Genomic DNA, 72089 nt, shown 5'->3' with positions numbered 1-72089 from the left:
CAAAGACAATAGGCAAATTTCTCATAATAGGGATGAAGAAGTATTTAAGCAGAGCATCAGTGAGAATAAATAGCAAATAAAATTGGCTACATTACTAAAAGTCATCTGAACACACGAACTATCTGGATGTATCATGTGAGTCACAGGAATAATGCATTCATCACGAAGAAGACATAATCAAGTTAAAATTATAATTTTAAACAATGTTTAAGACAATATGGGACCTGCAACAAATATGAAGTTATTTCATGTTGTTGCTTAAGATATTTTTTTTCAAACAAAGCCTAACCAGTAGTTAGAAAATGAAATATACTATGTGGTTTTTGAGAATGTGAATATCATTTCACAGATGAAAACAGAAAAAAGTGACTTGAAAACAGAAACATTAAGAAAAGTGTGGAAATTGACAAGATTTCAAAAAACTTTTGGATCTCTATTTCATTTTTGAATTAGGGACTTTATTGAACAAGGTACAGTTATTCTTGTATAGAATATATAAGGCAAAGGATCAGAAACCACCTGTTAGGATAATTCCAGGACAATTTCAGGAAGCATTTTTTTCAGAAATTTCAAAACACTGAAGTGAGTTATTCAATAGTGTGACCAAATCTCTACTGGAGAAAGGCCTGGTGGAATTCTCCCACTTGTGTGAATTTCCTGCCAAACCCAGTAGGTGATATAAGAAATCTGTCACAGTCAGGTATACACAGGAAATTCTACAGGGACCTCAATTTTACAATATGATTTCATGTCATAATATGTACAGAAATATGTTCATCAAACATGTAGCTAAATATATAAACAATTAGGGAATAAACATGACTCTTAACAATAAAGAATGATTTAGAGGTACAATTTGCAATATTCTGATGAAATTAATCTAATAAGTGATGTTAGAGCAAAGAAAAAGATATGTAAGGATTTTCTTCAATTTATCCTAATTTTTCTTTATATGTGTAGAGAAATAAAGGAGCAATGAACACACCATACTTCACCACACAATCATCACCACTGCATTGTGATACATCAAAAGTATTCTGTGAATCAGAATCTTGTACCAGTTTAGTAATAAATGATTTTAAGTAACATCAGAACAGTTTAACTAAAAAGTTTTACATAAAGTTTACACATCACTTTTAACAAAAAAATTGTCTCCCTTGGCCTGGGAAGGAATTTCTAACCCTCAGAGGTGTGGGCTGGCTGGACATAAAAAGCTAGAAAAGTAATATCAAGAAATAAATACAAAAGATGCAGGAAAAATATTTTTCAAAGGTGGGGCATTGACAAGTGAAAGAGACTTGATGGGTCTGATCCTAACAAAGGGAAAAGCCCGCAAATGTTTTATTTTTAGTGAAACACACCAAAGCAATTTATTTCTTCAGAGGCTTCTTCAAGGAAAAACAAGAAGCAAGAAGCTGTTCAAGGTGGCTCAGACATGCCCACGGTTCATTTGCAGAATATTTGGCACATGATCTGCAATGATTATGCGGTGAAATTTGTCATTCAATTTTGAGTCCTTGGTAATGGCATAGACATCAACGTCACAACCACAGAAATAGAAGCATTCAGCTTCAGAAGGGGGGGATACTTTAGAGAGTCAGATAAGTATCTGGGAATTCAGGATATTATTCTCTATGGACCAAGTCAGGAGGACGGGGGCTAATATGGTAGTTTTGTTTGGTGAGTTGTAGCCACATAATGAAGGAAACCAGAATTAAAAATTCATCGAGGATGGACACATGAACCAATCCAATTTACAGGTTAGAGTAATACAAAAGATGTGCTATAACATTCTATTATAACAAAATCTACCTACAATCTCTTAATCTTATTAAGAAAGTAAGTGAGTAAGGTTATTCTTGACAAAATGTGTCTCAAGTGTTTTGGATTTATAGAATTGTTTACATCAGTACAAATGGAATGGGAATTGACTGCATAGTGCTTTGTGAATTTGCCTTCTGAATCTTTTTGCTAGGAGTATCAAATAAGAATTCTAATCTCCACTTAAGGCTGGGAAGTCAAATCAGGCATCAGAATTTACCTTTAATACTCTTAGATTTTGATAAATTCCTCTTTACCTGTAGTCCCTAGGATAATTTAAGGTTCCTGGACCTGATAAGAAATACCTTGTTTTTCAGTGCAGATAGGAGGGAATCCTAGAATTCATGACTATTTTGTCACCAAAGTATATCTTGTGTTTATTAACAAAACCAAACACATATGTTAGAGCCCCATGTCCAAATAACAAAAATGCATGGTTCCATTCTTTAATTAGTGTTTCAGTGGTTAATTTTAGTTTGAAATGGGCTAGTATGTAATTAATATATACCACATAATAGTATATATCAAGTTATCAAGACAAATGTTTTCAAACACTCTTTTTGGGAAGATACAATGACACCAGCAAAATCAGGTATCATCTCAAGGTATTTCCTTGTTAACACTATGTGACTGTTTAATACATACAGAAAGAAAATATAAGCTAATAAAATACTTAATGCTGGTTGTTCAGAAACAGTTTTTTTCATTAAGCCAATGTCAATGCAATCTTTTTTTACCAAATATTTATTCAAGTCATGTGCACATGAAGCCTGTTTGGGTTTCTTTATTTCTCTGTATTCTAAATGTTTGGTTAGATCTAGTTTCTACATATGTTGATTTAACTCTAAGTCAATGTGAATAGAAATCTGTACAGGGATTTTATAAATTTAATAACGAATACCATCTTGTACTTAGGAAATATCATATAAACATATCACATACTTACATAAATAAACAAACTGAATAACATATCTTTACAGACCCTATGAACTGCATTCTAAAATTTTGGCCATAAGTCAGGTAACACTCTAATACAAAACTCAATGATTCAACTGTTTTTGATAAAAATACAACAATTTGAAATGACCTGCACAATACGAAGTTTTTTTTAACTAATGCTTATGAAGAAGGATTTTAACATTTTCTTTTCTCCTCACATAGAGAGTCTCTCTTCTGGAGGCTGAATAGGCTGAGGAGACAGATATCTTGTGGTGCTCAGAATGTCTTCTAAGCATAGCTGAGTGTACAATATAGTAATTTTAATTCTTTCTTCTATTTTTAAAGTTTTTATCATTAGTTAAAGAAAAATAAAATTATTAAAAAGCATTTTGCCACATCATACATAAAAGGAGTGTAGCTTCTTATTATCACCTGTCACGTAATCACACATGTACACAGGGTAATAATATTTGATTCATTCTATTATTCTTCCTACCCACATACTGCCTCCTTTCCCTTCAATTCTCTATTTCTAATCCAAAGAAACTCTATTTTTCTCAACAATCCACCCTGTAATGTGAATTAGCTTCCACATATCAGAGAAAACATCCACCTTTGGTTTTTTAGATGGGTTTATTTCACTTATCATAATATTCTCTAGCTCCATCCATATATGTGCCAATTCCATAATTTCATTTTTCTTTAGTGTTGAGTAACATTAGAGTGTATATATATATATATATACTATATTTTCTTTGTCTATTCATCTATTGAAGGGCATCTAGGTTAGTTCCATAGTTTGGCTATTGTGAATTGAGCTGCACTGATATGGCTTCATCACAGTAGTATGCTGATTTTAAGTTCTTTGGGTATATGCCAAGGAAAAGCATAGCTGGGTTAAATGGCAATTGCATTCTAATTATTGTGAGGAATCTCCATATTGCTTTCCATAATGGTTGCACCAACTTGCAGTTCCACCAGTAATGTACCTCTTACCCCACATCTCTGCCAACATTAAATGTTGCTTGTATTCTTGATAATTGCCATTTTTATTAAAGTGAGACTAAATTATTTTATTTCCAATAATATTTATTTTCTGTTAAATCTCCAGTAGTTGCCTTCGGGGATCCTGAGTTGCTTGAGAGCTCTCAGTTGGGTCAGAAGAACAAGTGACTAGAGGAACAGTGAGGCTGAAGCAGGAACTGAAAAGTGTGGCTTAGGACACAGAGTGAGAGAACTAGGTGGATCTTGAAATGAAGCACATGAAAGGGAGTGAAGACACTAGGGGAACTATGAAGGTGTTAAAAACAATAAGAGGAGGGAGGGAGTGGTGATGAAAAGAAAGAGAAAGGTCTTATGGAAGCCAATTTGGGTGATTATAAGTTTTGAAGAGGAACTTGCACACACATAACCACAGCAACACTATTGCCAAAAGTGAAGTCTTGGAATCAAAGTAAGTGTCTAAGAGGATACACAGATAGGCTATTTGTAATATATGTATATCTTATATAACTTACATTCCTGGGACATTACTTACCCTATAATACATAGGAAATAGTGAAACTGTGCCACAACCCAGATGAAACTTACTTACACTACACTGTAAAAAAAAAATCCAGTAAAGGGAGGCTGAGGCTATAGCTCAGCGGTAGAGTGAGGCCCTGGGTTCAATCATCAGCACCACATACAAATGAATAAGTAGAATAAAGATATTTTTTTAAAAACCCAGTAAAGGGGCTAGAGTTGTGGCTCAGTGGTAGAGCTCTTTCCTTGCATATCACATGTGATTCACTGGGTTCAATCCTCAGCACCATATGTAAATAAATAAAGGTATTGTGTCCATCTACAACTAAAAACAACAACAATATATTTAAGAAATAACAACAACAAAAACCTTCCATATGTATTAAGTATCTATACTACACAAATTTAGAGAAACAGAAAGTAGAAGTATTGGTAGTAAAAGATCAGAGTGAGAAAACAATAATTGTGTCCAATTTATATAATTTCTTGGTTTAACAAAGTAATAGTGTTCTACAAATGTTGGCATTAGGATATGTGTATGTGTAGCATTATTGAACTATGTACCTCAAAAAAGGTTAAAATTATATATTTATGTTATGTATATATGAACTTATTTTTTTTAAAAAAGCCACTAATTTAGTATGTCCTGAAAATATTTTTTCTCTCCTTATTTGAATAAATCTTTGCTTTGTTGTTAGATTTGTGATAGAGCAAATTCTTTCCTTCACAGGAAATGGAAGACCTTGTCCAGAGCTCAGGAGAGAATGGTGTTGTGATTTATTTCAATGGGGTCAATGATTGGAAACTTGATGAAAGAAAGGGCCAAAATGATTGCATTAACTCTTGCCCAGATTCCTAAAAAGGTTAGATAATGGTATAGAACAGTGGAAAGAGTCTGTTTAACTCTGTAAAGGGTCTTATAAATGATTTTCCTTGCAAAAGATACACACTTGTGGTATGTATAAATTTATCTCAGTATTCATTTTTAAAACCAAATATATATAGCAACTGTTAAAATAGTGCAGAGATAATTTCTGGTTTTAAAAAGTCAGCATTAACATTATGGTAAAGCACAAATATATTCATAGGTTCAGTGTGAATATAATATTATATTAATATGACAGATATACCAAAATACCAAATTCTGCCCTGGGGCTTGTCCTCTTTTTTTCCATGCAGGACCCCTGAGAACGACGTAGATACCAAAGAAGTTAAGTTTGAATGAGCACCAACACAATGACAATAAGTAGGTCTTAAAAAGTCAAAATGCATCACAGATTGCCATCTTCCTACATAATCTTGGCCTCCATTCTTCTCCTAAATGATAAAAAGGGCCTATTCCTGGAGCTGTCCTTCGTTCTATTCAGAGTAGAAAAACCAAGATAACTACCAAACCAACGAGACTTAGAGAAAAAGAAAAATCAACCTGCCATAGTGACTTTCTCTGCTCCTTTCTCAAGATTGAAAATGTCTTGGACAGGAGACAGGAAGGAAACAGGAAGCTGCCCTTTCCATGGACTCTCTGCCTTAGAGAAACATGATCACACAAGAGCAAACACTGCCACAAAAATTTATTCTCAGGAAATATGTTTGAGTAAATTTTCTCACACACCACTCAAAAGGAAAAATTAAAGGCATTCCCTCTAAAAACTGGAACAAGACAGGAGTGCCCTCTTTCACCACTTATATTTAATGTAGTTCTTGAAACATTGGTGAGAGAAATTAGACAAATGAAAGAAATTAAATGGATACATATAGGAAAAGAAGAACGCAAATTGGCACTATTTGCTGATGATATGATTCTATACCTGGAAGACCCTAAATTTCCACAAGAAAACTTCTAGAAATAGTAAATGAATTTGGAAAAGTGGCAGGATATAAAATCAACACCAATAAATCAAACCCATTTTTGTATATCAGTGACAAATCCTCAGAAAGGGAAATGAGAAAAACTATCCCATTCTCAATAACCTCAAAAAAAAAATGAAATACTTGGGAATCAACTTAGTGAAAGAGGTGAAAGATCTATATAATGAAGATTACAGAACTCTAAAGAAAGAAATCAAAAAAGACCCTAGAATATGGAAAGATCTACCTTGCTATTGGATAGGCAGAATTAATATTATCAAAATGACCATACTTCCAAAAGCACTATACAGATTTAATGCAATTGCAATTAAAGTTCCAAAGATGTTCCTCATAGAAATAGAAACAGCAATCTGAAATTCATCTGGAAAAATAAGAGACCCAGAATAGCTAAAGCAGTCCTTAGCAGAAAGAGTGAAGCTAGTGGCATTGCTATAGCAGAGCTTAAACTATACTACAGAGCAATAGTAACAAAAACAGCATGGTATTGGCACCAAAACAGACTGGTAGACCAATGGTACAGAATAGAGGACACAGAGACTAACCCACAAAACTACAATTATCTTATATTAGACAAAGTTGCCAAGAACATGCATTGGAGAAAAGATAGCCTCTTCAACAAATGGTACTGGGGAAACTGAAAATTCATATGCAACAAAATGAAATTAAACCCATATCTCTCACCATGCACAAAACTCAACTCAAAATGGATCAAGGACTTAGGAATACAACCAGAGACCCTGTGTCTAATAGAAGAAGAAGGAGGCCCCAATCTCCATCATGTGGGATTAGGCCCCAACTTCCTTAATAAGATTCCCTGGGCACAAGAATTAAAATCAAGAATCAATAAATGGGATGGACTCAAACTAAAAGGTTCCTTCTCAGCAAAATAAACAATCTGTGAGGTGAATAGAGAGCCTACATCTTGGTGGCAAATCTTTACCCCTCACACATCAGATAGAGCACTAGTTATTAGGGTATATAAAGAACTCAAAAAGCTAGACACAAAAAAACAAAACAAACAAACAAACAAACAAAAATCTGAATAACCCAATCAATAAATGGGCCAAGGACCTGAAGGCACACTTCTCAGAAGATGATGTACTATCAATAGACATACATAGGAAAAAATGTTCAGCATCACTAGCAATTAGAGAAATGCAAATCAAAACCACTATAAGATTTCATCTCACTCCAGTCAGAATAGCAGCTATTATGAAGACAAACAACAATAAGTGTTGGCGAGGATGTGGGGAAAAAGGTACACTCATACACTGCTGGTGGGACTTCAAATTGGTGCAGTCAATATGAAAAGCAGTATGGAGATTTCTTGGAAAACTGGGAATGGAACCACCATTTGATTCAGCTATCCCTCTCCTCTGTCTATACCCAAAGGACTTAAAAACAGCATACTACAGGGACACAGCCACATCAATGTTTATAGCAACAGAATTCACAATAGCTAAATTTTGGAAACAAGCTAGATGCCCTTCAATAGATAAATGGTTGAAAAAATGTGGGATATATGCCCAATGGAGTATTACTCAGCAATAAAAGAGAATAAAATCATGGCATTTGCAGGTAAATGGATGGAGTTAGAGAAGATAAGGCTAAGTGAAGTTAGCCAATCCCCAAAATCCAAATGCCAAATGTTTTCTTTTAGATAAGAAATCTGATTCATAGTAGAATAGGGAGAGGGAACATGGGAGGAATAGATGAACTCTAGATAGGGCAGAGGGGTGGGAGGGAAGGGAAGGGGGCATGGAGTAACTAATGATGGTTCAATGTGCTGATCATTATTATCCAAAGTACATGTATGAAGAAACCAATTGGTGTCAGTATACTATGTATACAACAAGGGATATGAAAAATTGAACTTTATATATGTAATAAGAATTGTAATGCATTCCACTGTTATATATAAATATAAATTAAAAAATAAATGTTTTAAAAATAAGAAAAAAACAAAAGAAAAAAGTGTAACATTAAATGTAAAAGTTGATAAGCACTATAAATATAGATTAATAAATGGGGGAGCCCATTAGAAATTTTTAATGATTTTTGTCCTACAATAGAATTATTATAACCATCAATATTTAAATAAATGTATATCACATTGATAAAACCATTTAGCTTGTCAAATATTTATGAACCCTGGAGGTTGTATAGCAGCAAACATTGTTAAATATAAAAATATGTACATAAAAATGTCCTCTATTTAAATCACCATTTAAGTTGTTCATATTATCATATCTTTTTCTATTTTTCATTTCATTATCTGTTGTATCAGAAGCATTAGCCTATGAAATTTCATAATCTCTTCCATATTTTAACCTGCTATATTTTGAAGTTGTCTCAATGAATAAGAGGTCTGCTCTACCTTAACAGATTTTATGGAGATTTGATGGTAAGAAACCAGATACATTAGGACTCAACACTCGACTGTATAAGTGGATTCCCGAAGGTGACCTCCTTGGTAAGATTTGGGAAATGAATCATGAAAATATATTTAAAAAAAACTTAATCATAAAGATAATAGTTGAGTCATTCATAATTGTATTAGAAATATTTATGAAAAAGTCATTAATTACCTAAGTTCTTTATATTTACTCTCTTTTCAGGGGAAATGGAGATTGATCAACTCTTCACATTTTATTATACATGGCATAATAAATTATCTATATTTCAGTTGTAATTACCTCTCTCAGTGAATTTTTTTATCAATTTCTGCATTGTCTCTTTTTCTTCTATTTCTGCAATTTTACACCTATACTTTGACATACAACAGAGCTATTTGAAATGCCATAAAAAAAGATCCCTCTCCTTTCTCACAATGTTCTCTGAATTTTCCATTATAAAAACAATCTTTGATTATAATTGTGAAGTGTACTTCAATTCATGATGAAGTGTAGTCAGTCCTACCTCTGATTCCAGCACCGCAACTACCCTACTTTCTGCTGCCTTGGATAATGCATAACTGACTCAAAGGTGTCACAATTTCTTTAATTGTACACATTCTCATACTTCCACTTTTAAACTACACATGATATTGCTACTACACAGAGTGTTCTCTTTCTTTTTATTTACATGGCAACCTTGCTTCCACTTTCAAGTCTCAATTCACATACTTCCATGTAGCCTTCATAATTTCAGTGCAGTTTCATGGTTATAATAATCTGATATCTAGAAAATAATTCATCTCCAATGGCTCATGTTGTGCATTTCTGATCTTATTTATGACTCAAAATTGGTAGAGTGCCTTAATTTCTTCTAATCATAGGTCATCCAAAAACCAGGGCTTTTATAACTCCTGGTGGAACCAATGGCATCTATGAGGCCATCTATCATGGGATCCCTATGGTTGGCATTCCATTGTTTGTGGATCAACCTGATAACATTTCTCACATGAAGATCAAGGAAACAGCTGTTAGATTGGATTTTAACACAATGACAAGTACTGATTTGCTCAAAGCATTGAATATAGTCATCAAAGTCCCTTTGTGAATATAACATTTTTTTCACTGAGATATATGTATAGACAGATTCCCTTGACAGTGAAAATAGACTTTCTCCTATTTTTAGTCTAATTTTCAAACATTAATTGATTTATACAATGTGATGTGTGCTTTTACTAAATCAGGACTTTTAAAAGTGAAAATCAAGCTGATGCATTGACTATATGACTTCTTATTATTCAATCAATGTGATGCTAAAAATATATATTCTGTGTAGCTAAATGTAAACAGAACACATGGAAAAGTAAACGAATTTGAAGAAATATTAGATAATATTTCAAAACTTCAAATTTCTGAAATTATTAATCTTTTTATATATTGTAACCATTATGCAGAGTAGAAAACTTGATACATGGATAATATATATTGCCGCATTCTGGCTGGGCACAATTAGGAGCCACTTGTCAAAAGAAACTAACTTTATTTTTAGAACCACACACTCCAAACAAAACAGCCTCTCAGGAAAAACCCTCAGAGCCTCAACTGCCCCCACCGGCTTCCCACAAGCCTCTCTCTCCAACACAAGCTTCTCCCCACCTCCCACAATCCTCCTGCTCTTGAGGCCGATTGGCTGGGTCACGTGGGCGGAGCCAAAAAAGTCCCCCAATGAGCAGCTCCGTGGTCTGAAAAGGCAGGGAAACAGCCCAATGAGCATCACCGCAGAGGAGCCAATCAGCTAGATGTTGCTGGGGCCGCTTTGAGCCAATCATCAGCCGGCAGCTGGAAGTTTGCTGGCAGCTGGAAGTTTGCTGGGGCCCCTTCGGCTGTGGCTCTCAACATCTCCCCCTCTCTGTTTAAACAACAAGCATGTGGCTTAGGGACCGTGCCTGCCTTAGGTTGTCCAATAGTACATATGGTCCTTAGGTTGGTAGCATTGCAATTGGATCTTACCCGTCACTGACTACCAGTCCAGTATACAGCCACACCTGTGGAGAGGTCTTTGTACCAGCGGGGGGTGAGGTTCTTTGCCTCACCTCTGTTGGCCCTCAAATTTTAGCTGGACGATCATGACAAGCAGAAGGGAGGAAGACACACCAAGCCAATTGACGGCTCCTTTTGGAAAAATTGTACCACCAATGACATCATCAGCAAAAATACCCCAACACTACCACAAGTCGCTGCACCAACAGATAGTTCACAATGCATACAGGTGAGCTCACAATGTGTCCAGGCAAGTTCTGCAAGCAGTTCAGTGATGGCTATTGTAGAAGCTGTAGATTGGTTTTATCTTTGACTTCACCAGCACTGGGATGAAGACAAGAATTCTAGCAATAATGGCTAAAGAAAAAATTATGTAACATTCCAGAAGGCACTAAAAGAAAACAATTTTCTTAACAATTTACATTGTCTTCACTGGCACTGGGATGAAGATAGGAATTCTGGCAATAATGGCTAAAGAAAAAATTATGTAACATTACAGAAGGCACTAAAAGAAAACAATTTTCTTAACAATTTACATTATCTTTAAGAGAATTATTAAATATAATGAAAAGGAAAGGTGAAAGTAAACAAACAGATCTGTTAACCTTCTTTTTTGTTTACATATTAAAACAATCCTCAACAGTTGTTTACCCAATTTAAATTAAACCATATAAATCACGTGAAAAAACAAAATATTTGGATCCATTTTATCATGAGCGCTCATCATATATGATATATGGACATACATACATTCAAACATATAACACAAAACACAAGTGTGCACACATAATATAATACATACAACACATAACATTATAGTAAAGGCCTTATAACTTTTTACAGGTGAAATCTCCATTGCAATGTTTAAGAACTCTATAGTCAAAAAATAGAACTGATCAGCAAAACATTAACCTAGGTCTGTATGAGCTCAAAAAACAAAATAGAACTTCATGATATGGCAAAGGGCAATAATAAAATAGATATTGAAAAAAGCATCCTGGTTCTGTTGCAGATGTAAGAATAGCCAAACTGGAGTTTTGGATATCAGTTGTTATGGATTTGAGCCAAATCATCTTCTTTTTGGTCTGTAGAAATCGCTTTAGTTAATCTTTCTGGAATCCAAATCGGCTGCTGTTCTCCCTGTGGAAACACATAAACAGACCCTCGACTCCAGACACTCACTGGGTCAGGACCTTGGTTAATCTCTCTGGAATCCAAATCGGCTGCTGTTCTCCCTGTGGAAACACACAAACAGACCCCTGACTCCAGACAATTAATGGGTCAGGACCTTTCCATTGTCCTGTTAGAATATCCTTCCAAAGTACCTTGGGCTTATGCACATTTTTTGGACACATATGCCTTTCCGCAGCACTAAGTCCTGATGAATCCAAATTTAAAAAGTTTAGAGTAAAAAGGGTTATTTTAAGTTTATCTTTGGGGAATATATACCCCTTCCCAATTCCTTCTTTTTGCTTTAATAAGTATATTTTAATAGTTTGATGAGCTCTTTCAACTATGCCTTGTCCCTGTGGATTGTATGGGATTCCTGTTATATGAGTAATGCCAAATGTTGAGCAAAATTGTTTAAAAGAGGTAGAAGTATAACCAGGGGCATTATCTGTTTTTAACTGTTTTGGAACACCCACAGTGGCAAAATTTTGTAAGCAATGAGCTATAACATCTTTAGTTTTTTCTCCGGCATGAAGGGAGCCCATCAAAAATCCAGAAGAAGTATCAACTGTAACATGCAAATATTTTAATTTTCCAAATTCTGGCAAGTGTGTGACGTCCATCTGCCAAATATGGTTAGGTATCAATCCTCTAGGATTGACTCCAAGATTAACTTGTGGTAAAAAGGTCACACAATTTTGACATTGTTTTATTATTTGTCTAGCTTGTTCCTTAGTTATTTTAAAACGCTTTTGTAAAGTATTAGCATTGACATGGAACTTTTTATGAAAATTTATAGCTTCTTCTAGTGTAGAGAAAATATGTATGTCATGTGTAGTTTTATCTGCTAAATCATTGCCCAAACTAAGGGCTCCAGGCAATCCTGTATGTGCCCTGATATGTCCTATAAAGAATGGATCTTTTCTGTCCCAGATTAGACTTTGTATAGTGGAAAGCAAAGAGAAAACAGTAGAGGAAGGGGAAATCCTACCAGCATCTTCAAGGGATACTATAGCTTTAACTATATACTGACTATCGGAAAATAAATTAAATACAGAATCTTTAAACATCACAAAAGCTTGTAATACTGCATTAAGCTCTACCTTTTGAGCTGATTGTTTGGGTACTAAAAATGTAAAAGTTTGATCAGGTGTAACTATTGCTGCTGTACTATTATTTGATCCATCAGTGAATATATTTGGAGCATTCATGATATGTGTTTTTCTTGTCATTTTTTGAAAAATTACAGGATGCGATGACCAAAAAGACAATAAAGGATTAGATGGTAAGTGGTTATCAAATGAAACATTAGATTTGCACATGATTATTGCCCAAGTATTTAACTCATTAGCTAACTCATCAATTTGATTCATAGTATATGGAGTAATAATTTTATTGGGAGAAATTCCAAACACTCCCTTTGCTGCTTTTATTCCTTTTAGTATTAATTGTCCTACAGCCTCAGGATACCTAGTAAGAATAGTGTTAGGAGAATAAGATAAATGTATCCATAATAATGGACCTTCTTGCCAAAATACTCCTGTAGGAATATTTTTTGTTGGTAGTACAATAAATAATAAAGGCAAACATATCAATTCTATCCAAATGCATATTTTCCATATATGTTTCAATGATTTTTAATGCCTTTCTTGCTTCAGGCGTTAACATTCAGGGTGAATTTGGATCTGATGGACCTTTTAGGATATCAAATAAAGGTCCCAACTCTCCTGTTGGTATACCTAAATAAGGCCTTATCCAATTTATGTCTCCTAATAACTTTTGAAAGTCATTAAGTGATTTGAGTTGATCTACTCGTATTTGAATTTTTGGTGGACGGACCATGGTTGAGGATAATAGAACTCCTAAATAATTAATTGGAAAATTTAATTGTACTTTATCTATTGCTATCTCTAGATTATAATTTTTTAATAAGTTTGTAAGTGTGGCATAACATTCTAGCAATGTGTTTTTATCTTTGTGTGCTAATAATACATCATCCATATAGTGAAATATTTGTAGTTCAGGATTTTGATTTCTAAGTGGCTGGATCACTTTGTTAACATAAATTTGACACATAGTTGGGCTGTTAGCCATCCCTTGAGGGAGTATTTTCCATTCATATCTCTGATCAGGACCTTCATGATTCAGTGCAGGGATAGTAAATGCAAAATGTGGACTATCCTCAGGATGAATTGGAATTGAAAAAAAAAACAATCTTTAATACCTATAACTAAAACATACCAGGTTTTTGGCAAAGCAGACAATTGAGGAATCCCTGATTGAGCAGGTCCCATAATAACCATCTCATTATTAATGGATCTTAAATCTTGCAATAATCTCCATTTACCAGATTTCTTTTTGATGACAAAAATGGGAGTATTATGGGGAGATACAGAAGGTTATATATGTCCTTCCGCTAATTGTTGTTTGACCAGGTCATGGGCTGCTTGTATCTTTTCTTTAGTCAGGGGCCACTCAGGAACCCATACTGGTCTTTCTGATTTCCAAGTAATTTTTATTGTCTCAGTGGCCCTTTCTGAAAATCCAACCCATGTCTGTCTGTTCCTTGATCTATTTGTATTGGTGCTGCTATATCTTGTTCTTGTTTTCCTAATCTTTTTCCTTTCCTAAAACCTTGTCTAGTCATAATAGTGGGTACATTTTGGTTGATGTTATTTGTTAATGTCAAACCTAATTGATCTAGGACATCTCGTCCCCATAAATTTACGGGAAGATGATCCAATACATATGGCTGTATAGTTCCTTCACATCCTTCAGGATCCTTCCAATCTAATACCATTGCACTTCTATGGGGATTAGTTGCCACTCCTAGGCCTCGAAGCGTTTGAGTGGCTTGTTGTAATGGCCAAGGTTTGGGCCATACTTGACGAGAGATGATGCTAAGGTCTGCACCTGTATCCAGTAGCCCATTAAATTCATGTCCTTGAATATTTAGTTTTAGCATGGGGCGAGAATCTAAATTTAAAGAAAGCATAGCCCAATCTACACCTGTGGAGCCTAATCCCTTGGAACCTCTTTCTACAGTACGACTGGAAAATTTATCATGTAGGCTGGGTATTATTAGTAACTGTGCTATTCTATCTCCTGGTGAAATTACTGATATACCCTTTGGAGAACTGGCTATAATTTTTATTTCACCTTCATAATCGGGATCAATTACCCCAGGACTTATCATAAGTCCTTTTAGGGTAGAAGAGCTGCGTCCCAATAATAAGCCTACTGTTCCTTTGGGAAGAGGTCCTTTCACCCCTGTGGGAATGATTTGAACTCCCATTTCTGGAGTTAGTACTGCTCTGGCGGAGGCGCAGATGTCCAACCCTGCGCTCCCTCTGGTTTGTCTGATGAGGGATCTGATGGACAATGTGTCCTGGGCACTACCCTGATGGGGTGGCTGGGTTCCTCCAGTGCTCCATATATTTGTGGTTTTGGGCCACGGAGCATTGGGTCCCCTTGTCCATTTTTTGACAATGGAGCCCGATGCCTTTCTCCAAGATATCGTGGATAAATACCTGGTCCTTGTTCGTTTTTTGATAATGGAGTACCCTCTATGGTGGTTTGAGAACAGCATTCATTAGCCCAATGTCTCCCTCTACGGCATCGTGGGCAAATACCTGGTATTCTACTCCTTTGATACCTAGTTTTGTTAAACCCTCCTCCTTTTAAAATGTCCTGTTTGTTCACAATTGTAGCATGTTCTTGGCCTGGCATCTAAAGCCTGTTTTACTGCAGCTACCATGACTTGCTCTTGTTCATTAATGTATCTACATAATTTAATATATGTGTTTAAATCTTCATGTTTCCATGGTCTAATGATATCTCTGCACCAACGATTCGCTTGCTCATAAGCCAGGTGTTTTAGTAATGGCATTGCTTTTTCTGTATTCCCCAAAACTCTGGTAGCTGTTTGAATAAGCCTATCTACAAATTTAGCATAAGGTTCATTAGCTCCTTGTATTACCTTAGATAATTGACCTTGTAAACCTCCATGTCCTTGTAAAGTCCTCCATGCCTTAATTGCATCTACAGCAATTTGTGCATATACACCAGGATCATATGCAATTTGTTGCTGCTGATCCTCATAAGGTCCCTTTCCTAACAACATATCTAGATTTCTCTGAGGATAACCAGCTGCTGCATTTCGCCTAGCCATCTCCATGCAAAATTCCTCATTGGCAACCTTCCATAACAGGTATTGTCCTCCATTTAGCACAGCTTTACACATATTAGCCCAATCTGCTGGCGTCATGTTCAAGTTGTTAATGGATTCGACCATGCTTACAGTGAAGGGTGCTTGAGGACCATAGGTTGTTACAGCCTCTTTTAGCTGCTTCACTGTTTTGAAATTTAAAACATGGTAAACTTGCTGCCCTCCTGCCTCAAATACAGGGCATGTTAATATTTGAGATCTTGTCTCAGGATCCCAACTATCAACTGCGGTGGTTGGGGACCTCCCAGCATATGGAGGTGGCCTTGTTAATTGGACACTTACGTCCTCTGATGATAGAAAGGTGTTAGTAGCAGTCTCCTGTAGAGGTGGTGCTGTTGGTTGGACACTTACACCCTCTGGTGATAGAAAGGTGTTAGTAGCAGTCTCCTGTTGTAACTTTCCCCCTGATGGCTTTTTCTGTTTTACACTTTCTTTCTCTGTCTGACTAGCTTGAGAGTCCTTCTCTTTTACTTGAATCTTTTCCTCTGTCTGACTAACTTGAGAGACCTTCTCTTTTACTTGAATCAATATGTCTTCTCCTTCCTCTACCATTGTCTGAACTGAAGGCTTTGGACTAAGCAAACAAGATACGAATATCCACAATGGCAATGTGCCAACTGGCAGAGTCCCTGGGCTTTTCTTTTCTATTCTTTTTAAATCTTCACCATGATGGTTCCATTGTGATATATTTAACAACTCCTCCTTAAAAAGCCATGGGCTACATTTTTGTATTGTATCAACGTATGCCCTAACTGTTCTTGATTTTACTGAGATGCCTCCTTCCTCTAACAATTTACTTAACACTCTTTCAGTTTGTTTTTTACTAATTTCTGATCCCGTATTTCTACTATAATACAACCCAACAAGATGACACCAAACAAAACTGAGACAGAATGAAATAAAAAGGGAACAACAAAAAGTCATTATAGCCTTTCTATCCTCCTGACATGTGCATCTGTCCTTTCTCCCTATCTGTTCCTCAGATGTAAATAGTTTTTCCTCAGATGTGAGCGGTTTTTCTTCCGTCTCACTCATCTCCAGGGACAGGCAACTTAAAACAAAAGTGAAGCAAAATAAAAGAGGAATCTTAAAATGGCTACCCATCCTCTCGCCCTGCCCTCAGGGGCGAGCAGTTTCACTTACCCTCAGTCGCTCCCCGTACGGGCCACCAAATGCCGCAGTCTGGCTGGGCACAATCAGGAGCCACTTGTCAAAAGAAACTAACTTTATTTTTAGAACCACACACGCCAAACAAAACAGCCTCTCAGGAAAAACCCTCAGAGCCTCAACTGCCCCCACCGGCTTCCCACAAGCCTCTCTCTCCAACACAAGCTTCTCCCCACCTCCCACAATCCTCCTGCTCTTGAGGCCGATTGGCTGGGTCACGTGGGCGGAGCCAAAAAAGTCCCCCAATGAGCAGCTCCGTGGTCTGAAAAGGCAGGGAAACAGCCCAATGAGCATCACCGCAGAGGAGCCAATCAGCTAGATGTTGCTGGGGCCGCTGTGAGCCAATCATCAGCCGGCAGCTGGAAGTTTGCTGGCAGCTGGAAGTTTGCTGGGGCCCCTTCGGCTGTGGCTCTCAACAATATATAATGTCAAATCCAGTTCATTTTCATTTACTTCATTTAAATAGTTATTTATAACTTCTATAATAACCAACTTTTAACCTCCTCTTTTCTATATCTTTATTAGATATACATGAAAAGTTGTACCCTACAGTCACCTGGCTTGGCACAGAACAATTGGACTTCTTCCTGCTAACTAACTGTGGTTTAGTACCCATTGTCCAACATCTCTATTCCCACACCCTCCTAACCTACCTAGATTCTGCTTCGCATAATGCTAAACCTACTTCCATGAAATCAACTTTTGTTAATTTTACACATGAAGGAGACACACAGTACTCTCTCTTATGGTCTAGTTTATATTATTTTACATGATGTTCACCAGTTCCTTTCTAACTCCTACAAGCATAGGATTCCATTCCATTTTTATGGCTGAATAATAATTCACTGCATATATATTTCACTTTTGTTATCTAAAAAATGAATATGTTACTTGATTTCCTATCCTGGCTAATGTTGGAAGAGCTGCAATAACATGGGGGTATAGGAATCATTTTGATATACTACTGATGTCTTTTTCTTTAATTCTTTTTATTCCTTAGTGGAAAAGTTGAGCTCCGGGTGAGATGTATTTTTAGTTTCTCAAGAAACTTCTGTTCCAGGGTGGTTGTTCTAATTTACATTACAGTAGTGGTCTGTAAGAGTGCCTCTTACTCTGCACCCTTGCCAACATTTTTCTTTTTTTTTGTCTTTTTGAGTATAGCCCTTGTTATGTATATTTGATTATTTCTTGTGGTTGTTTTTATTTGCATTTTCTTCAGGATTAGTGATGGACAGGATCTTTGCATATACTTGTTGCCCATTTCTCTTTTGTGAAAAATGGAAATTCAGATTATTTATTCATTTTTAAGCATTTTTTCCTCTTGAGATTATAGAATTCCTCATAATATCAATATGATTTCTCAAATGTTCAAACTTCTTTAACTTTAGTTTGGAGAATTGTGTACATTTAACTTTCTTGGGAAAAACACTCAATAATTACAATCCTGTAAAAAGTCTAACAGTTCCCTTTGGTTCTGAGAGGCCATATTGCTGCTGTCTTTTAGTATAAATCCAGCCTCAGCATCATTTCTCTCCTGAGCATCTGGAAAGATGTTTGCCTTCTTCCAGCTAAGTCACTTTGCAGTAGAATGTCTCTGGCATTAGAAACAGAATGATTCCTATCTACTTTCTACAGTTAAGCTATGGAAGAAAATATTTAGTGTCATTAGCTTATTATTATTTCCTCTTAATACTTCAAATGAATTCACCAGGTGGCCCACTCTCATAATCATAGTTTAGAAATAGATACTAGGTCTCAATTTTATGTTTTGGTAATTTAGAACAGGAATAGGAAAAAATGCTAAATTTTGCTCTCTCCTCAAACAGAAAACAATGTTACCTATATTTGTTAAAGTTATGTTGGTGAAATGTAATGAGTTTTTGTAGACAGTTTGTAAATAAATTACTGTTCTATAACCTGTAATTATGAAGAGTTTGTCTAGTTTTTCTCTTTCTTCAGTAGCTGATTGTCTCCTCATACCCATAACACTAGTATGGGATCTAAATCATTGGAATGACTGAAAAAAAGTCATCATACTTTTCCTTCAGAACTCAGCATGTTGTCTATTATAATAATCTTTAACACTAAAAGCAATACAAAAATTATATAAGTTGTTGAAAAATGGGTAAATCAACCCTGAAGTAATCCAACATCACAGAAAATTTTCATGATTGAAATGGTTCAAATTGAGGAATAGTTAGTATTTAGTAAGCTTTTTCACCATAGTGAATAAAAGAACAACCAGAAGATTGTAGAACTTGAGACCCTCCAGGCATGGACCAATGAGACCTGCTTCTAGTTCCATTGTTGAAGGATTTTGTTGGTCACTTAAAGAGAAAGTGGCAGTGGCTTTTGTGTGTGTGTGTGTGTGTGTGTGTGTGTGTGTGTGGTGGGGGGGTTGCATAGAGAGTAAGAAGAAAATGAAGATAAGGAATAAGATCAAGAATAATGCAGTATCAATAATTAGTATTACCAGCCATTGTTATTAATTCATAGAAACATTTAAATTAGCATCAATAGTTGTGAGGTTTTCTTCTAAATTTCATAAAAAGAAATTATTCCCCCAAATATCTTGTTTCTCTGTTAGATTCATTGATAACTTCAGAATATATTAAAGAAGAGACATTTGTCAAAATTCATCAAGAATCTTAAAAATAAATATAGTCATGGGTTTAATAAGATTCATAATAATAAAGTAAAAAATGATCAAGGTGTACAGAATACTGTCTTTGGCAGTTATCTATAAAATGAATACTGGATATAATGTGATTATCTTTTCTTGCTGAATTATTTTAAACCTTATCTGCATAAAGCATTATTACAAAAGAGTTTATTCAAGAAGGTATAGTTTGCCTAAGTCAGCCTCACTATGAGTTTAGCTGGAAACTGAGGAGAAAGAAGAAATATAATAGATTACATGAAAAAGTAGAAAGTCAATCTTATTTCATTTTATATACTTTTCCACAATTTTCTTAATTTTCTCAAATTGAGCTTGTACTATTTTCATAAGGATATAACAGAATGAGAAAAAATACATGTTTGCAATTAGTTCACCAACTGAGGTTGTATTACTCTATCTTTTTTTGTGTAATATCATCTACTGCATAGATAGCTTTGGACCACAAACCTGTGAGACAAAGATTGAACATAAATTAATGCTGCTATATTTTACTGGAATCACGCAGAGTACCTTGATGCCCCATGCGAGTCACAGAAATAACACAATGGTCTCCCTACAGAAAATAATTATACTTTGAAGAATGCTCTGGACAATGTACAGTCTGCATGGTCAATACTTAGAAAAATTTTAGCTTGTTTATCTTTTCTCTAAAAATTGTTTTAAATATAACCTCTCTATATTAGAAAATACACATTTTATGTTCAAAAGTTGCTCATTATTATACAGTGAGAAAAGAACAAATCATGCATATAAAATGCAATGAAGAAAAGAAAAGCAATATACGGTTTTAAAAACACAAGTAGTGAAACTTTGTCTCCTCCACATCTTCTTCCTTTTGTGGGGAGAAGAGTTTATAGTTTGAATATTGAATGTGTCCCAAAGGATTTGTCCCTGGCTCAAGGCAACACTGGGAGGTGGTAGAATTTTTAGATTGTTAGGCCCAGTGGAAGAAAGTTAGGTCATTTGGCATATGCCCTTGAAAGGAATATTGGGATCTAAGCCCCTTCTCTTCCTCTCTCTATGTCTCTTTTTTAATTCCTAGTCACTTTCTCTGTCATACTCTCCTACCGTGATGTACCCCCTCAAAATCAGCCCAAAGCAATGGTGCCAACAGACTGTGAAATGTCCCAAACTGTGAGCCAAAATAGTATTTACTTCCTTATCAGGTCATTATCTCAGGAATTTTATTAGAATAACAATGCAAAGTTGACTAACACACAACAGAGATTAAATTGAATGATATGGGATTGCTCTTATGTTAGATAATAATTTAGCAGTTGGTATGTACGGATGAATTCAAGTAAGAATAATTTTCAAAGAATCCCAAGAAAACATGTCTTTACCAGGAGCTTTCTAAAAGGTGAGGTGATTTGATCAAAAGGTTGATCAGATCTACACTGGAGAAATGCTGGCTGAACCCCTTTGATTGTAGTATAAGTGCTCCCTGTGGGACACAGAAAGGTGAGAAGAAACACCACTCACATCCAGTTACATATAGCACATTCTACCAAAGTATCAACTAAATATCAGGACAAAAGTTCCACATGGAAATAATATCCTAAGAAATACGATAATTTAAATGTGTAGCTATACATGTATACTCCTAGATTCTAAACAGGACTCTTGGAACCATTTCATTGAAATTCTAAAGCATATCTCCATAATCATAAAAATCTTAAACTTATTGAAGGAGTGGTTTAAGGGGTGGTGATTGGAAAAGTTCAACAAATTATAAGATAAGCTATACAGGAATACAGAGATGAGAGAAATTGAATAAAGTTTCATCTGTAACTTCCTTTTAGTACTCCTAAATTGAAAAACATAATAACTAAAATAAAATGATTCTTCAGATAACTTGAATACAACACATTGCTTAGTAAAACAATAATGATAAATATCTAAAGGTGAGATAAATTCCTAGGTATTTTATTTTCTTAATTTTTTAGTTGTATATGAACATGATGACTTTATTCTATTTATTTTCATGTGGTGCTGGAGATTGAACCCAGGGCTTCACAATTGTCAGGGAAGTGCACTATAACTAAGCCACAACTCCTGCCCCAGTTCCTATGTATTGTCTGCTTCCAAGAACATGAAAAAACACAATAACATTAGATTAGATTAGAATGTTTTACACTACCATTAAAAAAAATATTAACAATAACTCTTAAAAACAGTAAGGTAGACTTGATTCAAGTATCTGCATCACTGAAATAATATTTTCAGTAGGGGAGTCTTGTAATTTGAACATAGCTTGTCACTGCCCATGTTTCTGTTGAGGTTTAGTTGTACAATATTGAGAAATGTGATTACTTTGTCAACTTTTTCATCACTGTGACCAAAATACCTAAGAACAACTTAGAGGAGAAAAAGTTTATTTGGGGCTTAAGGTTTCAGAGTTCTCAGTCCATTGATGGCTAACTCCATTGCTCTGGGCCTAAGATGAAGTAGCACATCAGTGAGGGAAGTCCCAGCAAAGAAAAGCCCCTCAGCTCATGTCAGCATCTGGAAGGAGAGAGGAAGAGAGAGAATGAAACAGAGGCACCACAGGATAGATGAACCCTCTAGGGCATACAAACTTTTATAACCTTGAGGTACTCTACTTGTGTTTGTCCTTCTATCATCCACATGATCAGCCTGTACAATTGTACTTTGAAGTGCAGGAGTTATACTTTAACTTTGGATTGATTTATCCTGAGACATATAAGCCTGAGAAATTGAAAAAAAGAAGAGCTGCTAATGTAAAAGAAGCATTGCATTGCACCAATATGTCTGTGAAAAGGAACTCGGTTCTTCTGCTGATACAACTGATGTGTTACTTTAGCTCTGGAAGCTGTGGAAAAGTGCTGGTTTGGCCCACAGAATACAGCCATTGGATCAACATAAAGACAATCCTGGATGAACTTCTCCAGAGAGGTCATGAGGTGACTGTTCTGACATCGACAGCTTCCATTCTTATTAATCCCAACACAACATCTGCTATTAATTTTGAGGTTTACCCTGCACCATCAAGTGAACAACATTTGGAAGAACTTTTCTCCAAATGGATCCATGAATTAATTTATGATATTCCAAAAGATGACTTTTGGGAATTTTATTCATTAGTGCAAAAAGTTTTCAAGGAATATTCTGATACAATTCAACAGCTCTGCAGAAATGTAGTTTTAAACAAGAAACTTATGATGAAACTACATGAATCACAATTTGATGTGGTTCTTGCAGATGCAGTTGGTCCCTGTGGTGAGCTGCTGGCTGAGCTACTTAAAGTACCATTTGTATACACTCTCCGCTTTACTCCTGGCTACACATATGAAAAGTACAGTGGTGGACTTACATTCCCTCCTTCCTATGTGCCCATTGTTATGTCTGAATTAAGTGCTCAAATGACATTCATGGATCGGATTAAAAACATAATGTATATGCTTTATTTTGATTTTTGGTTCCAGTCATTTGATGTGAAGAAATGGAATCAGTTTTACAGTGAAGTTCTAGGTAAGCTGGTTCTTTAATTAGTACTGTGAAACCTAAATTTCCTGTGACTTTGAAGCTGAGCTTGCATGAATATAAAATCAGAAGAATTTTCTTTTCTGTAAGTAAAAGAAAGGAATGAAAACATAAGATGAACAAATAGTTTCACCAGTAAAAAAGGGCCGTTATATTATAAGGCCAGTTAGAAGCCAGTGGCAATTACTTATTCAAAATGTTTCAGGAAATAATAACCTGCAAATTGAATCATGGAACATTTCTCTGAGCAATTACATATGCATTTTACTATTCTTTTCATCTTTAAGGATACTCATTATTAATCTCACTAAATGTTTTAATGATGGTAGTCATGTACATTAATAACATACACATGTATTACTCACACAACCATATATATGTACCATGGAAGAAATTGTTTACTTTTGAATAGCTTTGTTTCCTCAGTTAGAAATTTTAAAAAAAATATTTATTTGCATTGCTGTGAAGATTACTTCACAGTTAACAGTGTCTCTATCTCAGGAACAGAAAGTTATTAATTGTGATAACTTATATTTCATATTCCTTTGATAAAAACAAACTAATCATGTGTTAAGGCCTAAAACCTTGGTGTAGGGTAAAACCACACCTTATTAGTCTATGTTTTTTAAACTGCATATACCATTTAAGACAATATGAACTAAATTAAGCATCAGAACCAATCTCTATTTTAATATTTGTGTAAACCTTCTGGATTTAATTTCAAAAACAAATATTTTTACAAAGTTAATACTATTAATCTCTTAATATGAGGCAAATGCAGTAGAGGTCACTAGGAAATCAGGCATACTCACTAAATCATTACAGTTCACTTGAAGAATCAAGGATCAAGGGAATGGTTTGCTCAATTGTAAGAATTAAACTGACTGCTCCTTGAAAAGATATTTCCACAGTTATGGGAGCACTGATTGTTAATGGATCTCACAAAAATTCTAAAAATTTAGGTTACTTTTGTAGTTTTAGAGAGAAAATAAAATAAAATTCATGTTTACTACTGTGGAGGCTTAGGTTAATAATTTAATTGTGATTGTAAATATACTAATGAAACACTAGAAAGTACCCACACAACTAGTTTATGTACAAATTAACATATGTAAAATGTATCAAATATAGTATGCAAATTGTGTTCTAAAAAACATATCAATTGTAGTATGCAAACACAGGAACACACACATACACAAATTCATTTGAACACCTTGCCTACACAAATCCAACTCATTTCAAGGCAATATATCAAGTATTCAAGGTACATGTCTCTCATTTTCTTTTTTCTCTTTTCTCCATTCAGGGAGACCCACTACAATATATGAGACAATGGGGAAAGCTGATTTTTGGCTCATTCGAACCTATTGGGATTTAGAATTTCCTCGTCCATTCTTACCAAATTTTGACTTTGTTGGAGGACTCCACTGTAAACCTGCCAAACCCCTGCCTAAGGTGAATGTTCTCCTGTTCTTTTGTTCGGTTTGATTAACATTTTTGGTAGAAATGACTCTGCATTCTTAATTGAGAGTGTTTAACTCAGAGATATGAAAAGCAAGATAAAGAGTTCTGCCAATTATAGACCCAGGCATTCCTAAGCCATCACATGTAATGTTGTTTCATTATTGTCACAGAAGAAAGTAGGATATCGGGTATCCTTTGAGAATAGTCAGGAAAATTAAGACCTTAATTATGTAATATATAAAATATATACATAAAAATAATACTTAAGAATCAATCATTTATTCTAATAAATACAAAGAATATTTATTAAGTAACTGTCATATACCAGAGATAAGTGCTGGATATAGAGAGTTATAAAGTTGACACAGTTTCTGCATCAACCAGACCGTATATTCCGTCTGGGTACAGAGACTGTAACAAGTAATAAATTTGTGTGTGTTATCATAAGGAAATTATACAATACTAATGAAACATCCAGCGAAGATCATTAAAAAAAAATTCTAAAAGCCTTGATAACTAAGGTGAATTCTAAAGAATCCACAGGATAGGAAAAGGGGTTGAGGGAGAGAGGAAGACACAAAAGGAAAAGCACATACAATAGTAAGGGAAACTCCCAAGAACTTCAAGAGTAGTTCAGCAGGAGAAGGCTCAGCAAAGAGGAGATGATGCTAGAGAGGTAAGTGAAAGCCAGATAATTAGTAGGAGATTAAAATATCTGTGAAGTACGTTGGGTAGTCAATGAAAAGAGTTAAGCATAAGAGAAATGTGAATAAAGTTTCCGTTTTGAAAAATCTCAAAATGCAGTCACCAAGTTGGATTTTAGAGGGAAAGACAATGCAGAGGAACCACTCAGGAAGTTGTTGCAAGACTGCAGATAACAAATGATGTAAACATGGATGAGGTTGTTCTTACATGTGACTATGCTTATTTATCTATTAATAGTCAAACTTCATATTGTGTTACCTGGAAAAAGTAGATAATACTGATACACAATATCCTTGGTACAAACATAGGATCCAAAGCAATATTCGATATTGTAATTATTCATTTTTTGTTTCTACAAAACTATTTTTCCTTGAAAAACTGAACTTTGTTATCTACTTTTAAAGACCCTAACTATACCAAAAAGGTAGGATTAATACTTAGAAATAGTGACATTTGGGTATTTTTACATTTTAGCACACCCTAAACACTGCTCTGTACATGAATTTGGATTATATTCAAATTGAGAGATAGAAGCTCACAGTATGGCTTAAACAATCTACCATAGATTTTCTCTTGTAAATGTTGACAGCCCAGGTCTGGTATACAGCTTTATTACCAATAATATTAATTAGGTAATATGTGCCAGGCACAGTGGATATAATGTCACAGATAAAAGAAACTAGGTTTCTGAAAAATCAACACTGTATTTTCAACCAAAGACCTAGAGAACAGATATTCCATCAATTTGCTTAAAGGTAAATGCGTGAGTTTTGGCAATCAAATGAGAAAGTGGAATTGCTAAAATGATATTTTAAGTATTCAAGCTCTTCACAACCTTTTAGCTTTAAAGTAATTGCTTTTCTCAGTGATATAAATGTGTGGCCTTTACTTGTCTTCACTCCAGCATTTGAACAAACTCACCTGAGAATTCAGACTACTACATCCTAGACCATGCTAGGGATGTTTAGTTTGAGAGAGCTTTCTGCCATATGCCAATCTTAGAGGACACCTCAGGAAAACTCCCTTGGAAAACTCAGGTCTCAACATCACAGCTTCCTGACAGAATGAACAAAGAAAATGTATTTTGCAAACATAATGATGACCTAAGTTTTCTTGTCATTTATTTCTGAGCACAGCCCTTTAGTTTACAATTACAAATTCATTCTGTCAGCAAATAGGATAATATTTCATAGGAGGAAACAGAAGAGTCTAAAACATTTTTAATAAATACCATGCTTAGAAGCAAACATTACTTGCCATATTGCTATGTGATCTCTAAAGAGTGGCTTTTTCCCTACCTGTTAAAGGCACCAACACATTGAGATCTTACTCGAACCTCATTTTCAATAGAATTATTTTGTTGTTTGTGAAAAGTTCCGTACAATACAAACAGAAAACCAAATTTAGTGAAAATTCTGACTAAAAACTGAGATAGAGTTATTGAATGTTTTAAACCATTAACCTCTGACCTTGAGATATTTCCCCATTCACAGTAGGAGAAAGAGACCTTGTCAATAAAAGGGGAAAGACGCAGAGAAAGGAGGAGGACGATGAGAAGGTAGATAGCAGTGTGATCATGATAAGGAATAATAGTAGCAGGTGTTATTTAATAGAATAAACAAGATTAGAATACAGGCCAATATTAGAAACACTGTCTTCTTGATCTTTATTATATAAAGTAATGCTCCCCTAAATTACTTGCTTTTCCATTAATAATTAGATTCTCAGATAATTTCTGTATTGTTTAAATACAGTAATTTGTCAAAATGACAAAGATCCAAACATATCAATACTCTTAACAATGCAAATAGCCTTGGGTTTCACAGTATACTAATTGTAATAGTACAAAAAAAAAATCAAATGAATGTAATCTATGTTCATGGCAGTTACTTATAGAATACATATTGGAGAAAATGTCTTGCATTAACTAATCAACATATTAAGTGATGTCATACGTTAAGTAATGATTTTAAAACTTATTCTGGTACATACCACACCATCATAATCACTTTATTTAGTTATTATATTTATTTTTATCTCTCTTTTGGTACTATGGATTGAACTCATGTGCACTCAACTACTGAGACATATCCCTAGCCCTATTTTACATTTTTTTGAGAGACAGGATCTCACTGAGTTGATTAGTGCTTCACTCTTGCTGAGGCTGGCTTTGAACTTGAGATCCTCCTGTCTTAATCTCCTGAGCTGCTGAGATTACAGGCATGTACCACCTTGCCCAGTACAATTACTTTACAAATAAATGCTTAATTACATTAAGTCATAACACAAGTTTAGTTGGAGATTGAAATGGAAAATACTGATTATAATAATATCATTATTTTTGTGAGAAGAATAGATATACAAAAGAATTTTAATCTTCCATTTACATTACATATGTGCATGTATCTATTCATGTACTTACATTAACAGAAAAAAAAGACCACATTGAAAAAATTCAAATTTTGACCCAACAGAATCTCTAAATGAACCAAAGATCATTTTGGCAAATCTTCTTAAACATTACATATTTTTTTGTTGCTCTTCCAAATTTTCGTATGATTAATTTATTTTTCCTCTAAAAATAATGTTGCAGAAAGACTGGGACCTGTGTATGTCAGGGATTAATTGGTTTTTAAAAAAAGGGTATATTTATAAAACAGTAGTACTGAGAAAATCTTTGTACAACATGAGATGAAGAACATTTTGAGCAGGGAGAAAATATATTGAATACATTGCTGTACACGTTGCTCTAGCTTACTGGAATCACAAAATAACTGGATGTGTCACAAGTTCCTAGGAGTACTGCAATGTTCACTATATGTGAATGAGCCACACAACAAGTTGACCTGTTCTGTAAAAAGGCCAAAGGAAGTCCCACTGTGGTGCAAGAGCTCCCATGGTTCATAATGAGGTGAAAATAAGGGTTCTTTCACAGACACTGATACACAGTTCATTCTCATAGAAATTCAATATCATTAGAAAATTTCAGTGCAAAAGATGAGACATATAAATAACCCAAAGTTATGATTACTCAGTCCAATGCAGTGAAAATGCTGATTATGGATCAGTTTAGTTCTGGACATGTACAGGATTGTTAGGATCCTTAGAATTATGTAAAAGAAAGTCCAAACCATAATATTAATCTTCTCAATGCTAGTGTTTTTTAATCTCCAGTTTTTATGAGCTATTATAGAGGAAAACTTGGGAAACGCTCACAAATTATAAAGTAAGGAATGAAATACTATAGAGATGGGAAACATAAAAATGTACAAAAATCCTATGCACAGGTAACTTTACTTCTGGGCTCACAAGGACAGAAATAAGTACTAATAATTCCAAACTAAAAAATCATCCAGATAACCTGCCTGGAATGAAATCAAGTGAAGTACTATAACAGTAAGAATTATAACCAAGTACTAGCTATAGTGTTTAACAAAAAAAAATTAACATTACTAATGAATAAATTGATGAATAAAGAGTCTACATATAATAATTTCTAACATCATCTTTTGAATTACTATTTAATGGCTCTATGTCATTTCTTACACACACACAAACACTTATTTCTACAAGTAAGCCTAATGGTACCTAATGGTACCTTCTATGTCATAACACACATCTTTTTCCAAAGAAAGTGAGTGACTGGGTCAATTTAAAAATATCCATAACTCACAAGTCTAGTAATACATGCTTTTCTCTTCTTATTTTACATACCAATAATTTCTTTGCTTTTCCTACATTTTTATTGGTTCATTTGATTTTACATAATGATGAGATCTGATGTTACATAATCATACATGCACACAGTATAACAGAATAATTTGGCCAATAAAACTTCCCAGGAATTTCCCTTCCCTTCCCACCTCCCTCCCATTGGTCCCTTTCTCCACTGATTTCCCTTTGATGTCCATGAGATCAACCGGCATTTTTTTCCATTTTTCCTCTCTAGCTTTCAAATAGGAGAGAAAATATACAACCCATGACTTTCTGAGTTTGACTTATTTCATGTAAGAGACTCTAATTCCATTCATTTTTTTGTAAAATGACATAATTTTATTTGTTATTTTGGCTGAATAAAACTCCATTGTGTATATATACCACATTTTCTTTATTCAGTCATTCATTGGCAGACACTTAGGCTGGTTCCATGTGTATTATGAATTGTTTTGCTATAAAATGGGTATGCATGTATCACTGTTATAAGATGACTTTAATTCTTTAGGATAAATACTGAGAAATGGTATACTTGGGTGATATGATATTTACATGCTTAGTCTTTTGAAAAACTATCCATACTGATTTTCATAGTGGTTGTACTCATTTACAATTCCTCCAATGGTGTAATTTTTTTTTCTCCATATCCTCTCCATCATTTATTATTCTTTTTATTCTCAATGATTACTATTCTGATTGGTGAAAGATAAAATCTTAGTGTAGTTTTCATTTCCCTTGTTTCTAATGATGTTGTACATTTTTTGTTTTTATATTTTTGTTGCCTATTTATATTTATTCTTCTGAGAAGCATCTTTTTAATTAATTTTCTCTTTGAATATTTGGATTGATTTTTTTTGTTGTAAAGTTTTGGGAATTCTTTATATATTCTAAATATTATTCATTTGGCAGAAGGTGTTTTGCAAAGATTTTCTTCCATTTCATAAGTTCTCTCTTCACAATTCTAGTTGTTTCCTTTACTGTTCAGAAGCTTTTTAATTTGATGCCCTCCAATTTATCTACTCTTTGAATTATTTCCTGACCTTTAGGGGTTGTATTTGAGAAAGTCAATACCTGTGCCTATATGCTGGAATGTTGACCCTACATTTTCTCCTAGAAGTTGTATAATATTGCATCCAATTTCTAGGTTTTTGATCCATTTTGAGTTGATTTTTGTGCAGAGTAAGATATAAGAGTATAGTTTTATTTTTCTGCAATTTTCCCAGCATCATTTATTTAAAAGGCAATCTTTTCTCCAAAGTATGTTTTTGGCACATGTGTGGTTTTCTCTGTGTTTTCTATTCTATACTACTGGTTAATATGTCTGTTTTCATGTCAGTACCATTCAGTTTTTGTTACTATAGCTCTGTAGCATAATTTGACATCAGATATTATGATGCTTCCAGCATTGCTTTTTGGGTTTAGAATTGCTTTGACTATTATGGATCTTTTATTCTTCCAGATAAATATTAGGATTATCTTTTTCTAGTTCTGTGAAGAATGTCATTGATATTTTCATGAGGATTACATTGAATCTGTATATAGCTTTGGATATTTGGTGATTTTAATAATATTAATTCTACCTATCCATGAACATGGGGGGTCTTTTCATCTTATTTTCTGTCTTCTATAATTTCAATATTCAATTTTAGAGGTCATTTAACTCTTTTGTTATATTTATTCCTAGGTGTTTGTTGCTATTGTTGTTGTTTGTTTGAGGGTATTGTGAATGAAATAATTCTCTTGATTATTTTCTCTCCAGATTCATTGTTGGTATATAAGAAAGCTACTGAATTTTGTATGTTGATTTTGTACTTAGCTACTTTGTCAAATTTGTTTATTCGCACTACCAATCTTTTTTTAATATTTATAATTGTTATATCTTCTTGTTGAATTATTTATTTTACCAGTATGCGGTGACCAGCTTTGTCTCTTCTGATTAATTTTGACTTGAAGTCTGTTTGTCAGAAGAGTAGATAATCCTGCTTATTTTCTGATTCCATTTGTATTATGTATCAATTTTTATCTTGTTACTTTCAGCCTATGGCTTCTTTACCTGTAAGGTGTGTCTTTTATGAACAACATATCATTGGGTCTTGTTTTATAATCCATTCTTCCAGACAATATATTTTAATTAAAGAATTGAGATGATTTATATTCAATGTCATTACAAAGAGATGTTTATTGATTTCTGTCATTTTGATTCATTTATGTTTAATGTGGTTCTATTTCTCATTTTCTTAGCTACTCTTCCAATCGGACTTGTTCATTTGTGAACTTCAGGGTTAGTTTTTTATTTCTTCTATATTGACTCTTTTGTTAAATAATTATTATCATCATGGGTGCTTAATTTTTTTTTTTACTTTAGTACTGTCTGAATATTCAAAGCTGGCCACTTTTTCTTTTATATCTGATGTTCTGTTTTCAGTATTGGCTACTGTAGTATAAATATTTTCAACTGACCTTTTATTTGATTTATTTTATCTTTGACTTTCAAGATTTATGTTTGGTTCTTTTTCAATATTTCTAACTTGTTGAACTTTTCATTTATATTCTGTAATGATTTTTTTTAATTCATTCAATTGTTTTTCTGTGTTCTCTTGGAATTCATTGATCATTTTTATAATTCATTGATCATTTTAAATATGATAATTTCATTGATTATATTTTATAATTTACTTTTTGAATTATTTACCTGATTTTTTGAAAAATTTCAATATCTTTGGCATCAGTTGTTGCTAAATTAGGAATTTTTCAGTGATTTCATGGTACCTTACATAATTCTTATACTCTTGTGTTGGATTTCATGCATATGTTAGGAGGGATTTCTCTTCCATGCTTTTTTAAAAAAAATAGTTACAGATGGAAACAATACCTTTATTTTATTTAGATTTTTTATTAGTACTGGGGATCAAACTCAGTGCCTCATGTGTGCTAGGCAAGCACTCTACCACTGAGTCACAACCCCAGCCCTCTTCCACTTTTTGAAGCCATATTATTTACTTTACAAAGTGTCCTGGAGTGACCTGATTTAAGACTCCTTTATAAGGATGGTGTTCACAACCTTTGAATTAATTCTGTTTGTCCTGTGCAGTGGATTTCCAGAGGTGGAAACCATGAACCCACCCCCAGCTATTTCTATTTGAGGTCTTATCATTAGTTTGAGTTTTTATCTCTACTATTCTCTGTATTAAAGTATAGTTAGTGACTGAATGCCATTAGTTTTCATGTGGAGCAAAATGAACTATTTTGGTTGAATTTATTTCAGCAGTGGACTTCTCTACCCTTTAAACCTGTAGTGTCACTGTAGGTTTCCAGATACTCACAGAATAAGGGGAAATAAACAATAACAACATCGGATACAAATAATATACAGCATTTCAATAAATTCCTGGATTGTATTATGACTTCTAAAATGTAAATTGCTACAAAAAAAACCAGAAAAAGTGGGTCAGCAATTGCCAACAAGGAAGCACTGCATAAATATAAACTAAATCTGACATTAAAACAAGAAACAGGTGTCAACTATGTCTTCCACAGAAGTAATAATTACAACAACATTAATGGTGGGGTCAAGAGATATATAAACCAATTAGTTTAAAGATGGCAAAAATACACTCAGTAAGAGGAAATAATGTGGGATAAGAAGATAGGAGGAAAAAGTTTGAAATTTTAAAAAGTGAAGAGAGAGAATGCAGAAGAGAGAGCAGGTGATAGCTATAAGGATGGAGGAGAAAATAGGAGAAATAAATAAATGGAGAGAGAAATACAGAATAGATTTTCACTATAACCAGGAGAATAAAAGAGAGATACAGAAACAAACAACTAAAACAATACAAAACAAAACAAAATTATACAGACCAAAAACCTTGATGCTCAAAAGACAATGCAAGGTAAAATAGCTACATTTAAATAATGCTAAGGCTAAAAAAAAGAAAGAAATGTATGTTAATATATGTCCATAAACCAATCAGTAATGGAAGAATACACAAACACTCAGAAAGAATAAGAAAAATTAAAAATATTCTTAATGATAAATGAAGGAATCATTTCCACTGAGGTGGCCAAAATTGTCAGAATGGATGATTACTGATTATACTCAACTGTTTTTCATTCCATTTCTTTTTTAGCTATGTATTGAGAGTAAAAGCAAAGGTTGGATTTTGGTATCCCCTTCCTCTTTTTGTGTTTCTCTCTGAGCTACCACTTGGAATGGCCTAAGAATGAAGATGTTTGAAATAATTCTCAGCTTCCCTTCTTACCAGTATGACGTAGGTTAGAATGGGAAGAAATGTCAGTTGGAGCTTTGTGTGCACAGACCAGATCTATGCACTCCTGAGGTGGGGTTGCTGCGGTGTTCTATGAGATGAGATCTGATGGAGGAAACTTAGGTCTAATCAGACCTCAGGGGTTTTGTTTGGTCTATACTCAGAAGAAATTGGATGGTGACACACCTAGGGCCTGGCAGTTGCTTATCTCTGTAGGGAGCCTGAATCTCAGAAGCCTCCCAAGAATTCTACTCAGGGGAGCTGATCTTCCACATATTCTGCTGTCCACCTGCACATCCTTCATAGGCTCAGTCCCTGAGTATTTCCATAAGTTCCTTGTTCAGATTCTCACCCACTTCAGCTGGTCACAAGAGCCATCAGCTCAAAGGAAAAGCAAGTTGTGCTCCCCCTTTGCTTTTCTGGCTTGAATTCCCTGGGGTAAAATCTTATCTATGCCTGTTTCACTCCCATTTAGCCAGGTACACTCTAGGCCACACAGTACACATTCTAGCAGTGTTTGCTCAGATCTCCTTTCTGGTAACAGAGACTGGAGCAAGGCCACCTCAAGATGAATCCACCTCATCTCTCCCCAGGCAGTAAATAAATAGTATTTTTCAATCACTAGTGCTCAGTGGAGCCTCTGAATCAGCTAAGTTCATGTTGCTTCTCTGATCTCAGGTTTTTTTCATACCAAATGTGTCCACTGTGTTTGTCCCTGCATTTTTCATTTCTCTGTGGTAGACAGCACCATTACTACTGCTGTAGCTTCTTCCACAGTTTGGTTTCAATGTAATCTTCTTTGTTTAATGAACCCAAACTTCTGAATCTCTGAGACACTCTGATAGTCCAGTATTGAATTTTAGTGAAATCCTTCTTTCACCCATCTCACTGAGAAGCAGTATTCTCACTGCTTATATTTTGATCCTTGGAGCAACTAGAAAGGCAGCCTTCCCCTAATCTGACATCTTGAATCGCCTCCCTCTTCATCTTTTTTGATGGAGCAAATGTTTAATTCACAGGAAATGGAAGAATTTGTACAGAGTTCTGGAGAAAATGGTATTGTGGTGTTTTCTCTGGGGTCGATGGTTTCTAACATGCCAGAAGAGAAAGCCAATATAATTGCATTTGCCCTTGCACAGATTCCACAAAAGGTAAGAAAAAGTGCCCTCTTAGTGGCCAAATATGTAAAAAGTCTATTAAACCTTATAAAGGGTTTGCTTATTGAAGCATCCTTTGTGAAACATAACCTATTGTGATATCTCTAGTTGATCTCAGAAATCATGTTTTAAACAAAAATATGTGTGGTAATTCTAAACAGTAGAGAGTGTTGAATTAATGTTAATATTAACATTGTGATCATAAAAAAATATATATTTTACAGGTCCATGGTGAAATTTAATTGTAAGGATATCACAGACATTTATTTACACAGATACCACCTTTCTCCCTGCTACTTCTTCCTTTTCCTTGCAGGATCCCTGAGGGCACTATACACTGCCAATGTTATCACAAAGCTATAAAAAATTAATTCATAACTGCACCACCACAATAATGCTAAGCAGGTATTGAAGAAGGCTGAATTTTATCATGATTTTAGATACTCCAGGCAATCCCTTATTCCTTGCTTACCCTCATTTAAGAATAGGATTCTTGCCATGATATTTTACCTCATCTTTGATCCAGAACAATGGAGTCTGCCAAATATGGACTGAACTTCAAAATGTAAGTCCAAAATACTTCCCCTCCCCATTTAAAAAAAGTATAAATTTATTTAACAAACTGTTCCTGGAGTTTTGAAAAGAAAGTCTACCCAAACCATTGGGCCATATTCCCACTTGGTCACATATATTTGTAGAAAAAGAAAAAACAGCTTGCACTAGTGGACAGGATCCTGACAATGTCTGACAATTAGAGAAAGTGCAGAGATTAGTTCTGCCTTTGAAGTGGACCCTGTGCATTATAAATGTACCTCAAAGGACTTTGCTTCCAAAACATCAGATTAATACCTTTTAAGAAGAAAGAAGAGAGTACAAGGAAGAGTCAAGCAGAAGCAAGCCTGGCATGGGCTGAAATTCAAATTCCCACCTCCATAAAATGCTTTAATACCACAATTTCTAACATAACCACTCTTGTGGTCTTTGAGTGTTTTCCATCTGCTTTGCAGTTTCCTATCTGATATAGGCTTCTCCTAATCACCCAATTATTTTTCCTTCTGTAGACCTAAATTTACTTTGCTGCTCCCATTGCATATAGAAGATAAGCACTTAGAAATTATTCTCCAGTTCATGAAGATTGCTTTTAATTTCCAGAGTCAGCTCCTAGACATAAATATATCTTGGATATATATAAGACTACTAGCAAGATTTGTACTGCATCATTAAATGATAACACACAGTTTTAAAACATTTATCAGCCTCACAATTTTGAACTTTATTTCAATATCCATGTAATTATTTGTAAGTTGCAAATGGGTTCTTCCTTTTAAAACTTAAAGAATTTCCAAATTCACCAATATTGGTAGAAGTGTGGGTTAAGATCCATAAGTACACGTAAAAGTTTCTTATAGGTAGTATTTAATAAATTGAAGTCAAATCCAAGTTACATGTAATTCCTAGTTAGTATGAATTTATTTCTAACAGTAGCTGACTGCATTGGTTTGCTTTTATGTATAAAAAACAATGCAAACTGAAATAAGCATCTTAAACAATACATGTCCTGTCTAATCTATGACACTCACAAGAAATAAACATAAAGATATTAATTTGGAAAATGAAATCCAGGATTAAAATGCATAAAACAAAATATTTATGGAGTTTTAGTTTGTATTTTCATAATTCTCATTACTTAAATTGTACTTGTTTCCTTATGTGTTAAATGTTGAACTAGATGATTTCTTAAATTTTTAGAATGCAAACATGCTATAACATTAAACTTTAAATCATAGAATAAGGTACATTCTTTACCAAACAGGTCATCTGGAGATATCAAGGCAAGAAGCCAGATAAATTAGGACCCAACACTCGAATATACAAGTGGATCCCCCAGAATGACCTTCTTGGTAAGACTCTGAGATAAGTCCTAAAAGCATGAGTACCATCAATCTGGATGCTTACAATTCAATAGGAAACATTTTATTCAATACTTGTTACTTAAAAATAAATCAAACACAATGTTCAACTTCTTTTTAATTATTTTCCAGCCCAGGGATGGTTTGAAAAAAAACAAAGCAAAAAGCTGCAATTTTAATATACACCGTCATTATATACAGGATCCAAGTTATCTTTATTTCTGGTGCAATTATCTCTGCAAGAATTTTTCACTCAGTTCCTGGATTGTCTCTGTGTTGTTGTATGTTTTTCACTTATTCTTTCCTCTCCCGCAGGTGTATGTCAAACACCTTTCAAAATGGCAGCCAGGATTTTTTTTTTTTTTATGAACAGTGACTCTTTATTTTCTCTAGAAATTAATGCACATTCTTCATTATGAAGTGCAAACACATTTTATAATGAAGTGTAGTCTCTCTTTTCTCTGAATTCAGTACCATCACCTCCTATTCCGTGCTGCTTTGGACATGCTACATAGCAAACTTAGCAACTTCAGTCTTTTTTAATGTGATAATATGCTAATATGTCTTTCATGACCTTATTTTCCATAAGTGCATGTTGATGTTTTTACTAAAAAATATTCTATTTTTTCTACCTATTAGTGTTGTATTCAATATTCAAGTCTCAAGTTATGTACCTTCTCTTTCATGTAGTTTTTGATTAGCCCTCTAGTGGACTAAGGTGCTTGTTCCTCTGAGATATTAAAAAAATAATTAATGCAGGTTCCTATTTATAATAATTTGTCACCTAAAATACACACTGATTCCTTTAATATCTTATAATACACATTTCTCATTTTCTAAGATTTAAATTAATAATTTTTCTGACATTAAATCAATCCTAGGTCATCCAAAAACAAAAGCTTTTATAACTCATGGTGGAACCAATGGTGTCTATGAGGGGATTTACCATGGTGTCCCAATGGTGGGCATTCCTTTGTTTGCGGATCAACCTGATAACATTGCTTATGTGAAGGCCAAGGGAGCAGCTATTAGATTGGAATACAGAACACTGTCAAGTGCAGATCTTCTCAAGGCCTTGAGGATGGTCATTAGCAACCCTTTGTGAGTACAACAACTTTGATATTGGGTAGTATTTATAGAAGAATTGTCTTTTCATCAATGAGTATAAATTTTAGCCCATTTTGAGGAGGGTAATTTTTTAATTATTTAATTTATTTATTTATGACAGCAGAATTCATTACAATTCTTATTACACATATAGAGCAGAACTTTTTATATCTCTGGTTGTATACATAGTGTATTCACACCAATTCATGTCTTCATACCTGTACTTTGGATAATAATGATCATCACATTCCACCATCATGAATAACCCCATGCCCCCTCCCTTCCCCTCCATCTCTGCCCTATCTAGAGTTTGTCTATTCCTCCCCTGCTTCCTCTCCCTATCACACTATGAATCAGCCCCCATTATATCAAAGACAACATTTGGCATTTAGTTTTTTGGGATTGGCAAACTTCCCTTAGCATTATCTTCTCTAACTCCATTGATTTCCCTGCAAGTGTCATGATTTTATTCTCTTTTATTGCAGAGAAATATTTCATTGTGTATATATGACACAATGTTTTTTATCCTTTCATCTGTTGAAGGACATCTAGTTTGGTTCCACAGTTTAGCTATTGGGAATTGTGCTCTTATAAACATTGATGTGGCTGTGGAGGAGGGTAATTTTGAAAGAATCTAAAGATTCAACCCATATTAAATCTATTTTCAACCAGTTTAACCATTACTATTTCAAGGTTATATACAACTTCAAATATCATAAGTATTTCAAAGTTGGGTTAATCTTATAAATTACATAGAAAAATGATTACTGCACCATTTCTATACATACACAAAATGTTTGCCATATAGAGCCATTTGCAATGAGGATTTAATTTTTAAATATGACAGGATCGACACAAGAAAAGAATGATAAACTTATAGAGATATGACAGTACCTTAAATCCATACCTAAAATTTCTGCAACCGTAAATTATTTTACTCAAAAATTATTTCATCAGTATTAATATTTTCATAGATTTTAATGATGTATAACACACAATATACCATTTATATATTTAAAATGTGAATTAAAATTCAAATACATTTGATGTTTTCATAGTTATAAAACTCTTAAATACTGTAATTTTTGGAAATTTTATCACATCAAAAGAAATGTGACAATGCATTGAAGTCATTTCTTATTGCCTCCTAGATTAGGCAAACTCCATTTAGTTTTTGTCTCTATAGACCATCCTATTCTAAATATTTTACTTAAAAAGATAATAAAATTATTTTCTTTTTCAATGGTTTCTTTCACTAGTGTTGTTAGTTTCATCATGCTTTGCCAAGGGTCAGCCTTTATTGGTTTTTTATTGTTGAATAACATTGTGTGGTTGGAAATATTTAAAGTAATTTATCAATTCATCAGTTTATAAAGGTTTCTGTTTCCAATTTTGATTATTATGAACAACGTGTACAATTTGTATGAACATAAGTATTCATGTCTTCTGGTAATTTCTAGTTATAGAACTGTTAGGTCATATTATAATTATATATATATTAAGACCTGTCAAACTATTTTCCAAAGTATTTGCAAAATTTTTTGCAGCATACAACAATATAAGAGAGTTCCAATTATTCCATATCATTTTTAGCATTTATTATCACCTTTTCTTTTGTTGTAACCATCCTAGTGAAAAGGATTGTAGCTCACTGTGGTCTTGACTTGCATTCCATGATAGGTAAAGACCATCATTTTATGTGCTTTTTGGTCATTCACTTACCTTCATGAGAGAAATGTCAGCTCAACCCTTTGCTCATTTTTAATCAGGTTATTTATGTTTCAGTTATTGATTTTAATATTTCTCCATCTTTATGGATATAAGTCTCACGATTTGCAAATGTCTTTCTAACATTCCATATGGTTGATTTTTTTAACATTGTGATAAACTTAGAAGCACAATAAAATTTTCTTCATGATATTTGATAAAACAAAACTTCAGTAATTAACCTTTTCCATACTGCAAAAGGAAATTATATGGAGTTTATAGTTTCTAGGTAGAATGACTGTCTTCAATTCAACTCTCATTTCTCCTAATGATAGTATTATTGCTTAAGGAAGGTATTACTTAAAGGACAAGTTCAAAACTACATTTCCAAGGAAAAAATAGTAGCAGAATAAATAATAAAATACTCTGAGAGAAGTAAAGAAGGAATGGAAAAAGAGACATAAAATAATGTGTAAATCAAAAGAAAATACAGATTAAAACATCAGACTTAAATATGAATATATCAGTTTTACATTATGTCCTAAAAGACTTTTCATTACTCTAACAATCTCTCCTCCTTCTCCCCTGATCCCTTTCTTCTTGTTTAATAGTTTTCTTGTTACTTTTATATTGCCTACCCTGCCAGATTCCACATATGAGGGAAAAAATGCAATATTTTGTATTTCTGATTATTTACTCATTTCACTTACTACTGAAATGTTTAATTCCATTTTGTGTTCATTCTTGTACAGGGTTAGAGTTAGGGATCAAGCTGCAATCCTCTATATATGGCTATCCAGTTTTAACAGCACCATATTTAGAAAAGGCTCTTTTTTCTCCAATGTGTATCTTTGGCAACTTTCTCAAGAATCAGATGGATACAGCTGTACAGATTTATTTCTTGGACCTTTATTATATTTCATTGGCCTCTGTCTCTTTATATCCCACACTATGTTATTGTTGTTCCTATGGCCCTGTAGTCTATATTAAAATCGGAGTTGTGTTAATTCCAGTATTTCTCCTTTTGTTTAGAATTGCTTTGGATATTTGAGGTCTTTGGGGCTTCCATATGAATTTTGTGATTTTTATTTTATTTCTGTGAAGAATTTCATTGGTATTTTGACAGGGATTTTATTAAATCTGTATATTGATTTTAGCCAGATGGCTATTTCAACAGTATTCTTTCTGCTGATTCCTGACTTTCCATTTTCCAGTATCAATATTCAATATTCTATAAATTTCATTGTAGAAAACTTACACTTCCTTTATTACATTTATTCCTACTGATTTTTCTTTGAAGGTATTTTTAAAAATGTTTTTCTGATTTCTTTCTCACTGAGTTTGCTATTTGTATATTTAAAAAGCTATTTTGTTTTTTGTGGCCTTTTGTATACTGTTATTTTTCTGAGTTTGTATTTCATTATCGAATTCAAGTCTTCTAGTGGATTCTTAAGGATCTTCTAAGTGGCAGAACATATAACCTGCAAATCCTATATCATGATCCAATTAGTGGGCACATTGGTGTCCTTACTTCATCATCCATGCAAGTTAATTGTGATATTTCCTGGTGATCACTTAGGATATGGTGTTTTTCTTGTTACTATTAGGGCTTACTATAGAAAATGTATTTTAAATTATTAGGAAATACATTTAAAACAACATAAAGTAATAGGAGAAATCCCTAGGGCTACTATGCTAATAAGACCAAGAAAAGCACCTCTGAGGAGTGACATGATGGCCAAAACCTTAGCCATGAGATATAAGCAAGACTTATGATGTTGCATGAAAGGATGCTCAAGGAAAAGCCAGATGAGATTAAAAGTATGAAGGTGCCAAAAGGAGAACACATTTGGTGACACTGGGGAATAGGGAGAACACACATGTGCTCAAAACCACTAAAAACTAGGAATGGATCTACAATATAATTCACGTATCCCACTTCTCAGTATATATTCAAAACATCTAAAATCGGTACACTACAGGAATTCAACTACATTGATGTTTATAGTAGTACAATTCACTGTAGGCAAGCTATGAAACCAATGTAGGTGCCCTTCAACAGATGAATGGATAAAGAAATTGTAGTGTATACACATAATGGAGTATTGGTCCTAAAATATGAAATTATAACACTTGCCTGTGTATACATAGAACTAGAGACTATCATGCCAAGTGAAATAGGACAGGCTCAAAAAGTCAAAAGTCAAAATTTTTCTCTTATATGTGCAAGTTAATCCAAAATAACGGGGTGCATCTGGGGAGAAAGGATTAAAAAAAAGAAGAGAAAATTTTATAAAAATAGAGGAAAGATCAATAGAGTGAACAAAGAAGATTGAGGAGGAATAAGCAGGAACAGGAAAAGGGAAGAAGACAGGAAAAAATCTGGTTAAAGTTCATGTGTACATTTGTGGATATATCGCAGTGAATCCCAATATCAATTATATGCAAAAAAACCCACTAATTAAAAAAAGTATACATAAATTTCAGAAAGATCAGCAGAGAGAGTGAAGCAAGGGGAGGGAGGGTATGGGAAGAGGGGAGTGCTAGGGGCTGAGTTAGAGCAAATTATAATCCTTGCATTTGTGATTATGTTATAATGTGCCCTAATGTTACATATAATTAAAAATTCAATAAAAATAAAATTAGAAAGATACATATGCCTAGAGAGAATGAATGAGGAAAAATTATATCATAAATCATGGCCAGTGTCTAACCCATCATAATCCACTAGTACAACAATAGACTTGGACTTTATTCTACTTATGATGAGAAGTCACATGAAAATTTTGAGCAGGATAGCTTCATAATCAGATGTGTATGTTTTAATAATCCCATCCTGGCTGCTGAGTGAAAAACACAGTAGAGGGTAAAATAGAAAAACATAGAGAATAGTTAGGAAGCACTGCACACCATGATATGATTCCTCTTTAAAAGCTTCAAGGTGATCTTTTACAAATTATATGCTTTCTCTCTCACTTATTGGACTCAGAATGGTTCATAACTATTTTCTCTGATGGAAAGAATTTGACTCACCTTCTTGAAATTCCATGGGCACTTTTGAAACATTTATACATCAGAACATAAGCTAAAACCAGACATTATATGGTGACAAAAGAAAAAACATACCATATGCATGGCAAGTCTCTGACAATTATTTTAAATCATCTATATGGCACTTGTGAAAAACTTTCATTGACTTCATGTGCTTAGACAGATTAACTTACTTTCAATGTTGATCCTTTTATGTTTCACCTTTAGATATAAAGAGAATGCTATGAAGTTATCAAGAATTCAACATGATCAGCCAGTGAAGCCTCTGGACCGAGCTGTCTTCTGGATTGAGTTTGTCATGCGCCATAAAGGAGCTAAACACCTCCGGGTGGCTGCCCATGACCTCTCCTGGTTCCAGTACTACTCTTTGGATGTGATTGGGTTCCTGCTGGTCTGTGTGGCAACTGTGATGTTCATCATCACTAAATGCTGTCTGTTTTGTTGCCAGGTGTTTTTTAAAACTGGAAAGAAAAAGAAAAGGGAGTGATTTTATCTATGCCTGGCTCCTCCCGTTGCTCCCATTAGAGGAGGTTATATGGCCAGATTCCTACCTATCCTAACAACTTTTCACAAATCACTTTGTCAAGTCAAATTTTATCTTCATGAAATTCACTCCCTGTGTAAGAAACATAAATATTTCAGTTCAAGGAAAATTTATTTGAGGAAATAAAATTAAACCATATACATTTATATTGCCATTTATGATTCTGTTTTGTAGCTTTAACCTCTTTGAAGATAGAGTTCACTAATTAGAGTTGTGATTTGGCTTTCCATTGGTTTTCCAGCCCCGGCATCCCTTCTTTCCTGAAAGGTGCAGGAAACAATTTCGTTTGTCAGTGGCTTTAGAAATGTAGTGATGCCTACCTGCTTTCTCTTATCAAATAGAAGTATGTGGAAAATATTTGGTTTCATGAGCTTATTCACTTTTGCTCTTAGCCCTTTAAAAATGTTCACCTAGATGTCCTCATTTTAATTCCTTGTTTGGGTGGATATATAAAATATCAATTGTTTTATTTTTGATTGAACAGACCCGAAGGGTCTGACTCTAACAAAGAAATAGCCTGAGCTTGCTTTAGATGTAGCAGTACAGACAAAAGGGGTTCAGTAGGTATAAGATTTTCAGTGTAGCAGGGGATCCTGTGGTAAACAGGTTGTTTTATGCTTAGCAGGTCACGACCATCTCTGCCCACTTCTGGGGAGCTGTTGTTTGATTAGGACTCTGAGCTAAGGCAGAGAACCAGCATGATCAGGGGTTTAGGTTTCATGCAGGAGTTCCCAGAAAAGCAGCTTCCCAGCGTTAGGTTGGCTTAAAGGAACCCGTAATTCATACACAGCTTCCAACAACCTTACAAAATTAAGAAGTCATAGTGTTAACAGAGCTAGGATCTTCTGAGACACTGAGGCAATGCGAAGGTTTGAACCCCTTCAAACCCTGAGTCTTGTTATCAGTTCAGAATAATTCCAGACATGACACTCAGAGTAAAAGGAATGAGTTTACTGAAGGGATATAGCAAAAGGGAAAGGGGACACTCTCAAAGGAGAAAATTGTTCCTCTCAGAGAAAAGATGGACAACATGTCTCTCCTGCACTCCAGTTTCATTGGGGATCCCAGAGAAGTTCCCAGCAAGTCCTGCCCAGGTCCACCTTGGGATTTTGACTGAGAGCAGGGTGACATCAGACTTTGAAGTACTGTCTGTCATGGCAACTCTAGGTCACCTTGGCCGATGCTGACTAGTTCTAATTGGATTTTGTTGTTGTTTTAGAACTTGGTACTGAACTCAGTGCACTTGACCACTGAGCCCATATCCCTAGGCCTATTTTGTATTTTATTTACAGGCAGGGTCTCACTGAGTTACTTAGGGCCTTGCTAACCTGTGGAGCCTGGCTTTGAACTCATGATCCTCCTGCCTCTGCCTCCTGAGTCCCTGGGATTCTAGGTGTGCACCATCGTGCTCAGCTTCTAATTGGATTCTTAACCACACATTCTTACAGATTTTACATTTAGGAAGAACTATTATTATCTTCCAGAGTTTCAGGATCTTAAGACAAGTGTCTCTTGGGTTCCTCCCATTAACATTATCTTGAGTCTGCATTTTTCCTGCAGTTAACAGGTAATTTGCTGAGGAATGTGAAATATCCTGTCCATTTAGTCCAGGCAGGGCTGCAGGCCAATTGCTTCTTGGAAAATAAAACATGTTGGGGGTTAGCACAGTGGGCCCATTGTAGAGAATTATTCCCTCAACTTTGTGTTCCCATCATTCTCATATGTCTGTTCCCTAATGAGAAGAATTATTTTTAAAACTTTCACTTAATAAACTCAAAGTATCAAAGAAAAATGTACATTGAAGTGTCAGAAAGCTTTAGCTATCACTTGTATAAGACATACTAGGAAGGCATATACCTAACACATGGAACTCTGAGTACTTCCTTAGGCAACTGCATATAGTTTACTATTGCAATGTTCATTTTCTTTATTTTTGAAAACTAATTTTAAACTTCAGAAAATATCTTGATGAATATAAGCACAAAGATTGAGGACTTACACACATATTTCTAGTACACTTATCTACGTAGCACTGAGAAAATTGTTTCCCTTTAGTTCAATTAGATTCTTAATTTAGAAACAATTTTGTCATTTTACCTAATGATTTCCTTCTCATTTGGGTGACAATGTTTTAATCTCAGACTAGGAGGCCTCTAATTGTGGTTGTTAGCACTTCCATATTTCTTCATTAAGGGTTTGCAATTCATTCTCTTTAAGGCATATAATGTTGAAGCATAGAAATGCAAATTATTAGTCTTGTGTTTAAATTGTCAAGTAAAAAAGTGAGTGAAAGTATTTCTATTATATATTCTTAACTACTTCCATCTCTTCTTTTAAATTATTTTTATATAATAAATATTTGCAAGCTCCTAACATGAACCCAAAGTAGTAGGAGATATAAAGAGGAAAATTCATATTCAAACTTCTTTCAGTTGACTTGCAGAAACAAGGATCAGTGTTGTTCCTCTGAATTGTACCAAAGAAATGGAAGAATGCTGGAAAGTCCTTTCCATTAGTGCCATACATTGAATGAATATATAACTCAAATATTTGTTTACATTTGTGTCTATCATCATTCCAGATTTAGAGGATAAACAAATACATGTTTACCTCTATACCGGCTGGATTACTATGATGATATTTAAGATTTGGAATAAAGAAATGATTACACATATTGTGTTCTGTACATTTTCTCACATTGTGTCATATTTATTTTTATGTATGACACAATATACATATATGTAAATATAAGCAATGTATATGTAATAAACAGACTTAAATACATATTTCCCATGCACACATAGTAGGTTTATTAAACTACATGCACTTTTTAAACCTTTTCACCTTCATTATTGAAAGTCCTTTCAGACACCAGGCATATGTGTATTTACATGACAATTTCCCAATAGTTGAAGGACTACAGCTTTAATCTTCCTTTTCCTGTTCAGTATGAGCCACTACATTTTCAGTGACAGAGGCCAAAGCAGATATCTGGCTCATTCACACCTACTGGATTCAGAGTTTTCTTTCCCAACCGTACCAAATGTTCATTTTATTAGAGGACTCCACTGCATACCAGCGAAACCTCTGCCCAAAGTAAACCTATTGCCATTTAGTTATTTCTATCTTTCTTACATTTTCATCAGGTATGATTCTCTCTTTCTGGCTCAAATGACTCACTCACAGTGACAGAATTACCTGAAATGGAGCAAAGATACCTGTAAGTTGGAATTCTTGCATGTCTATACCATCACAAGTATGTGAATTTTATTTTTGTCTACAGAAGAATAGGGACTTTTGAGGATAGGGTCAATTAAATGAAGATCTTTTTTATTCTACACGTAAGAAAATACCAGTCATTCTCTGAAAGAATATTGAGAAGGGACTAGCATGTACCACAACAAAGTGCTGAATATACAGAAAAACAATGTATCACAACCTCTACCCCAAACACCCTTTCATTCTGCATTGAAAGTTAGATTGTGAGCAAGAAAGAGAAATTGTGTGGGAAATGTTATAACAAGGAAAGGCAGGAAGTGTTTCCTGTTTACACCACTAATATAGGTGTTCTCAGGAAAACTCCCTGAGAGGACATGAGTCTCCATACCACAGCTGCCTGACTGAAAGAATAGAACAAAAATGTATGTTGCACACGTATCAAGGAATACAAATTGCACGTTTTTAATAAGTACCTATTAATTTGTACCACTTGTATCTGTAGGCTGCCCTGAGTTTATAATTATAAACAGATCTATAAGCATATAGAATTATATTTCTTTAAATAATCAGAGAATTAATGCATTTTTAATGAATATCATATCTTCTTAACATAATTTGAAAGCAAGCATTTTCTACCACATCATTACTTCATCTTTCAAAGAATACTTTTTGGTTACTTTCTTCTTAGTAGCAACAGAACATCTGATTTTATTCTAAGTTTAAAACCAAATATGCTAATTCTCCATTCCACAAGCAGAGAAATGAATATTCTGCAAAGTCCAAACCTTGGCTAAATGATTTCTCCATTCACAGTAAGGGATAATGACAGTGTCAATAGAAAAGTTAAGAAACCAGGTAAAAGAAGAAAAGAAAAAGATGATTAGCAGACTAACCATGACCAATAAGAAAGGCTATTATGGTAGTGCAGTTTTGTAAACAAGATTCAAATCCACATTGGTGATTGTCAGGCCTATTTGAATTCTAATTGCTCCAAAGTGCTTCCTTGCCATTCACTATTAGATTCCCATGAATTTCTGTAATTTACAAGGATTAGATATTTGGAAAATATAGCAAAAATCTGAAAAATACACATTATCTTATTTATTGTATATTTTAAAATAGCTAGATGTAAGGCTTTGGAAAGTTCTCATCATGAAGAATTGACAAATGCCTGAGGTGATACAGGGATTATCATTACACATTATATATATGTATTGTACTATCACATAAATCCCCTGAAATTATACAATATTATGGGAAAATCAAAATTTTAAAAATTGTAGTAAATGAGAAAAAATAAAAGTGCATTTTGCCATTTATTTTACAATAAAATTGATAAATTATGTAGAGACAAATAATTAAGGTGTACATAATATTTATAGTAGTTATTGATAAGACAACACTGGAAGTTAATTACATACATAATATGGAAAAGTGATGTTAAAGCTTATACTTCTTTCATGTTATTACAATCATTTTATCAAAGAATACTCAATTCCACTGTCAGCCATTACACAAATACATGTGGAAAATGAGGATAAATAGTAAGTAAGGTTATTATTTTCTTGGAGGATGAAAAAATATATATAATAGGATTAGAGTTCTCTAAATATGTGCCTTATATATGCACTTAGTTGTATGAGTAGAAAACAATACAGAACAAAAACTCTCATATTTATATGTATTTGTTATCTAGGATGGAACCCAGGTCCTCATGCATATTAAGCAAATGTTGAGACACTAAGCTGTATCTCCAGTCCTTAAAAAAATTAATTAAGTCAATTTAAATTTTGAACAATAAGGAGATTACTAGTAACTAATTTCCTTTTTCATAATATTTCAATATTTATAATAAACTTTTAAATTTTACAACAGTGTTACAGAATGAGGATGTCTACTCATTAGAGCGGTTAATCTATAATAGAAAGATTTGTCACTCAATCATGTAATACACAAATTAAATAAATTAATTAATTAAATAATAAGAAAATATTTTCCACAACCTGGATATAGGAGGACTTAGCAGCGCATCAGTGAGATTAAATAGTGAAGAAAATTGCCTACAGTATTAAGGTCTTCTGAATCGCATAATATTTCATCCAAACTGTGTTTTTGATTTAAAAAAATGTAACAAGTTGAAATGACTTACTCAATATGAACTAATATTTTTGAAGAAGACTTTTAATATTTATTTTCTCTTTGCATAAAGGGCCTTTCTAATGGAGACTGAATATTAGGCTGAAGCGAGAGACATCTTTTGCCCTCTAGTGGATAACATATTTATTTTATTTCCAGTTAGGCTTTTTTTTTTTTTTCTTTTGCCTCATTCAAACTCAAGTAGTTGCCTCTAGAGGATCCTGAGTCTCTTAAATGCTCTCAGTTGAGCCAAAAGAATAGTGACTGGAAGAACCTGGAAGCTGAAGTGGGTGGCCAGGGGCACAGAGTGAAATAACTAGTATGACCTTGAAAGGCAACATATCAAAGGGTGTGAAGGAGCTGAGGAGAACTATGAGAACTATGAAGATAGAAAAAAGAGCAAGAGGAAGAAGTAGTGATGGAAAGGATGAGATTTTAGGGAAGCCAGTGTGGGTGATCATAAGTTTTGAAGAGAAACTTGCACACATATGACCTCAGTCTCAGTAGTGAAGTGTTAGATAAAAACTAAGTATCCAATATGGATTTATAGATAGGCTTTTTGTCATATACGTATATCTTCTATAAATTATGTTCCTGGGACTTTGCTTACCTATGAATCTTAGGAAATAATGGTAAGGTGTCTAAACCAGATGAAATTTAAATATATTATACTGTAATCTGTGTATGGGGTGAAGGTGGGAGTTCATAACCCACTTGAATCAAAGTGTGGAATATGATATGTCAAGAAATTTGTAATGTTTTGAACAACCCACAATAAAAAAATTAAAAAAATATATATTATACTGTTAAAAAATCCATTAAAAAGACAAAACATTCCACGTATATTCAGTATCTATATGACTAAAATTCAGAGAAACAGAAAGTAGAAATATGGTAGACAGACAGAGCCTGGAGAAAAGAGAATTGTGTCCAATTTATATAGTTTCTTGATTTTGCAAAGTAGTATGTTCTGGAATTGTTGGCATTAAGATATAAATATATGTAACATTACTGACCTATGTACCTCACAAAGGTTAAAATTATATATTTATATTTTGTTATTTGACCTTAATTTTCAAAAGAGCCACTATTCTAGTATGTCCTGAAAATATTTATTTTTCTTTCCTTATGTGTGTAAACCAGTCATTAAAGTAGCCTTTGCCCTGCTCTTGGATTTGTTATGGAGCAAATTCTCTCCTTCATAGGAAATAGAAGACTCTGTCTAGATCTAAGAGAGATTGAGTTGTGGTGTTTTCACTGGGGTCAATTGTTGGAAACATGACCGAAGTAAATCTAATGTGATTACATGAGACTTTGCCTACATTCCACAAAGGTTAGATAAGATGACCTAATGGTACAGAATTATGGAAAGAATCTATTGATCTCTCTAAAGGTTCTAATAACAGAAATTTCCTTGGATATCTTTAATTTGTCTCAGCATTCACTTTTAAAACCAAATATACATGGCAGATTCTAAAATAGTGCAGATTTTAAAATTTCAATATTAACACTTTGCTAAGGAAGAAATATGTTTAACATGTTCATTGTGAATTGGATATTATATGACAGATACATAGGAATTAACAAATTCTGCCCTGCCATGTCCTCTTTTTCCATGCAGGATCTGTGAGATCAATGTAGATATCAATGAAGTTTAATTTTAATTGGGACCAGCACAATGATAAGTAGGTATTAAAAAGCTAAATCATATCACATATTGTCATCTTCCTACATAATTTTTGCTTCCATTTTTCTCCTAAATGATAAAAGGGATCAATTCATGGTGCTGTACATGGTGTTATTCAGAGAAGAAAAGCCAGGGTAACCACCAAACCAACCATATTTAGAGAAAATAAAAGTGACTGACCCTGTTAGTTTATCAAGGTTGCAGATGTCTGAGTTAGGTTGGAGACAGGAAGCTGCCCTTACCATGGATTCTCTGCATTAAAAAATGTGATCCCCCAAGGGCAAACACTAATAGAATAATTTATTTTAAGAAAGGGTTGGTTTCTGAGTTAACTTCTTCAATATCAGTCCAAAGGAAAAAAGTGTAATATTAAATATAAAACTTGAAAACAACTGTAAATTATGGATTCATAGAGCAAAATGAATGTAGGAGGTCATTAGAAATGTTAAGCAGATATTTGACCCAAAATGATAAGTATCAAAGTTTTAAATAATTATATTTCAAATTGATAACCTGTTTACTTTAGCTACTATATATGAACTATAAAGGTTGCCATACCAAAAATAAGGTTGCATACCAAATATTGCTAAATATAAAAATACTTACAGAAGTATGACCTCTATTCATATATCCTATGTTCCTATTATCATTTCTTCTTCCCATTTTATTATTCTACAATAGACATTTTTCTATGTAATTTTTTTCACATTCTGACTTGCTAAAATTTGAAATAATTTCAAGTAAAAAGACATCTGCCTTACCCTAATGGGTTTTATGGAGATTTGATGGCAAGAAACCAAATGCCTTAGGACACAATAATACTGTATAAGTAGATGCCCCAAGGTGACCTCCTTGGTAAGACTTGGGGAATGAATCATGAAAATATGAAGAAAGTTAATCAGAAAGATAGTAGTTGAGTAGTTCACAAATGTATTGAAAATATTAATGAAAATTTCATTATTTACCTATGTTCTCTCTCTTATTAGAGAATAAAGAAAACCATTTACATTTTATTATACATGGCATAATAATAAATGATTTGCATTTCAGTTGTAATTACCCCACACAAGGAGGTTTTTTTTTTTTTTCCTCTTCCTGCATTGTCTCTCTGTCTCCTGTTTTTTCAACTTTACACCTATCCTTTGATCTCCTGTCGGGCTATTTGAAATGCCATAAAAAATGTTTCTTATCCTTTATTATAATGTTCTCTACATTTTCCATGACAACAAAATCCAAGAATCTTAATTGAAGGGGTATTATTTTCATGATGAAGTTTAGTCTGTCCCACCTATAATTCTAGCAAAACAACTACCCTACTACCTGCTGCCTTGGACAATGCACAGCAGATTCAGGGGTGTTATTTTACTGTAAGAGTACACATGCATGTACTTCCCCTGCTATAATTAGATATCCTATTGCTACTATCCGGAATGTGCTCTTTCTTTTTGACTTTTCTTTATCTTTCAAGTCTCAAGGCACATATTTCCATATCACCTTCAATTATGTCTCCAAAAGATGTAATGCTTCTTGCTCTGAGATTTAAAAGCAATTTCTGCACAGTTTCATGGTTATAATAATTTGCTCTTAGGGGCTGTGGTTGTGGCTCAGTGATAGAGTGGTCACCTAGCATGTGTGAGGCACTGGGTTTGATCCTCAGCATCACATAAAGATAAATAAAGGCATCCTGTCCATCTACAACTAAAAAATATTTTTAAAAAATCTGCTTTCTAGAAAATAATTCATATTCAATGGCTTATATTGTGCAGTTCTTATTTTTTTCTGACTTATAATTTGCCCTGATTTATTCTTATCCTAGGTCATCTAAAAACCAAACTTTTATTATTAATGTTGGAACCAATGGCATTTATAAGGAAATCTATCATGAGGACCCTGTGATTGGCATTTTGCTTATTTGCAGATCAACCTGAAAATATTTCTCACATGAGGATCAATGGTGTAGCTGTTAGATTAAAATTTAAAATGATGTCAAGTACTGATTTGCTAAAAGCCTTGAATAATACAGTCATGGATTTCCTTTTATATATAAATGGAAATATGAAAATAGATTGTTCATATTTTAGTCCAATTTTTAAAATTAAAATGATTTAGACAATGCGATATGTACTTTTACTAAATAGTCCTTTTTAAAATTGAAAAATTACTCTGATACATTAATAGCATGACTAGTTATTATTAAATCAATGTGATGCAAAAAAATATTTTCTGTGTAGATAAATGTAAATAACTTTGTAATATGAAAGCACACAGAGAAAACTTGAAAAAAGATCAGATAATTATTCAAAACCTCAAATTTCTGAAATTATTAATCTTTTCATATATTGTACATATTATTATGCAGAGTGAAATAATTTCATACATGAATAACATATGTAATGGCCAATCCAGTTAATTTTTCTGTCTTTTAAATACTTATAATTTGTATTGTTAAGAATCTCTAACTTTTCTTTTCTGATTCTTTATAAGAAAAATAAGAAGAGTTGTACTGTATAGTCACCTGACTGAGCCCAGCACAGTTGTACTTATTCCCGCTATGTAACTGCAGTTTGGTACCTTTTGTCCAACATCTCTATTCTCACTGCCTCCTATACTGCCTAGCTTCTGCTTAGTACAATTCTGAAGCTGTCTCCAAGAAATCTCCTTTTGTAGATTCTATACCTGAAAGAGAACACACAGTACTTTTCTCCTAGGGTCTAGTTTATCTTATTTAACATGATATTCACCAGTTTCACCCTCATTCCTGAAAAGACAGGATTTCATTTTGTTTTAAATGGCTGAACAATACTGTATATGTTTCACTTTTTTTTACCCATCATCTAAAAAAGAACACAACAGTCCATTTCATATCTTGGATAATTTTGTAACAAACATGAAGATGCAGTTGTCATTTTGATATACTTATGTTATTTTCTTTAATTTATAGCCCTTCATGGGAAAGTTGAGCTCCAGGAGAGTCGTATTTTCAGTTTTTCCAGAAATTTCCTTATTTTTTTCTGCAGTGGCTGTGATAATTTTCATTCTAGTAGCAGGCTGTAAAAGTGTCTCTTACTTTGCTCCCTCACCAAAATTTGTATTTTTTGTCTTTTCAACTACAGCCCTTCTTACTGGGGTTAGATTACCTCTTGTGTTTGTCTTCACTTGCATTTCCTTCAGGATTAGTGATGGGGACCAATCCAAAATATATGTTATTGCCAGGGACTTAATGCTGTACTGGCAAGGCGTTTGCACATTCCATCCATTTAGAAAAGGTATCAAATTCTATTGAAAAATGATCAGGGCAGTAAGGTATTGGTAGATGCTTCATGGGAAACACTGTCTTGTCATGGGAGAGTCTCACTTTTGAAACTGTGTGAACATATGATTTTCTGGTCCAGGGGCCAGTGTGATTGAGTGCCCTGCCTACCTTTCTCCAAGGCTATTTTTAAAGAGCCAGCATCTTTGTCATTGGACCAACATATAGGTAAATTCTCACTATATTAAGTGTAATTAAATCCAATTGAATGAACAGGTGTAATGTGTTTGTCTGAAAAACCTCACATCATTTGTATCATTATTAATACTGGGATGTATTTTCCTGTCTAAATAGTTATGTGTACTAAAGGTATATCTGGGAAATAGGTCCAATAAATTTCCCATTAACTCTGCTTACCTAACAGCTCAAAAGAGCCAGAGAGACACAAACTTTGTGGTGGAGACATAGTACCTCCATGTTGTTTGATTGTCTGCTCAGCCTGATACGTGAGGTCCTTCAGTTGTCCCTGTGATGGCAGGTTGGCCTTTTGGTTCCTCAGAGTCTTCTCTCCCTTCTTCCTACTTCTCAGCTTCTTCTTCCCACTGGGGGATGGGATTGACACATCTGGATGAGCTCTTTGTTTCCAGATCCTCCATGATGATGACAGATGGCATGTTCAGATACTCAGATGGGACAAGCTGCACATTTGGGAAATGTGCATTTATCCCATATTATGTCATTTATCCCACATTATCACTGAATCCAGTCTATTCCATTGTCCTCTTTGTAAGTCTCTCTGCCAAACAAGGCCTAATGGGCCTGTGAAGTGGTAAATGTGTTGCTCAGCAAAAATGCAACCTTCAGAATCACAATTTAAAAATCTTAAAAGAAAGAGAGCATGATTCAAACAGTTTTGTGGGGTTCTATCTCCTCCTTTTTGTTTTTGTAATTGTAGTTTAAGAGACAAGTGAGCTCTACCCACAATAGTCTGGCCTTTGTGAGATTATAAGGAATACCTGTTTGGTGATCAGTATATGTTGAAAAGAATAACTAATGTAAGCTGGAGCATTATCAGTTTTAATTTGTAGAGGGTAGCCCAGCACTGCAAAAGCAGCTGAGTGATGAGAAATAACCTGATGAGTATGTTCTCCTGTGCAAGCAGTATCAAAAATGAAATGAGAACACGTATCAATAATAACAGGTACATAACACTGTTTGCCAAATTGAGGGATGTAAGTTACATCCATCTGCCACTGTTGGTTTGGTCAAAACACTACAGGGATTAACCACAGTTGGTGAAGCTGAGCTGTGAAGTACACAATGAGGATATTGATGAACAAACTGGTGAGTTGTTCTTGAGTAATATGAGATTTATTTGTGCAGACTGGAAGCATTCTGATGATGTAAAGTATGAGAGACTTAGCAGAGCCATATGGAGACAACTGTTGACAGGCTGCAACAAGATGATCAATCATAGAATTACCTGATGTTAAAGAACATGGAAGATTGGAATGAGCTCTAATATAACCAATAAAGCAAGAATAATGATGCACTTGAATTGTTTTCTGGATAGTATGGAATAAATAAAATAATTATTTTTCATATATCCAATTTTAGATGTTTTGATGTGTATAGTGACTCCTACTGGATAGGCACTGCCACTGTAGATATTAAGTGGCTCATTAGAAAAAGGAAGTAAGGCACAAAGAAGAGCTTTAAACTGTGCACATAACTTGCTATGACCACGGCTATAGAAACAAGCTTTGCCTGAGCTGGAGCTGTCAGTAAACACTGTGATTGGCTCAGATATTGGCTGAGTATGTACAATATGTGGAAAAATAAATGAGGTTAAGATAGCCAATTGAAGGGGTTCATCACAAGGATATTAATTTTCTATTTGCCCAGGAAAATTTGAAAAAACTACTTGCCAAGAGTTTGAAGATTGCAATAGTCAATTTTGTTGTTGCACTGAGAATGGTACCATGATAAAAGAAGGCTTAGTTTCCACCAACTGTATGGCTTGAGTACTGCCTTTAATAATGAACTGAGCAACAAAATCATGAAATGGAGTTAAAGATTTTGGAGGAGAGTGAGCAAGGTGAAGCCATTCAATAATTCTCAAGGATTACCATATTGTTCATTTGGGAGTATGAGTAGTGGAAAATATCAACACATATGTAGGCTCCTATAAATTAATCCTAATGAGATGTGCAGTCTTAAGAGCAGCTCTAACCTTTACTATTGCAGGCTTGGTTTTTGCTATGAGCTGTTGAGGAGAAGCTGGAAAAGGGTCTCACATAAATAAAATATCAAATAAGAAGTTAAAATATTCAGGGGATAATTTTAGACTATACCTAAGCAAATTGATGTCACCCCAACAACATTTGAAATTCCTTAAGAGTATGTAAAACATCAGATCAGATTTATGGATTCTATAGATGTATCATGAGTTCTCAATTAAGCTGCCTAGATACTAAAAGAGAGAAAGCTTTTGTACTTTTTCAGGTGTTATGAATAAACTCACTCTGGTACGTGAGGTTTCTAAGGAAGTAAAAGTTTTTAAAGCATATCTATATTAAAATGTGCCCAAAGTATGACATCTATATAAAAATCAATATATGCATCAGGACATTGCTCTTGAACTGAAACAATGGCTTGAGCTATAAAAGTCTGACATAAAGTATGAATATTGGCCATTCCCTGTGGCAAAACAGTATCTCTTAACAAGCTCCTCAAAATTAATAGTTGGAACACTAAATGCAAAGCACTTAGAATCAGTTGGATGTAAAGGTATTTTTTAAAAAATACCTTTAAATCTATATTTATTAAATGATAATCAAAAGGAATAGTCATAGGAGAGGGAAGTCCAGGCTGTAAATCATGCATTAAATTTATTGTCTGATTAACTGCTCTGATATATTGTAACAATCTCCATTTACCACATGCTTTTTATTACAAAAACAGGAGTGTTCCATGGGTAAAAGTAGGTTCAATATGACCAATTTGAAGTTGTTCTTGGCTTAGGATATGAGCCACTTCAAATTTCTCCCCTGTAAGAGGTCATGAATCAACCCACACAGAATTATATAACAGCCAATTAATGTTGTTCTTTGGGCCAGGAAAGAGATAGATGCCCCTACCAAAAACACTAATTAGTTAAACATCCCAATCAATATTGTCCTTGTTGAGATGATTGTGCCACAGGTAAACACCTTTCTTGTTTGTTTTTCCCCCTTCCCTAGTAAAGTTATGTTCTTGATCAAGCATTTGAGAAATAACCACTGAGCCAGGAGTCCTTAATTAAACTCCAATGCTGCTTAGCACATCACAAACCTACATATTTACTAGCAAACTCTCAAGGACATAAGGTTTGAAGAGCCTTTTGTTACCTTCAGCATCCTGCCATTGAAGATACTGAGCACTCTGCAATTTTAGAAATATGATTCATGCCTTCTAGCCAATGGGGGCCCTATGTAATGACCATCCTTTTGGTGAATGTCTTGTGGACATTACAGACATGTCTGCTCGGGTATCATTCAGGCACATAAAAGTCTTTCCACTAATTTTAAAGATCCTGATAGGGTTGCTCTTGCATAAATTTGAGTCCAGTATGACCTGTCTGATGACCCAAAGCCTTTATTGCCTCTGGGTTTATCCAACAACATTTTTCTAGTTGAATGATAAGGCAAAAGAAGAATCTGAGCTATGGTATTCTCTAGATGTACTTGATGCATAGAACTGTTTGAGCTATAACTTTTATCTCTCCTGTAAAATCTGAATTGATCACCTGATAACACCTGAAACCCTTTCATCTTTAAGCTATTTCTCCCCAATATAAGAACCTCTGTGCCAAAAAGCAAAGGGCTATAAATTCCAGTAGACATGGCCAGAGGCCCCATTTCTGGAGGTAATAAACTTTTGGCAGTAGAATTATGTAGAATGAAGGTTCAATCCTTCTCTCCTACCTCTGGCCATGTAAAGGTCTCAGATGGAGAACCAGAGTGTACGACTTCTCCAGAATGAGCAACAGCATCCTCACTATTTGCAGGGGAGGTGTTGGAGAAGGCCCTGTCTCCCGTTTCCCAACTAGGGGAACATCTGACTGCAATTTGCACTCATTGGCAACATGCTTCTATGGAGAAAATGCAGACAGAGCCCTGGTTGATTCCTTTACCCTGGCTGCTGCTGCCAATCTCTGGCCATGTGTCCAGGGTTGCCACAGTTAAAACACTCCCTTTTGGAATTTTTATTCTTCCAAGGAGATGACAAACTTCTTTCAAATCTGAGCCATTGCCACACCTAGAGAATATGTAATTCCCATATCTACACAGAGGTGGATAAAATCTGACACAGTCCTTTTATTTTGATGAGGGCAGAGAGCCTCCTGGCAGGTTTTATTGGCATTTTCAAAAGCAAGTTGTTTAACTACTAATTCACCAGCATCAGGGTCACTTATTCCTGATTTACCACTGGGTATAATTCTGCCACAAAATCTGTATAAAGGTAAAGTCTGTCAGGTCCTTGGTGGATCTGAGATATGTCTGGAGTTTTCTATCCCTTAGTAGGTAATTCTCTTCATGCCCTCTTGGAGCACACACTTATTTGTAAATAGGTCTGTAAATCAAAATGTAGCTGATGCCCCAAATCAGTGAATTGTCCAATTTCAGTCAACATTTCCAGACATCAATCCCATGAGCTTGATTCCATTTGCCTGTACTGCACTAAACTCCACCCAATTAGATTTCCACAATAAATAATCACCACCTGGGATACAAGCTTTAGCAAGAATAATCCAATCATTAGGCAGAAAAGCTTTATTAGTAAGATTTCCTAATAAACTCTGAACAAAGGAAGCCATGAGCCCATACATAGAGCAGGCAGACTTAAACTCTTTAAGAGTATTAATAAGAATACACTCACATGATCTAAATAGCAATTCAGGATTATTTGCATCAGCTTGTTCAATAATCAAATATAACCAAAAGCCTGCAATGTTTTTTCTAGCAGCTCTTTGAGCCTGGAGACCCTGTTGAAGTGGTGATAACTTACAAATTTAGATACACTGAATTTTAATTAGCTTGAGGCATGGGATGGGATACAGAGGAAGAAACAGTCATATTTAAATTTGAAAGAGTATGTCTGCCATGTGACCAGAGCGACCTTCATGAAAGAAGGTTCAGTTCATAAGAAATTGCTAGTGAGTTTTAAATTAAAGAGACACACTCTCAATACCTTTAACACAGCTCTGAGATGGCTTCTCCTAGCTCCCACCTCCAGCCACCTAATGCGGTGGTGAGATTTACAGAAGAGACTATCGAGAGAGCGAGAGCACAGCAGGAAGTGAGCTTTTATTGGGAAACAAAAAATTCAAGGGAAAATCCCATCCAATGAAGGTTAAAGGGGGCAGCATCCCAAGGTGAGGGGCAGTGATTGGGTCTCCAGGTCAGTGGCCAGGCACGCCTCTGCATGAACAAGCCCTTGGACCTGGGAAAGGGTGGGGAAGCTTTTTAACACAGGCTGTGTTAAGTGCCTCTCACCCAGCCAGGGAGGTAATGCAAATCACATGGAAGGATGCCCTCCCACATATTCCCCCATTTTTCTTTTAAAAAGGCAGGTGATGATTTACTCTCTCTAGTTTTTTACTCTTGCTCTGAAGACTTTCCATCCTATAATTACAACACAAAAAAGAAATAACAGCAAAGAGAACAATTCAATAATGTACCAGGCTGAGTGTTTAAGAATATTTCCAGGGTTAAATCCATTTAATTCCTTCAATGTTTTATTAGCCAAAGAAGAAGGAACCGAAGAATCAGCTCTATTATTCTGAATATCTTGGATATAGTGATAAAGTTCCAAAAGATCCAAACTATTATTATTATTTTGCCAAATACCCAACAAATGGTTTTTAACCTTTTCCCAATCCCAGAAAGAAGCATTGTACTTGGCAGCTGTAACAAACACATATTTATAATTTGCGTGGCATTTAAGGCTTTCCTTAAACTTTAAAGCTAAAAGTTCATTACCTATATTTATAACAGTCACCTCTAAGGCATTTAACTTAGTCTCAATCCTTTCATCAATATTTATTTGATTTCACAGAGCCTTGGACGTATTTTGGACTAAATTATTAAGAAATTTTGTATGTTGAATATTTTGTGATAAAGTTATTGAGGCTGTGACAGTGGATGCAATGAAAGAAACCAAGGCCAAAACTCCAATAATTATAATTCCAATATCAAGTCTATGTCTTACTAGCTGGGTATGAATTTGCTGTAAGACTTGAAAACCAGCATCAGCTTACCATGGCTCTGAAATATTAGCAAGCAATAAAACAAAAGAGGGCTGCTGAAGTATCAGCACTCCTTTTCCTCTATTATATCTAGTAATACAATTGGTTAGCTTACATTTGTTACATGTTACAGCATATCTGTCATTTATCCATTTAACTTTTACATTTCCAGTAATTAAAACATAAGGAGATTGGACACAGGTTCATAAGCCGTAGCAAGATCCCTCCTTTCAGCTCTTGCCAACAAATTTTGATAAAGGCTTGTCTGAAAAATGTAAGAATTCTGAGGCAGCAATTAAGTGCCAAACATCTTTTTTAATATCATCCTCACTGTAAGTCAAAATATTACTAACAAATCCTGCAGGGGTCATAGCAGAATTTTTTAATAATTCTCTCATCAATTTTTGGAGGCCAGTCTAAAATATACCCACTATATTTAGACACCTTATGTTGTACAGGAAAAGTATTTCCATAATCTACCCATCTAGGAAAGGTGCCAATCTCAATTGTAGAAGTATTTGGGCAGTGAGGTATTTGTGGAGGTTTTGCAGAAATGAGTGGTTTGTTATGGGAAAGTCCCGTTTTAATCACTGATCTAGTTCAAAGATTTAAGTCTCCATAAATAGTATGATTAGTCAGTCTAGGTCTCACAACCAATGTCTTTTCCTCAAATGATACTCTCAGACAGCTAGCATGTGTATCATGGGACCAATACAAAGGTAATTGGGCACTGTAGCCACAATAATTAAATCTAGTCACATGATTGGGAGTAATATGAGTATCTGTAAATCCTCCCATCATGAATGAGTCATTAGTAAGCACTGGAATAGATTCTCCAGTCCACACAGCTGGATGTACCGGGGTGGATCTGGGAATTATGTCCAATAAGTGTCTGCTCGACTCCCTTTTACCTGACAGCCCAGCAGGGCAATCACCATAGCTACCATCATCAATGGAGTCTTATTTCTTCCTAGGAGTCAAATTACTCACGAAGATTGTGTTGTCAGCTTCTTCATGCCCTCCCATGATATCAGCTTTTCAGCTGGGTCATGTTGTTTCCTCTTCATCTTTCTTTGATATCTCTTCCTTTGGAATGGGGGCTTTTCCAGGTTGATCTTCAGTGGCTTGAATCTTGATTCTATCTCTTCCATGTCTGATTGCGAGTTCAGGCACCCAGATAGGATGGAAAGCACCTTCCGGAAAAATACAAGCATGACCTCTGTCCCACATAATCACTGGATCTGGGCCTTTCCATTGACCAGTCTGTAAGTCTTTCCACAAAACTTTGCCTAAATGGCTTGTTGTTGTGGAAGACATATGTCTCTCAGCTGCAGTGTGAACTTCTGTATCACATTTTTGAAAATTTAAAACAAACAAGGCATGGTGGAGGTTATTTGGGGGAGTCATAAACCTATTCCCCCCTTTTAATTTTTGTAATTGCTGCTTAATAGATAAATGAGCTCGTTCCACAATGGCTTGACCTTGGGGGTTATAAGGAATTCCTCTTTTAGGGTTAATTTGAAACTATGGGAAATATTGTTGAAAAAAAAGAGCTTACATAAGCTGGTGCAATATCTATTTTAATCTGCAAAGGTCATCCAAACACAGCAAAGGCTGCTAGGCAGTGAGAAATTACATGTTGAGTATTTTTTTTTTTTGTACGTGCTGTGGCAAAAATAAATCTGGATTGTGTATCAACTATCACATGTACATAACATTGTTTACCAAATTGAGGAATATGAATTACATCCATTTGTCATATTTGATTTGGTTTTAATCCACAGGAATTTACCCCTGATGGCAAAGATGGAGTATGAATAACAAACTTAGGGCAGTGACTTACAATTTGATGAGCTTGTTTTCTGGTAATATTAAATTTTTTACATAAGCTAGAAGCATTTTGATGATGCAAGGAATGTGAAGCTTGTGCACAATCATATGGAGACATGTGTTGACAAACAGCTACTAATTTAGGAATCTTGTCATTATCTGAAGTTAAAGGTCCTGGAAGATTAGTGTGAACTCCTATGTGTCTTATGAAACATGGGTATTTTTGCATTTGTAGATTATGAAGTAATTTATTTATTTTTTTAAAGAGAGAGAGAGAGAGAGAGATAATTCCAATATTTATTTTTCAGTTTTTGGCGGACACAACATCTTTGTTTGTATGTGGTGCTGAGGATCGAACACAGGCCGCACGCATGCCAGGTGAGCGCGCTACCGCTTGAGCCAAATCCCCAGCCCTATGAAATAATTTAAATAGCTCTTGTGAGGAAGTATATCTAATAAGTGAAGTTTAAATATTTTTGGAAACTTTGACTACATATAAGTTGTCAGAATAAATATTAATAGGCTCATTTGTAAAGTAATTTAAGGCACAGATGAGAGCTTGTAGCTATGCTCTTTGGGCAGAGATATGTGAGGTTTGTATTACCTCTGTGTGAACACGTCTATAAAAACTTGCTTTACCTGAGCTTGAACCATCAGTGAACACTGATAGGGCTCCAATTATGGGCTGGGCATTTACAATATTTGGAAAAAGAAGAGGTGTTATTGATGCAAATTGAATAATTTTATCATGAGTGTAATGACTATCTATCTGACCAGGAAAATCAGCAAAAGCTATCTGCCATAAACTAGAAGCTTGAAAAAGCCAATTATTTTGATGAACAGAAAATTGAATAATTATAATATCAGGTTCAGGGCCAATTAATTGTAAAACTCTCCTCTTACCTTTAATTACTATTTGAGCAATAGAGTCATGAACATGAATGAATGTCTTTTGGGGAGAGTGGGCTAAATGAATCCACTTAATAACACCCAATCTTTACCATAGGGCTCCCCTTGGGTTATGCACAGTTGGAAATATTAATAAATATACTAGTTCTTTAGGATTAACTCTAGTAAGCTGTGCATTTTTAATTGCACTTTTAACCTTTTTTAAAGCTGTCCTAGCCTCTATTGTCACCTGACATGGAGAGGTTGGAGAAAGATCTCATTGCAATATCTGAAATAAAGAACTTAAATCAGAAGTAGTCAGTTTTAAGGATAGCCTCAGCCAATTAATATCTCCAAATAATTTTTGAAAGTCATTAAGGGTATGTAAGTCCTTAACTTTTATCTGTAGATTTTGAGGACAAATTGTACGTCCTTGAATTATCTGATCTAAATATAGAAAGGGACTCATCTTTTGTATTTTTTTGAGGAGCAATGCACAAACCCATTGCTGTAAGTGAAGCCTCTAATTCAGTAAAATTTTCTGAAAGTACTTCCGGACTAGCATGAGCCAATAATATATCATCTATAAAAAGAATAATATATGCATCAGGGAAGTTATTCCTTATAGGAGTTATCCCTTGACCCACACATTTTTGACATAATGTAGGACTGTTATGCATCCCTTGAGGCAGGACCTTCCAGCAATATCTTTTAACAAGTTCTTTAAAATTAATTGCTGGGACAGTGAAAGCAAATCACAATCTTCAGGATGCAACCTTATTGAGAAAAAACAATCTTTTAGATCTATTACCATCAAGCTATAGTTTAAAGGGATGGCTGTGGGGGAAAGAAGTCCTGGCTGTAATGATCCCATAGGCTGAATTGCATGATTTATTGCCCTTAAATCTTGTAGTAACCTACAGTTACCTGACTTTTTCTTAATAACAAAAATGGGGGTGTTCCAAGGACTAAGTGTTGGTTCTATATGACCAGCCTGAAGTTGTTCCTCAACTAACATATGAATTAGCTTAATTTTTTCCCCTGAGATGGGCCTTTAAGAAATCCATCTAGGCTCTTCTGTGAGCCAGGTGATCTTTTCTGCTATCTTTTGGATTGGGGAGACACTCAGGGCCCCTAGTAAAAATTTTGGTTCGGAGTATTTACTAATCTCTGTCGAGGAGACTGGTTTGTAAGCAGACACTCTCCTTGATAAGTTCCCTCATTATATCCAGGAAGAAGCCCTTGATTAATTTTCTCAATTGATCTTATTGGAGTTATTAATAACAATTCCATTTAAGTTAAAATATTTCTTCCCCATAGGTTTGCTGGTAAGGACTCTAACACATAAGGTTTAAAAACTCCAGTGTTCCCATCTGGATCCTCCTAACAGAGATAATTTGCACTTTGAGCACGCTGTGAGATTTGTCCAGTTCCCTCTAGGTTAGCTGGTACTACATGGAAGGGCCAATTTCTAGGCCAAAAATGACTGGAAAAATATGCCAGCTCTTGTGTCTATAATTCCTTTAAAATTTTTATGATTAATTTTAAGTTCCAGTAGGGTGCACTCCTGCCACAGTAATTGAGACCAGTACACTCTGGTGGATTGGAAACTGAATTTACTTGTGGGTGCTCATCTGAATTACAGGGTAATAAAATTAATTGAGCAAATGTATCTTTTGGAGTAAGCCAAAGGGCATAATTAGATCTTACAGTCACATTTAATTCTCCTTTAAAATAAGAATTTATTACTCCAGGTATTACCTAGATGGCCCCTTTTAAATTGTTATGTCCCAAAATTAACCCTATACTTTCTCTAGAGAGTGGCCCAAAAATCGCAGTAGGGATTTGTTGTGGCCCTAATTCAGGATTTAATTCAATTGTCATTGAGGGTTGTAAAGAAACTGTCTGTGCTTTTCCTTTCAGTAAAAATCGTTGCTCCCCATGGTGAGCGACAATGACATCACATTGCTCGACCTTCCTAATTTCCCTCTGGAATGGAGTAAAAAAAGTCCTTACTAACTCAGAGTATCTGTTAAAATTTGTCTTTTTAACAGGCAATGGCCAAATTTGAATATCCTGGGCAGGTGCTGTTAAACACAGCCTATTGAAATTTCCCGGTAAATCCTGGATTTCACTGTCCAATACCTCTCCCTCAGACTGGGACTCCTCCATGGATTCTCTGCTGCCACCATCTTGAATTTGGGCTTGTAAGCAACATTGGAGAGAAGGACTTTCTATCTCTTTATGAATCTCTTCCAGACTTTCCTCTCTGGGAGGAGGACCTTCTATCCCCCGTGGAGGTTTCCTCTCTCTGATTTTCCTCTAGACTACTCTGGCTCGGCTCAGGCAAGGTTCAATTTTTTACTTTTGGTTTCAATCAGAGGCTTTTTCTTTTGAGCTGGCTTAGAGGAAAGGGGAATTCCTTAGCCTCAGGCAATTTTTCCATTTGAATAGACTTAATAGCTCTCTGAATACCTTACAATAGATCCTCTAGGGGCTATGGACTATGGCCCTTGTAATCAAAAAGACATATCTATAATGTAGTCCAAACCATTTGTATATTCTCAAAATTTCCAGGTAATTCATTAGAAAGGCAGATTTTATGTAATTTCCTTCCTAATTTGTCCCAAGTATGTAAATTTGGTGAATCTTGGTCACAAAACCAAGGGTAACATTCACCTACAACCTTTAAGAATTGTAGCAACTAAGTCTTTTTAATTTTCTTTCCCTTCTGATTAATTATTGTCTCTAAAACAGTCAAATACATGTACTTATCAGTAGAAGTTGAATTAACCATTATTAATAGTTTAAAGTCTTTTTGCTTCAAAAACTGCCTGTTAATTCCGTGACCCTAAAAATGACACCAATTCCTTATTTCTATAGCGTGCTCCCTAACTCAAGCTAGTCAATTTATTATGCCCCCACTCCTGGGCACACTTCTGCCATGCGACCAGCGTGAGCTTCATGAAAGAAGGTTCAGTTCATAAGAAATTGCTAGTGAGTTTTAAATTAAAGAGACAGACTCTCATTACCTTTCACACAGCTCTGAGATGGCTTCTCCTAGCTCCCGCCTCCAGCCACCTAATGCGGTGGTGAGGTTTACAAAAGAGACTAGTGAGAGAGTGAGAGCACACCATGGAGTGAGCTTTTATTGGGGAACAAAAAATTTAAGGGAAAATACCATCCAATGGAGGTTAATGGGGGCAGTATCCCAAGCTCAGGGGCAGAGATTGGATCTTGAGGTCAGTGGCCAGACACACCTCTGCATGGACAAGCCCTTGGGCCTGGGAAAGGGTGGGGAAGGTTTTTTAACACAGGTTGTGTTTAAGCGCCTCTCACCCAGCCAGGAAGGTAATTCAAATCACGTGTGAGGATGGCCTCACACAATTATGGAATAAATCCCTTTCCTCTTCAAGTTCATCCTAATAGTCCTCTTTAAAATCAATTTGAAATCCTTTCCCCCTCATCCAGAATGCTTCTGTTCAAATCAAGGTCCTTCACCCCCTGTTTCTCTTCCCATGAAGACAAAGGATCTGGCAAAAGAACTGAAGGTCTAGTTGGCTGAGGATATTTTGTTAACTGCTTGTAACCATTAACTCTGCATTCTTAAAGCCAGAAGTCAGGTCAGAAACTCACCATCTTTCACTGTCCTGAGATAGATGGAGACAATCTCATATCAAAGACCAGAAAGTAAAGATTTACATGGGAAATTCTTCTGGAGGTTTATCCGCACACATAACACCTCCTTACCAAAGCTCTCCCAGACTTTTAAATCATGGTTTCCTCCTCCAGAAACCCTGGGCCTTGTCAATGACAAATTTTAAAACTTTGCTAGCTGCACCTTCTTTATAGAGCTCCCTTGTGATTTTAGCAGTTTTAAGCATTGTGACACAAACCTGCCTTTCTCTCAAGTTAGAATTTCCCATATCTTTACAGTGAGCTATATAAAGACTCACTCCTCTCCTTCCTTCAACCTACACTCATCTCTTTTTGAGGAGTGTCCTACTCACTTTAAAATTGTGTGTTCCCAGAGTGTTCAGGTCCCTGTTGAAGGTGACAACTGACACGGCCCATGGTTTGGTAGTAAGAGGATTTCAAATGAGACAAACAAACACAAAATATAGACAAAGTGGGACTCAGACCAACCAAATTCCTGGTAGGAGAGAGCCTGGCCATAAGATGGCTGCACACATGTATTACATAGGTTTAAATATCAAAAGGATTTACTGTGAGAAACCTTCATACAGATAAACAGAAACACAGTTGTGAGCAATAACAACCCAATTAAAGCTTATCAGCGGGCACCCATATCTCTTCTACCTCTGTACAGCTAGCATTTGAACTTGAGGCCATGAAATAATATCTGTGAGTGGCACAGAATCCCCTTTGAACAGGGCATCGCTAGTGACTCAGAAGTCTTAATCCACATGTTTCTTCTAAGAGTTCTCAGAAGGGCAGTGCCTCTGCTTTGGGATGGTTCAAATAAACCTGTAATGCATTCACTGCTCCAGACGCAGTTATATTTTAACCTATTTGCAATGGATCATTTCAAATGCATTCTATACAATCATTTCTTTTAAAATACAATCAAAAGGAATAAAATATCTGTAAGGGTAAAAGAAATTGAAGTTAAAGTGTAAAAGTTAGGGTAAAAGACCGGGTGTTGTAAAGTTTTTAAGCTGCAAGGTCTGAGTTAAAATGTAAAGAATTAGGTATTGTTAGGTTTCTATGCTACCTGCAAAACCTGAAATTTCTGTAGCTGTTAAGACAATGCTTGGAACTGCCCAGTAAATATTTCCCCTGACTATTTGGTTGTTTAATAAAGGCTCTGTGTGGTCGCACGTAGGCATTGCAGGGCCTGGATCAATCAGTTTAAATGTAACCCCCTCCTTAGGAATGACCTATCACTCCAGCCTGACCTGTTCCTGCCAATGAATGAACTAATCATGTATAGGAGTTGTTGTTCAATTTTCCCGCGCCTCATGATGATTTGTTCTGATGTATATAAAGCCCTCCGCCCTCCCCAAAAAGTGTACTTAAGCAGTGCTCAGCCCCTGCTCGGGGCTCTGGGCTGCTTTCCCTTCTTGAGTGGGCACGGAGCCCCAGCATGCTGGTTCAATAAATCCCCCTTCTGCCAATTGCATGAGTGGTCACTTGGTGGTCTCTTTCTCCGATGTTTCTCGGGACCCTTACATATCAAGAAGTAATTTAACAAAATTAGGGTAAAACTTATACTCTGATTGCAACAATAAATTGTGCAACAATATATTATTTAGAAAGATCTAAATAAATGGAAACACATATACTGAAATGGTTAATTTTGTTGCAACAGTCATACCATGCAAATTGATATAAAGGTTAAACAACCTTTATGAAAATTCAAGGAGAATTTTGGCACAAATTGAGAATTAATACTAAAAATTTAGAACAATTGTGAGAAAGAACAAAGACAAAAGACTGACCCTTTCATATTTCAAAGTAAACTACAAACCTACACAAATCAAGGGAGTGCAGTTTAAGAAAAGAGGTATAGTAGGGATGTTTGCAATAGATTTTAGAACCTGAAAAACACAAAAATTTTGATTAATTGATTTCTACTAAGATTGACAAAACAAGCAGTAGGAAAAGAACAATTTCATTATGGAAGAAACATGCCTGAAAAAACTGATGATTCACATGCAAAAAGAGTAAATAAATAGAATGGTTCCCTCGATATGTACCATGTAAAAATATTAATTAAAATAGTTCAGAAATTTACATAAGAGGACTTGCAGTAAATAAGCTGAGTAGAAAAAAAGTATAAATATTTATGACTTTGAAGATGGTAATTATTTCTTAGATGTGGTACAAATAAACACACAAAAAAAATTGAATGGAAACCTTGGACTTTATCAAGCTTAAATAATTTCTACATGAAAGGTCACTATCAATAAAATGAATGGAAAAAATTTCTTATATTGGCAAATTATACATCTGAAAATGGATTTTCATCAAGATTATTTAAAGAAAGTTAGCAACTCAATAATAAACACATCACCAAATCAAAAAATGTTCAACAAATATGAATATACTTCCTCCAAGAAAAATATGCAAATGGCCAATGGAAACCTAGAAAATAATATTATAGGTATTAAAAGGAAATTCAGAACATAACCATATTGAAGTAAGTTATCTCACCACATGATCAATAACCTAGTTATAATAAAATTAATAATAAAGTGTTGGCAATGATATAAGTTATAAAAATACCTATGCAGGGCTGGGGATGTGGCTCAAGTGGTAGTGCACTCCCCTGGCATGTGTGCAGCCCAGGTTCAATCCTCAGCACCACAAACAAAGATGTTGTGTCCTCCGAAAAATAAAAAATAAATATTCTCTCTCTCTCTCTCTCTCTCTCTCTCTCTCTCTCTCTCTCTCTCTCTCTCTCTCTCCTCTTCTCTCAAAAAAAAATTTAAAAAAAATTATCTCTCTCTCTCTTTCCTTAAAAAAATAGCTATGCAATGATTGTTAGAATGGAAATTTATTCAGTCACTAGAGTTAAGAGTCATCCAGTCCCTCAAAGATTAAACATAGAGTTTTCATATAACCCCCAAATTTTACTTTAGCTTATATACCAAATAGAAATAAAAATATACCCAAATAAAACTAGTACATAAATATTAATAAATGAGATCATTCATAATATCCAAATGTTGGGAAAAAAGTGCAAAATTTTAGGATTTAGCAAACAAATATGATCTATATTACACTATGAATTGTGATTTGGCTTTGATAGGGAACACACATATTTTAAAAATGGGCACATGAGGTTAAGGTAATAATTCTATAAAGTGGGACCATGGGGCTGATTCCCCATGCTTTATTTTATTTCATTTTATTTTATAAAGAGAAAAAAATGCTGAAACACTTACTGGTTTAAATCAAAATAATATGTTACATTTCCCAGCAAAGAAGCTGTCATCTGCCAAAGATATTCAGGTCCCAAATGCCAATAAGAATACAAGTTGCCCTGTGAGGAGAGAGAAGTGGAATTTTATGACCCTTATAAAACCTGCTTACAAAACCTAGGGAGACAGAGGTAATGACCTATAACCTTAAAAGTTGTTTAGAAATAGGTTGCAATTAGAATAGGTCAGCATAGCCCAAAGTGACCTAGAATTGCTCTGGAAGTTACCATGCATAGTTATATTTAAATTTGGATGGAATCCTGCTGTCTTTCAAAAGCCAAGAGGCAGACTTGTGCAGACCCTTAGGGAAATTTCCCTGGGATCCCCCAAAACTTGTAGGGCAAGAAGGCCATACTGTCTTCCTGAGAGGACTCACTCCCTTGAGATTATTCCCTTTTCCCTTTTCAAGTCCCTTCAATAATCTTGTGCCAGTTACTCTGAACAACATGTCTACAATCATTCTGACATGATCACATGATCACAAAAATCAACATGAGATACAACTTTCATTATTGCTTCATCTCTGTGACATAGGTCATGCCCTGTCACAGCATGAAAAGGAATGAAGTCCTCACTCATGCTACAACATGGATGAACCTTTAAGACATTATTCTAAGTATTGATATCAGTCACCAAAAGCCATAACAACTATTTGAAAGTGTTAAAATCAATCACTAAAACCAGAAAACCAGATAATATATAACAATGCTTTGAAATGCCCCCATAATACGCATATCTTAAATAGAGAGGAAATGGATTCGATGTTACTTAGGAATGAGGGATGTAGAATGGTTAGAGGTACCTGGAGAATTTGAATTGCTAAAATGCTTCAACATTGAATATTCACTGAGGTTTACAATTCTGAGATCCTAAACTGAGATTGAACAATTAAAATGTCTGCTTAAAATGGTGAATTTTATCCTATGTGAATTATATGTAAACAATGATTTTACTGAAAAAAATCTGTTAAACTGTGATACCTAAGAAATGTTGATTCAATATTCAATTCTGTATTTACTATAGTTCCAGTAAAGGAATTTTTGGAACAAGTTTCTTCAATTGCAACCATTCCTCACACTATCCTAAAACCCTTAACATAAGATCGGTGATTGCACATGCAGGATCATCAATACTTAACTGCAGGAAGCAGTTATAATTATGAAAGAGTCTTTTAACATACACAAACATAAAGGCACCTAACCTTTGATTTTGCACTTGGCATCCAGATATTCTAAATGTTCTTTTATATTTACTTTGATGTGTACAAGTTAAAGTTTAACTAAATAATGATTTTTTTGTTGGATAGCTGCAAGAGCAGAGAGAATTCAAGGAAGCCTTGCATTTCACCAGGATGTCTATGAAAGTGACTGAAGGTCTACTACATCTGAGTAGTCACTTTAGATTTGGAAGTTGAGGAAAGGTGCTGGTGTGGACAATGGAATACAGCCATTGGGTCACTTAAGGACAATACTGGAGGATCTCACACAGAGGGAGCATGAGGTGGCTATTTTGAAAACTTCAGGTTCCACTTTTGTGGATGGTTGACAAATCGTTTGCCCTTAAATTTGAAAGTTATCCTTAATCATTGTCAAGAGAAGATGTAGAGAATCTTTATACTCAATAACTCATTGTACTGATTTATGAGATGCCACAAAAATCTGACATTATTATTCAATATTACAAGAAATTATGAGTCAATTTTCTGATTATTTTGAGAATCTATGTAGAGATGCAGTTTTAAACAAGAAACTTATGGTAAAACTATAAGAATCAAGGTTTGATGTCATTCTTTCAGATGCCATTAGTCTCTCTGATGAACTTCTGGCTGAAGTTCTTCAAAAACCATTTGTGTAGGCTCTCTGTTTCTCTCCTGGTTAGACATTTGAAAAGTATAGCGGGAGATTTCCCTTTTCTCCTTCCTATGTGCATGTTATATTTTCAGAACTAAGTGATCAAATGACATTCCCTGAGCAGGTAAAAATGTGCTCTACATGTGTTATTTTGATTTTTGGTTTGAATTTATTAATGTGAACATATGAAATCAATATTACAGAGAGATACTAGGTGAGTCACTCATACTAAAATGTCATGACTCACCTGAGCCTTTTTGAAGGTGAACTTCCAAGAATATAATGTCAGATGATTTTTGAATAGTTCCATGTAATAAAGGAAAATCATCTATCAAATCTAAAGTACAACAGAAAAATGTACATTGAAGTGTCAGAAACCTTTGGCCAACAATTTTGTAAGACATACAGCGAATGCACATACCCACTCATGGAGTTCTGAGGACTTCTCTAGGCAACTACATACATTTTACCACTGCACTATTCATATTATTTATATTTGTAAACTAATTTTAATCTTCATGAATATAGAACATAGATATTTAGGACTACCTGCATATTTCTAGCACAGCTCTCCTTATAACACTGAGAAAATTGTCTCACTTTAGTCCAATTATATTCCTCATTTAGAAACCATTTTGTTAATTTGTGATGGATTCTTTCTCAGTTCAATGACAGTGTTTCCATCCCAGAACAGGAGACCTTTAATTGTGGTTTCTAGCCCATCCACCTTCCTTCACTTAGGGTTTGCAATTCATTCTCTTTAATGTCTATAATGCTGAGTTTTAAAGTGTCAAAAAAATGAATGAAATATATTCTATTTCATTCTTAACTACTTTCAGCTCTTCTTTCAAAATATTTTAATATACAAAACATTTGCAAGTCCCTAACATGAACTCAAAGCAGTAATACATATAAAAAACAGAAACATATTCAAACTACTTTCAGTTCACTTGCAGAAACAAGGATCAGAGTTCTTCCTCTAAATTGTACACACTAGATGGAATAATGTTGGAATGTCCTTTACATTACTGTGG

General features: G+C 34.7%; 1 protein-coding gene and 1 pseudogene across 2 annotated transcripts; both read left to right on the top strand.

Annotated features, from left to right (window-relative positions):
- The window catches only part of LOC124082257 (UDP-glucuronosyltransferase 2B7-like), a 23970-nt pseudogene extending 14316 nt beyond the window's left edge, over positions 1 to 9654 (top strand).
- A 12895-nt stretch (positions 9655 to 22549) lies between these two features.
- Positions 22550 to 43105, top strand: LOC124082287 (UDP-glucuronosyltransferase 2B31). Of its 2 annotated transcripts, XM_046428749.2 has the most exons (6): positions 22550 to 23323; positions 24642 to 24790; positions 34503 to 34634; positions 36454 to 36541; positions 37432 to 37651; positions 42623 to 43105. In XM_046428749.2, the coding sequence occupies exons 1-6, from the start codon at positions 22600 to 22602 to the stop codon at positions 42900 to 42902; spliced, it is 1593 nt and encodes a 530-aa protein (XP_046284705.1). In that variant the 5' UTR covers positions 22550 to 22599; the 3' UTR covers positions 42903 to 43105. The 2 variants fall into 2 exon arrangements, with proteins under 2 accessions (XP_046284705.1, XP_058430035.1); XM_058574052.1 differs by lacking the exon at positions 37432 to 37651 and having other exon boundaries at positions 42623 to 42776.
- Positions 43106 to 72089: the final 28984 nt, after the last annotated feature.

The sequence above is a fragment of the Marmota monax genome, unplaced genomic scaffold (genome assembly GCF_021218885.2).
Source record: "Marmota monax isolate L192 unplaced genomic scaffold, Marmota_monax_Labrador192_F-V1.1 WCK01_AAM20220418_F8-fsc00132, whole genome shotgun sequence".
NCBI classification, from domain to species: Eukaryota; Metazoa; Chordata; class Mammalia; order Rodentia; family Sciuridae; genus Marmota; species Marmota monax.
Note: the sequence above shows the minus strand (reverse complement) of the source record. Positions and strands in the feature narration are given on the sequence as shown.

What these genes read in the sequence shown, in the direction of transcription:
- LOC124082287 (XM_046428749.2), top strand. Translation starts at nt 22,600, where the DNA reads ATGTCTGTGAAAAGGAACTCGGTTCTTCTGCTGATACAACTGATGTGT. An exon ending in CTGCCAAACCCCTGCCTAAG is followed by an intron (nt 24,791 to 34,502) that starts GTGAATGTTCTC and finishes TTTAATTCACAG; the next exon opens with GAAATGGAAGAATTTGTACA. An exon ending in TTGCACAGATTCCACAAAAG is followed by an intron (nt 34,635 to 36,453) that starts GTAAGAAAAAGT and finishes TTTACCAAACAG; the next exon opens with GTCATCTGGAGATATCAAGG.